Source organism: Phaseolus vulgaris, chromosome 4 (genome assembly GCF_051622355.1).
Source record: "Phaseolus vulgaris cultivar YP4 chromosome 4, ASM5162235v1, whole genome shotgun sequence".
NCBI classification, from domain to species: Eukaryota; Viridiplantae; Streptophyta; class Magnoliopsida; order Fabales; family Fabaceae; genus Phaseolus; species Phaseolus vulgaris.
Window position 1 is genome coordinate 32,418,777 of NC_143501.1, and position 72,089 is coordinate 32,490,865.

At 30.5% G+C, this 72,089-nt stretch overlaps 2 protein-coding genes across 2 annotated transcripts; both read right to left on the bottom strand.

Moving 5' to 3' along the window:
- Positions 1 to 25,435: 25,435 nt before the first annotated feature.
- On the bottom strand, positions 25,436 to 37,270 carry LOC137837521 (RNA-binding protein 1). The gene is made up of 6 exons (XM_068646537.1): positions 36,995 to 37,270; positions 34,982 to 35,121; positions 34,562 to 34,856; positions 34,385 to 34,446; positions 34,198 to 34,279; positions 25,436 to 25,796 (listed from the first exon to the last, which is right to left on the bottom strand). Exons 1-6 carry the CDS (start codon positions 37,071 to 37,073, stop codon positions 25,693 to 25,695), a joined length of 762 nt encoding a protein of 253 aa, XP_068502638.1. The 5' UTR covers positions 37,074 to 37,270; the 3' UTR covers positions 25,436 to 25,692.
- A 9,504-nt stretch (positions 37,271 to 46,774) lies between these two features.
- LOC137837522 (U-box domain-containing protein 28) lies at positions 46,775 to 48,220 on the bottom strand. Its single transcript, XM_068646538.2, has one exon. It carries the CDS (start codon positions 48,188 to 48,190, stop codon positions 46,967 to 46,969), a length of 1,224 nt encoding a protein of 407 aa, XP_068502639.1. The 5' UTR covers positions 48,191 to 48,220; the 3' UTR covers positions 46,775 to 46,966.
- Between the last annotated feature and the right edge of the window lie 23,869 nt (positions 48,221 to 72,089).

Consider the following 72,089-nt stretch of genomic DNA (forward strand, 5'->3'; position numbering starts at 1 on the left):
CCATCTTTCAAGAACAATCTTTCATTGGTTGACCTCGTTAAGAAACCCTCGTAAGGGAAAAAGAATGTCCCATTAAACATTACATCGTTCAGAAAGAAAGCATTAACAAAATGTCTTAACTGAAATAAAGTTTGAGATCCGCTCCATTCCACGTTCGAGGTATAGCTCCCCCCTTGAGGGTTTCAAGCCTCTAAGACCCGTTCCCGAGCACCTCAACTACGCGGAATGGGCCAATCCACTTCGGAGACAACTTATTCTCTAGTTGGTAGGGGTGAGCCTTTCGTATCACCAAGTCGGCAACCCAGAATTGATGAGGCTTCAACTTGGTCTTTTTTCTCAGCTTCACCCTTCTTTTCAAAGCCTTAGAGTTAATACGAACTTGTTCGCGCACTTCATCTAGCAGATCCAAGTTCACATTCCTTCCTTCGTTAGACTCCTCAATAACGAAGTTCTAGAACTGGGGAGAGCTCTCTTGGATCTCTACTGGTATCATGGCGTCTGACCCATATACCAAACTGAAGGGCGTCTTCTTAGCTGTTGACTAAGCAGTGGTGTGATAAGCCCACAAAATTCGAGAACTTCTTCAACGCACATCCTCCACTTCCTGTTAGCCTTCTGTACCAACACCATATTTGCCAACCACTCAGGGTATTGGATTTCCCTTATGTGGCCAGCATTCAGAAGCTTCTGAGTCTCTTCTCTGATGATCATACGCCTTTCTTCATTGGACTTCCTCCTCATCTAGACTACCGGCCTGACCTTCTCATCCATGATAAGCCTGTGGCATAAAAAATCTGGATCTATCTCGGGCATGTCCGCGGATGACCAAGCGAAAGCATCCATGTGCTTTGATATCACCTCGGTTATCTTGTCCTGCAACTCTTGACATATCGATGTGCTGAGCTTGAACTTCTTCCCTCCTATTTCCTTTTCCTGAACCTCACCAGTAGGTCCAGGTCACCTCTCACTGGCGACTCCAGCTTCCATAATCTCTTCTGGCTCTCCCGCCTGAACAGTGATTGAGTATGTTCCCCCTTTTACTTTTCAAACTACTTTCGTAGCACTTCCTCGTCATCTTCTGATCAGACTTGATGGTGATCACTCCTCCTTCAAGACAATTCAACTTCATCTTCATGTGCCTCGTTAAGGACACCTCACCCAACCTGTTTAAAGAAGGTCTCCCCAAAAGCAAATTATAAGCAGAAGAGGCATTAACTACAATATACCTAACATTAATCGTCTGAGTTGAGGTGCCATCCGAAAAATTCGTCCTCAGCTCAATGTATCCTCGCACTTCCACCTGATCTCTTGAAAAGCCAAACAAGCAACCATTGTACGACTTTAGTTGGTCAGGAGATAACTGCAAACTATTGAATGTTGACCAGAACATCACATCAGTTGAGCTCCCCTGGTCAATGAGAACTCGATATACCTTCCTTCCCACGGTGACAATAGATATCACCACTGGATCATCCTCATGAGGAACCACGTCCTCCAGCTCAAAGCTCGTAAAACAGAGAGAGGGCTCTGGTGGATGGTCGGATCTCCTAGCCTCCACGGTCATCACTGCTCTCGGGTATCGCTTACGCTTGGAAGCAGAGCTCTCTCCTTCAGAAAATCCTCCCGAGATGGTGTTCAACTCTCCATGGACCGGTATCTCATGTACTTGGTCCCTGTGAGCAACCCCTCCCTTCAGTTCTTCTTGGTTCGCCTTAAGGTATTCCTTCAAGAATCCATCCTTCACCAAGCTCGCCAGTTGGTAGCCTAGAGTTATACATCTCTCAACGTCGTGCCCAAATCCCTTGTGGAATTCGCACCATACCTCCTATCGTGGCCTTGGATTCTTGTTAGACTTTTGAGGGAACCTCATCTTTTCCATGACCCCTAGCATACTCAACAATTCCTTGTAAGATACTTGAAATTTGGGTCGAAATGCCAAGTTCTCTCGAGCCTTTGCCTTGGGCATGTTCTTCCTGACCGCATATGGTGCGTACTTTGAATCCGTTCTCTTCTCGGCCGAGGTCTCTTTAACACTCAGAGGTCGGGATCAACTACCCTTCTAAGGCTTGGTCTGCCTTGAATACTGTTAGAATTGTAGGCCTAAAACAAGAGCGAGGGTGAATTGTTTTTAAACGTTTTTCGCAAACTTTGAAGGTATGGAGAATAACACAAGAAGTGATCTTGAACCCCTCAAGAACACACACTTCTTTTGGCAATACAACACACCACAAATCAGAACAACCTTTGACTTTGTGAAACACAATTCTTTACAGAAATACAGATCAAGAGACAATAAGGAAAGATCACACCTGATACATATTGAAATTACAAAAGATTACACAGTAGTCCTATTCCATTCTTAGCAAGTTCAATCAAAATTTGATGTAAATGTTGAAGAAAAACTATTTTCAAAAGATTAATCTCAGATCATTACTATCAGGAGCATTAAACAACCTATTTTAAACTCCAAAAGGTAGCTAAAGCATTTAATAAAGGAATCAAAACAATTTTAAATCAATTAAAACATATTTACCAAACTTAACCGATTCTATTAAGGATTTTAAAAAAACAATCGGTTTAAATTGGCTTGACAGTAAACCTTAAACCATATATATAATTAAAAGTAATATAAAGAGTAAATGTATAAATAACTAATTATGAAAATGATGTTTAAAAAATATGCAAAAAAAAATAAAAATAAATTATTACACTTAAGAGAGTGTTTTAACTAACTGGTGAGACTTTTTGTTACGAGGGAATAGAATTCAAGTTAGTATATTTTAGGTATCACTTTGTACTTTAGTAATGAAAATTCTTGTTTGTCTATGTATAAAAAATCAATGCCCAAGGCTATGCATCTAACAACAATAGCTCTTTCGTCAAAATTATAAGTGAATGGATATCCTAGGAATTGTTCATATGGAACACGACAATTTCAGATTATGTTTGTCTGAAAGCAACATTACTACAAGATTTGAATATTATACAAGAAATATAGCTTTATAATAAATTATTTTTTAATATGCTTATTATCAGGTTAATTCGTTTATATATTTTGACTATATAAAATGCAATGATTTTTTTATAATTTTAATGTCCATGCGCAATGAGTGAATATACAACATTTAAAAACTTATTTATTTGAATTATTCAATGCAAATTCCACTGTAATTTCCCACTTTAATGAGAATGGCTACCGTTTTATATACCAGTAAATAAATTCACTACAAGAAAAACTTGATTTAGCTTCTAAATTTTTGCGTGGGCCATTTGCGGACGCTACTCTCGTCGGCCAAAATGAGTAAAAGCCCACGCAAGATTTACATTGGACGCAAAACGGACGCATATATTGATTTAATTTTATTCTTTTTAAAAAAAAATTTGTGTCGGTCGCGGCCTACGCATAGGCATCGGTTTTGCGTCGGCCGCGGCCCACGCATATGCGTCCGTTTTGCGTTGCCCACAGAACCCACGCATATGCGTCCGCTATAGCCCACGCATGTTTAGAATTTTAAAATTTAAATATTTTTAATGTATAATAAATATTTTAATTTTGAATTCTTTATTATATTTATTTTCGAATTATTTCTTTAATGTTATAATAAATTATTTAATTTATCAATTTTGAATATAAATTAATTAAATTAGATTTATTAAATTAAATAAGCGTTTGATTTAAAATTAATTGACTAAAATAAAATATATATTTAAATTATTTAAATATTATATAAAATATTTGTTTATTTTAAATATTATTTATTTTAAATTTATTTTATTTATATATTGTCATAACTATTTTATTTTTGAAATTATGATATAAATTAGTTAAATTAAATTTATTAAATTGATGATAATAATATTAAATTTATTAAATATTAATATTAATACTAATAATATTAATAATATGTATAATATGTATAATAATATTAATAATATTTATAATAATATTAATAATAATGTTAATTATAATATTAATTATAATGTTAATTATAATATTAATTATAATGTTAATTATAATATTAATAATATTAATTATAATATTAATAATATTATTAATAATAATTTAATAATATGAGTATAATTTATTTTATTATTATTAATAATAATTATATTAATATGTACAAATTATATTAATAATAAGTATAATAAAAATGATAATATAACCAAAGAATTTGTTTGGTCTAGTGGTTAATGTCTTCCTGGGTTACTGAAGGACTTGGAGTTCAAATTCTAACATCAATAAAAAATATAAATAGTAATTAGTAATAATAAGAAAATTAAAAATAAATTTTTGTAATTATGGGTCGAATAGGCCCACGCAAAAGCCGCCGCATGGTGCGTCCGCTTTTTGCGTGGGCTTGGCCATTCCAGGGTTTTTTCGTGGGATGCTTAGCGAACACATAAGCGTCCGTTTTTCAAGTTTTGCATCCGTTTCTGGCCCACGCAAATCCATCATTTTCTTGTAGTGATTCTACTTATAACTTTCAACTTTTTTTAATTATTTAGTGAGATCAACTACTATTATTATTCACTTATATTAAAATTTGAAATAAGTTTGGATGAATTTTTTAATTATAAAATTTCAAAGACCATTACAATTATTATTTAAATTTAATATATAATTTTTTTTAATCAATTAATTAATGATAAAAAGATAATGTATTCTCTTCATGTTGACAATTATGTTAATTAATTATACCCAATCGGTATATATGAATGCAAAGTTATAAACAATGTTGCATCGAAGCATATATATATATATGTGTGTAAATTATTTTAACTTATGAACAATTATTTCAATTTTTTTAAAAACTTATAAGTTTACTTACGGGTGTAAATAATATTTTTAATGAATTGGAGAATTTTTTTAAAAACTTAATGAAAAAAAATAGTAAAAGGAAAAGATTTAAACTAAAACAAAGAGTAAAATTTTATTTATTTATTTATTATTTTAATTATTTATTTTATTATAATAATAAAATATTAATGTTAATAAAAAGTTAATAACATAATCAATTATGAATAACATAAATATGAATAAATAATCCATTATTAATTCATAATCAATTATATTTTCCTTCAAATTAATCAGGTGTTATTAATATTTATGATATAATTAAATATATTTTAATATAATTTATTTATTTTTCGGATAAATCTTTTATAATATACTTAAAAAAAATTAAACATCTTGTTTTTTATGTTTTTTCAATAATTATGTCTCAATTTTCTAATTATTCGTGTATTTTTAAGTGTTCTAATTTTCTGTCTTCAAACACACAGAGGTTCTCATGCAGTGTACTTCGAACTTTTAACTAAAGTAGATTCTTATCATATCAGATGCATTGCATGTAAAAATAATCGCAAATAGAATCGTTTCTAGAACATAGAACGTACACACACTTTGAAAATATACAATAATTTTTCCAAGTCTTACTTAGCCAAAGTGTGTTGGTGATTAGATGTGTATTTTTCCTTGCTTTAACTTAAAATTAATTAAAAAATTGCCTTTTGAATTTTTCTCTTAACATAGCTGTACAACATATTAAGCTACTAACTTCGAAATTACGTGTAACATCTTTCTTCTACTTTCTTTACTGTCTAATCATCAATGAAAGCAAAACGGACAATTAATATAAAATTACTAATTATTAAGGTCTTTTTTTTTGTAATTATTGCGTTATCAATCAACTGGGTGATAATATTTTAAACTCGATGAATGGCTTCTTATTCAATAAATAAGAAGAAAAAAATCAAGTTAGATATACTGATCTAGGATTCTATAGAGGACAAAAATATAGATATATGATGTATGCACAAACACAAGATAAATATATATAATTAATTAAAGAATATAAAAACATGTCATGAATATGCAATAAAATCTCAATATATTTAACATCTGTTTCGCTGTACTCTTGTTGTAGGTCAAAATGGAACATGAGAAGAACGAAGATGATCAGAGCTTTCAAAATTGTTTAAAAATAATAGAACTTTGGTGGGCATAATTTATCTTTCAGAGGAATTATTTTTTAATTACAATTATGTGGACTTTTTGTACACCACTTGTAAAATATGACTGCAATTTCAATTGAAAAATAATATTAATTAAAAAGTAGGTTTTTTTCTTTGAGAAATATATTAAACATATACAACAAACCCATTTCTTATAATCTGACAAAATACGCTACCTAACAGCCATTGATTAAAAAGTTGAAATTGATTTTTTTAGAATCCTTCTTATACATTATTATAAATTTTCATTTTCATTTTCATTTAATATGATTTTCTATAAATAAAATCTGTTATTTTTTTTAATTAATGAGCATAATAATATATAATTTTATATTATTACACTTTTTATACTAAAAAAAATCATTAACAATTAATTTTAGAGATCAAAATAATTAATTAATATTTAACTAAATTAGAGATATTTTATAAACTAAAAATTTTATTAATATTTAAAATATTTTTTATTATTAATAAAAAAATAATTTTTAAATTAGTAATTAATTATTAATTACTCATTTTTTAATTACTTACTATTTTATATTTTAAACTAATTTCTATTAATCTTTTAAAAACTAATTTATAATTTAAAATATTAATAGTTAAAATCTTTATAAATAATTTAGATATCAATCTAAAAATTATTTTATAAATTTTTATTAATAATAAAATCACTTTATATACTAATAATTTATTAATCTTTAAAAAATATTTAAAATTAATTATTTTTTATCTCTAAATTTGGTTCTTATTTAAAAAAAAATTATTTTTAATTTTTTTTACATACGTATATGCTAGTAAGTATTAAATAAATAGGTAACGGACTATATAATTTTTTATGAATATATATATATATATATATATTCCAGAAAAATTATTTATAAATATATTATTCATTTTAATTTATATAACATTTGTTTGAGAATATTATATTTATACGTAATTAAATTCATACAAAATTTTAATAAAAGATATGTTGTTGATAAAAAAAATGTTTACTATATTTTACAATAATAATATTTAAAAAAATATGTTTTCATCACAAAGAAAATAAATCTCTAACATTATATATTACAATAAAAATACTGATAATAAATATACAATAATATAATACATATATCATAATATTTGTAATCATATTTTGTTTATGGAACTCCATAAAGAAACCCCTATGATTTTAGGGTCAAACAATTATTTTACCTATAGGTTAGAGACAAAAAAAGAAGAGCAGAAGACTCTTTCACATTCCAGACATAAACCAGCAGCATCATGATGAAGAGGATCTGATTTCCTAAATTTGATTAAACAGATTAAAATAATAAAATAAATAACATGCTGGCATTCCCAAACACATACCCTAAAGCCACACATTCAAAGTAGTTTTTGCATCAAAGCCTCCACTTTATCCATCTACCCTTACTGTTTGTTTTCTTTTTTAAGGCTCTAAATTGGGACAGTTGCCAAACAAATTCCAAAGCTCTTAATTGTGAAAGGTACAACAATTCTCAAGGCTGACTTTTCCTTCCTTATGAAGTCATGAATCATAGCATAGCTTTGTATATGGACCACTTTGCAAAATATATATATTGTAATGAAGTTGTTGTCTTCTTCTTTGCACTATTCATATTCTTCACCCCTCCATAAATATCCAAGGAATTTTTGCTTTTTTTAGTTACCCAATTAAATATGTATATTTTGATGTAGTGAATAATGCCAAATTCAAGTACATATACACTCAAATTGCGTCAATTGTCCAATATTCACAATATATTAATTTCACTAATATACAGCTCAATTTTACAGCCTAAATTATATATTGATGGAAACATGCAAGGACTACAATTCTGATAAGAAAACCAATTCTATAATGCTAAATGTACGCACATTATTCTGTGTTTCTTAAAGAAAGTCAGTGTTCATGGATATGATTTTAATAATTAAGTTGATATCCTATACCTGTCTTGTTCCTAACTAAATTGTATTTAAATAAACTCCTCTATGGTTCTAAAGAAAATATTATAATTGCAAAGTTACAAAGAAAGCCAAACTACTCTTTGTGTGGTTAGTTTTGGCTAAATTTTCTTGCACGAAACCCTCTTGATTAGTTATAATGAAATATTGATAGAGTCAAACAATATTAGGCACATACTTTTGACATGCAAAAAGAAAGAAAAAATGTGTTTGGTGTTAAATTACAAAGGGGATTCATCTAGAGTTGGCTTTTATCTTGTTATATAGCTCTCATAAATATGTATCACAGAGGTATAAAGTGATTATTTGGTGAAGAGGGGTTTGGGGTTGTTGCAGGTTAAAAGCATATGACTCTATCTTTTGTTGTTGGTTTTACATTACCTTTGGTCATATGTTTTCTGCAAATTTTGGTGAAGATATGACCTTTTTTGTGTTTTATTTTGGTGGTTTTTTTTTTCACATTAAGTTTTAAATTATTTTTTTCATATCGATTGGATTATCTCTTTAATAATTAATTTAATTTAATTTATTTTTTGTTGATAAAAAAAATCTAGAATTTCACTTTTTCATTTTTCATATTTTTTATTAGTAAAAAAAATAGAACAAATATTGAAGCTTAATCCGTATACAAGTAAACTTGATAACAAAATGATCCATCTAGTTTATATAACACATTTTACTTTTAACGAGAATGTTTTTTTAGTAGATCCAACAATCCAAATCCAAACACAATCTAAGTGATACAAACAAATAAACTAAAACTTGAAAATTGCATCAAGTCGAAGTCCAAATGCAAATCCTTCAAAAGCTTTTCCATTTTCTCTAATTACTTGAGTTGGCTTTTCCAACTTCAAGTGTAAAATTATGTGCATGCACTTGTATATCTAGTGAACAAAAAGTGGAGGACTTCATTAATTTCCTTAATTATTGAATAAAGCTTGATAACCACATTAGGGTACATATACACATTACTATTTGCAAGAAGTTTGTCTCTTATATTATCCACAACTTTTTATCTTGTTTGGGGAAGGTCACAGCTGCGAATCCATACACAGGGAAAATGGTAATAACATTACGACAACTAAGACCCCACACGCTTATTTCTTCAACGAATAAGAATGGCCATGCTCTAAGTTGTGGCTTAGGATATTGCTTCAAGAAGAGGCTAGTTAGCTAGGAGGTAGTTTATGCTAAATTACATTTTTTTTATTCCTTTCCATTTTTATCTACAATTTTTATTTTTTGTTCAGATTTTAGTTTCAATATTTTGGAAAATTCTAGTTCTATTTTAATTCTTAATTTTCTGTATTGTTTATTAAACTTTTACCCAAGATTGAGAATTTGATTTTAAAAATCCGGATTTTGAAAAATTATGTCCCTAAAATAAAGAAAAATACAAAGTGACATTTAAGGGACTTAAAACTTAAAATATTATTGAATTAATATAGTAAAAAAAAAGAAAAAAGAGGAAAAGAATAGTCAACCACCAACTACAAAAGTGACATCTAAGGGATCAAGCCAAAACAGTACAAAGTTTAGCCAATGAGGCTAGAAACTCTCCATTCTTTCAATTTTCTCTTTAGATTATTGATACCACTCCCTATATATACTGCTAATTTTTTAATATGTGTGTTTAGAAATTAATACTTTTGCCTGTTCTTCAATTTTTTCAGGAAAAAATATTTCCATTTTGTGAGCATGAAGTAGGAGAATAATTGTTTATTCAATAATATGAATTGTTTTTGAAAAAAAAATGTACTGAAGTTGAAAATGTCCAGAAAAGTGATCATCAGATAGGTTATTTTCTCTATAAATTTTAGATAGTATTTTTGAGGAAAGTGTTTGTCAAAGACATTTTAATACCATAATAATTATATTTTACTGTTGCAAATAAATATGAGTAAATAATATATTCATCAAATCGTTTTACGCTTTTATCTGATAACAAATTATAATGTATACTGTTGAATATTATACAAATAATTATATTTTATAATTTCTACATATCATAAAGTATTTATATTCTCTTACTGTTGATACGTACAATTATTATGTCCCCAATCGTGATGAATGGTCTAAGAAAAACAAAGCCAGTTGTTGATTTTTGAAAGAGATGTAATATTGAATCCATGATTTTCGTTTATCCCGCTTCAAAAATTCCAGTTCAAAGAATAATTTTCCTCCAAATTACCAATCCATCTAAATCCATAATAAATGCATGCAGTGTATGGAAAAGTCTCTTGTTGAAAGAGTTGACTGCTGCGAAGACTTTGTGAAGGTTCTTTTGGTGACTCATGATTTTGTTTTTTTTTTCTTTTTACTGATTTTGCATATTATTTATTTTTATTCGATTAGATTCATTAAAGAAAAATTGTTTTTAAAAAACTAAATATTTCGTCTCATAAAATTAGTCACTAACTTAATTAGAAACTAATTTAGAATCTAATAGCACTAAGTGACTAAAATCATGATCGCTAATTCTAGATACTAAATTGGATTTTAATTTAGAAACCAAATTAATTACTATTAAATAAAAATCAATTTAGTGATCAAATATATAGAAACTAATTTAGTGACCAATTATATAGAAACCAAATTAACAACCAATTTCATTGAAATCAATTTAGTGACCAAAATATATAGAAACTCATTTAGTGACCAAATATATAATTACAAAAAAATGTCACTATATTAGTCTCTAAATAATATAATTTATTATAAAATATTATTTTATTTATCTACTTACTCTTTCATATTTTATATTTATTTGTAGATTTAAGTTCATTAATTTTAAAATAAATTTATAAGTTCGTCAACTCAAAGTAATTATTTTCAGAATATAGATATCATTAAAAGTGAACAATTTTTTAAAAAAAAAACTTTTTTATGAATTATGAATGTGAACTAAGATTATTGTAAAAACTAGAAGATAATCACATAAATCCAAGTTGAAATTTTGTTTGAAATAATTGCATTATAAGGTAAGAAAATATATACATTAGTAATCCACAAATAACATCATATATATATATATATATATATATTTTTATTTATTTATTTTTGCAGTGCTTTCATAGTACCATAAAACATGAAAAAGAAATTATAAATTTTTCAAATTTTTTCTCACTTTCTCTTGTTGTTTCTTCACTCTCTCCTGCAATTTTTTAAGTCTCATGTTCATTCTCAACCTCTTCTCTTGTGAATAGTGAATAAGAGATTTTATAACAAAGATAAGTTCCCACTAAGCAATAAAGCAAACCAATGATGAAACTAAATACTAAAACATGAAGAATTTGAAAGTAAGAAAAACAAAGATGCTAACCAAAAGAACAAACCTTGACATAGCTGACACCTAACTCCTTTCTTGGGGGTCCAAATTACGTATTACATACATATTGATTATAACCTTTGATAATTCTCATTATATTACTAGAAATAGAAATTTTGTCAGTCCGCTTTCTTTCCTTAAATTTTCCAACAGACTTAACCTATATAAGAAATTAAAAGGCATAAGATCATAAATTGCAGCATAAAAGTTTGAGATTATTACAAGTAGTCTTAATTTGAACTTACATATTCATAGACATCCTTTCCAGTTCCACTTGCATCAGCATAACTATGACAATAGAATAAGGAAGTGATAACATATAAGAAGAACTTGAAGAAAATAATACCAAACAGAATATACTCAAGTGTTGCAATGCAAGCAGAACAGAATCACATGGATAGAACAGAAGCATCACAACACAAGAAAACCAAGTAAAAATAATAACAATGTCAACAATAAGTTAAAAACAATGTAACAATGAAAATTCTAATACACGCATATTGTATGGTGGCCTCCACATTAGAACTTGGGTTTGTTATATTCTAAACTCTCTTTTTTTTTTCTCTTGAATAGAGTTGAAATTATTATTATTATTATTGTAACTAAAATGATGGCATTTTTATTTAAATTTGACTATAATAATGTTTTATAATAAATTCTAAAAAAAATTAAAGGCTAAGAAAAATGTGATAATGGTGAAAAATCAATATAAAAACCAACTATAAAAAGAAATATAACGAAAGAGAGAAAAATAAATTGAAAAATATAAGAAATACATAAATATGATTATATTTTATTTAAAATACATTGTTGTACCCATATAATTTTAGAATATTACGTATTCAAATATACTTGATACTTGTATTTGTTCTTACAAAGGACCTAGAAACTATTCTTCTTTCGACAAACTGTGTTGACTTCTCATACTCTTTGTTCTCAGGTTGGGCTTTTGGTCCACTAAATCTCTCGGCTTCTCCTCTCGGTCTCTTCTCTTGCTCTCCTCTCACGGCTGGGTCTGTGTACCTACAAGGTGCTCCGATGCCAAAGCCATAATCAATTTTATATAATTATCAGATAAATTCACTCTACATACCTCTTAGATTGATGACCTATTTATAGTGTTCTCTTATTGGGCCTAGAACTATTTGGGCTTTTCCTTTTGTAACTAACATTTTTTAAACACCACCTTTTAATTTGGGCCTGTTATTATGGGCTTTGCTACAATAACCAATTATAATTTTATTTATTTATATTTTTTACACTCCATCTTTCGGCTTAACCTTTCGGTCTTTCCTTTCGACCTACTTTCAGCCTAACAGTACACTAGCCCCCCCAAGCATGAGGATTTTTATAAAAAGATGTTATGCCTATTACGAAAAGAAAGAAAGCATTTAAAGCGTGTCAATAAAAATCTTTTTCCAAATCATTTTGATTTTGTATTAAATGCCTTGTTTCACGTGCTTTTTCTCGAACAAATTGATTGACTTGATAGGTTAGAAACATCTGATTGTTGGATGCAATGTAATTTAACGATCGCGATGTCATGAACTTTCGTATGAAGGGTTTTACTAAGGTTATAAATATCTAACTTCATTTGTTCACATTCACGCTTTCTTGTATTCTTAGTTCTGAAAGATTTACTAAATTCCATCAAAAGGTATAATGTCTCTCTCCAGCTATGTTTTCGTTTCTGACGAATTTATTGGTTTTTTTAGCGCGGGTAATGAATCTATTGGGAAAGTGATGGAGGCTAATCAGAATGTGGATTCAGTCTCGTCATCTGCTACGCTTTCGTGTATGAAAGACTCAAATGAAGCAGTCGTAGCCGTTGAAGTTGAAGGAACCGAAAGAGCTGAAGAAAGGATAAGTCTTCGTCTCGGTTATGATTGGGTTAATCATAAAGTCTAAGAATTTTTCTCTCGATATCGTTCTTCTTCAGCTCTTAGCGATTTTCTTTCCAAGATTTACATTTATTCTCCAAATGCGATTGAAGAAATAATTTATTTTTGGCGTGCCGGAGCCGTCGACAATGTTTGTCATGGCCATGAAAGTGATAGTTGTGAATTTTTCTATTTTTATGAATTTTTTTTATTGACCTTCATGTTAGGCTTCCTTTAAATGAGTTTCAAATGGGTGTACTTAAATATCTAAACATTGCCCCTACTCAACTTCATCCTAACGGTTGGACTTCTATGCAAGCTTTTAACATCTTGTGTAAATTTCTTTCATTATCTCCTAGTCTGAAAGCTTTCCTGTATTATTATAGTTCTCGGCCTGGTAAGCGACCAGGTTGGTTATCTTTGATTAGTAAATCAAAAATTTGTTTTCTTAAACCATTTACTTCCTCATACAAGAATTTCAAAGGAGGTTTTTTTCAAAATCCTAATCGTGGATAATGGAAGAAGATATTTCTTTGATGGTGATGTTCCAAAATTTCCTTTCTATTGGACTAGTCGACCCTTAAAATTTAATTCATGGTTATACCATTCAATGAATGTTGAAGATCGTCTTGTTCTTGAAGTACTCGATCACTTATCCCACAAGATTCCTACTCGTGCTCTATTACGATTATACACTTTGAAAAGGCGTAGAAAATATTTCCTTGGTATGTATTTTTTCAAATTTTTCTTTATAGCAAAAGATTTTTAACTTTGCTAAATGTTTTATTGACTTTCAGGTTTGACGGCGGCAACTAATCCGAAAGCACAGTCTTACTTTTCAAAGATTGTGAGCAAAGTGGGGGGTTTAACTCCTCGGCCTGAAAATGAGGCTAATCATGAGGTAGAAGTAGAAGTTATCGAACCAATATCTCGGGTCAAGGATGTCATTGAACCCGACAATAATGAATATGTTGTTAAGCCTTCAAAGAAGAACAGAAAGAGAGATTGAAGTACTAGAAGATCACATTCATCCTTTAAGCATCATCATCACACCATTGGAAGTTCTTCTCAACCACTTCGAGACTCAATTTTTGCTGCCACAACTCGATTTTCAGAGTATATGCAGACTAACCTTGTTGGGACTTCGTACATTAAGCTTAAAACATATGATATTCCATCCTTGGCTGATTCGATTGTTGAACTGACAAATCGTGCTTTATTAATTGGCAAGATGATCAAAGAAGAAAGCATAAGTGATATTTCTTCTCCTGAATTTGAAAAATTGAAGACTGAACTTGCGGAATCAAATGGAAAGCTCAATTCTTTGACTACTCAAGTTAAAGAGTTAAGTACTTTGAATGTTCAACATGAAGCCGAGAAAGAATTACTTAAGGATGAAATTGCTGATTTAACTGCCGAGAGGTTGAAACTACATGATGAGAATCAACACTTGAAGGAAAAGTTATCAGACCTGTCTACTGCTAAAGAAGTTGATAGTGAAACTATCCATCTTTTGTAAAAGGAAATAAGCCAACAAAACTTAAACGTGTTTGAGGCTGAAGGCTCTATGATTGATCAACATAAATTGAGTTTCGATAAAGCTCTTCAACAAGCTAAGTATTTTTGTAAAATCCCTTTAGATGAAGGGAACTTTGATGTCGACAAAAACTTCTACAATGGTGCACTGGTTCCTATCAACGAAATTCCTGATGAAGATGCAACAGAAGTTAATAACGAGAACTAAATGAATCTTGACTCATAATTTTTTGTAATAGTTCCTGATTAATAGTTATCGGGTTTTAAAACATTTTGATAGTCATTTTACGACTTATTTTGACTATATTAGTTTAAAGTCTTTATATAATTTGACGTTTCAACTCAATCTTTCGGTTCTATATTTGTTTTAACTGACTAATGAACTTTTAAGATTGATTGAAAAACGTAATTGGTAAAAGATATTCAAAACTTTTGTTCTTATGAAACATTTGAAGAGCTTTTCTTCATACCTTAAGGTCTAACTAACTGGAGTGAAATAATCCAAAGTTAAATCAGTTATCTTAAAGAATATTTCACCAAAAACAATAGCATCTTGAACCGAGAAGTCGAAGTTATTTTGGTAGGGACTTTTACTCGTAATGAAAATATCTCGAACCAATAGATCAAAATTATTTTCTCAAGAGGGATTTCACCTGGAGTGAAAGCATCCAAAACCGAGAAGACTGTGTTATTTTTCTTGGGAAGGACTTCACCTGAAGTAAATGCATCCGAGACCGAGAAGTTTTTAGAATAATATGAAATTTGCTTATGAATAACTTGATCCCATATAATTTTATGTAAGGATAAACATTCATATCATAACTTTATACAAATATTCAACTGAAATAAAACTTTAGATGGCATGCATTCCAAGTTCTCGGTATAATCTTTCCATCCAGTGTTTCTAATATGTAAGCCCATTTTGTAGATTCTCCATTATTTTAAAACGGCCTTCCCAATTAGGTGCCAACTTTCCTTGTTGTGGATCTTTTCTAGCATCAGTTCTCATTCTTCAAACTAAGTCTCCCTCATTAAAACTTCTCTATGTATCGACGTGCCACTAGACAACGTGGAAAGATCGGACATCGAAAACCCAAATAGTAGAGCTGGGCCACGAGAAGTGGATCCCAGATCACACGCCAGTTATCAGTAAGGAAGAAGCCTAGATCACAAGGGAGAAGATATGACTCGTGAGGGTCGCGTTCCAGGGGTGAGCTACATGCATGGCACGTGAATAGCTAGGGCACTCCCAGAGGCGGGTGACCCCAGAGATCAGGTGCACGAGGAGGCACCCAGGTGATCACCCACCAGAGGTCGCACTCCAGTTAGGGACCCCACGCGCTAGGTTATCCTAAGAGTAAGGTAACTACAGTGTTGGGCCCGCCCCATCAGAAAAAGCCCATTTTGGGTAAAGAGGAAACCCTAGTTTCAATCTATAAATAGCAAGGTAACAAACTAGACAAGGGAGAATTCTCTTGCGCCGCTAACCACACACACAGTAGCAAGATTATATAGTTTTGGTGTTTCCTAGCCCTAGTACTGACTTGAGCGTCGGAGTGCAAACGGTCGCTAGGGCGCCCTTTGTCTTTATGTTTTCAGGTGTTCACCACAGGAAAGGCACACGCGAAAGCAAACACTCTGGACGTAAGAGTGACGTAGACGCACGAAGGTGTTTCGAGTCAACTGACAGGAACGTTTTTATTTACCAAAATACAAACGAGTGGGAAAAAATAATTTCAATCCCAATTTTATCAATCCACTTTTCATAATCATTTACTCTATTTTTATTTAAATTACAATAAAATTTTATTTAAACAATACCGATATACCTTGAATCAATTTACTTCACACATTTCAATATCTAATTATCCGTCTTTTGAGACAAATTATTACTTCTGACTCGGTACATTTGCCCAATTACGTCAACAAGTTTTTGGCATTGTTGTCGGGGAACAATTTTTATTTAAAATTTTAAAGTTTAACTAATACAACCAATTTGCCAAGAAGATGACCAAGGACACAAGCAACAATTGACACTATGATCAGTCATCTCAGTATACAATATCAGGCCCCACTAAACCTCGAGAGAGCATCAGCAAAAGAAGAACCAAATATAAACCAGAATATCAGAAGTTCTTCCTTCTTATCTTTCTACAAAAGAAGTTATGTAAATAAATTGGGTTCACTTTGGGGGTCCAAATAAAAGAATAAATTAGAGTAGGGTGTGCTTAGTAATTTAGGCTTGTGCCAAGTCCACCGTTCATGATAAGTGCTTCTAAGTTTAGGGTTTCTTTAACCTACCTTCTAAAAGGTTTCTCACAAATGACACCCCTACCCCTCTATCTTGTTCTCCAGAACTCTCTCTCCTATAAATAGAGTGTTTTGCCTCATGTACTTCACACATTGAAATTTGAAGTAAAGAAACTCTGTTGGAGTGAATTTGTGAGTCTGAGTACTATGAGTTATTTGGGTCTTATCTTGAGTGGTTAATATCTCAAGTGGCGGCTCTGGGTCTTATCTTGGGTGGGTAATATCTCCAATCTCTTGAACCACTCATCTTGGAGACCCTCTGCTCCAAGTGACGTGACTTCCTTTCTCACCATAAGTTCTCTTCATCTCTTCCTCCTTTTACTTTCTTTTAACGCCTTCCATTCACTTCTTTCATCTATATTTGTAATTGTCTTTTAATTTTTTGTCCTCTTCATCTTGTTGTCTTTATTTTCTGCCCCTCTTTGCATTATCCACGCCATATATCTGTGTTTTTCTCTTTGCCCTTCTGAAGTGAACCTTCACACTTACTTAACCACTTGGTTAAGTTTGTGTCCAGTGGGAATCTTCTTAGGGTTCTCACCTTAAATTATTAAATAAAAAATCTTAAACAAAGAACAACCAATAAAATGTGCAATCCGAAAATCAACTCACATCATTAACTCATCAAGTATTGGGGATTTCTATTTTTTCTTTTATTTTAAAAAATTAGTTATTCTTTTATTTATTTTAAATATTTATTTTTTATTTTATTTTAAAAATTAGTTATTTTTTCTTAATTTTAAATATTTTTTGTTTTTCTTTTATTTTTAAAAACTAGTTTTTTTTTCTTTCTATTAAATTTTTTTCTTTATTTTAAATTTTAAATTTTATTTAATATTTAAAAATTAGTTACTTTTTCTTTATTTCAATTTTTTCTTTTTTTATTTTAAAAAAATAGTTATTCTTTTCTTTATTTAAATTGTTTGTTTTCTTTTATTTTTGAAATTAGTTATTTTTATCTTTATTTTAAATTTTTATGTGTTTCTTTTATTTTTAAAAATTAGTTTTTTTTTATTTTAAAATTTTGTTTTTCTTTTATTTTTAAAAATTAATTTTTTTTCTTTATTTTAGATTATCTGTTTTTCTTTTATTTCTTTTTATTTTATTTTTTATAAAAGCCTTCATGTTAGGCATCACTATGCAACTTGACATCTTAGCTAGACTGACACCTCAAGTAACAACAATCATCTGCCATCACATGAAAGTATTATTAAAAAAAAGGAAAAAAGAAAGAAAATACAAAAATATGGAGAAACTAGACCAAAATTCATATGTTAACAATAAATGATACATAGGTAGACTATACCTATTCATAAAGAATTCTAAGAACAGACTAGATGGAAGCCTATTATACCAATGAAATTTTGTTTTATTTTTAAAAAGTAGTTATTTTTTATTTATTTTAAATTATTATTTTTTTGTGTTAATCCTTGCATGAGTATGATATATGATATTAAGATGATAGGTTTCCAGAGATCAATTGCAGTTGGATTTAAAAATTGAAAAGAGAGCTCGTAGGAACATGATTAAGAAAAGAGAAGAAAAGTGAGGAGAAACTCTGAATAATCTTTAACCACGTCTACCTCTCACATTGAACCAATTAAAAAAAAACAACATAGCTGAGGAAAGATAACCACCACCCAGAAGAACACTTGGTCATTATGCTATGCAACACAGACCACGACATTTTTCCAACATTGCAATATCTCATGCTACTAAGACATTGGAGATGAAACCAATATTTCTCAGTTTGATTAGTACTCATCAATTTACTGGCATGGACTATGAGGATTTGTATACACATATGTCTACGTTTCGTGAGTTGGTTGGAACAATGGGGGTTCTAAGAAGGTGATATTGAATCTACTTAATTGCATTTATTTCCTTTTTTATTGGCAGGTAAAGCAAAAGAATGACTCAAGTCTCATCCAAATCAGAGTCTCACCAATTTGAAGGATGTAGAGGAGAAATTCTTATAGAGATTATTTTCACTCTTCCATTACATCAAAGCAAAGTCCAACATCTTTATGTTCAAGTAAGGACCAAATGAACCATTTCGTGAAGCTTGGGAGAGAATTAAATGAATGCTGAGAAGATGTCCAAATCATCGATTTAAAAATATTGCTCAACTAAACATCTTCCATAATGGAGCCTTGACACAAAAATGATTTTGGATGCAGCAACTGGTGGTACGATGATGGTTGTCGATGTTGAACAGCCAACAAGGATTATTGATGCACTAGCATCAACAGATTATCAAGCTCGACATGATAAATAGAACGTGTAGAAGAAATGGGTCTTGGATCTTAATACTTTAGATACAATTATGGCTCAGAACAAAATTGTGACATAGCATATTGAAGCATCGAATAAGCAAATGTTTAAGTTGCTGCAACAATTACAAGTTATGCATTCTTATCAAAGCCAGACTCAATCCATGAAGTGTTATTCTTCAGTTCAGGAGAGAATAAGCAAATTAGAGGATACCTTGCATAAATTTACACAAGCATCATTGTCTAATCAGAAGAATATTGGCGCTTCAATTAGAAGCTTGGAGACACAAGTGAGACAGATTGCTAAACAATTGGTGGAACAACATAGTGGTAAATTTTCAGCCAACACACAAACAAATCCCAAGGAGCATTGTAAGTCAATCACTACTAGAAGTGGTATAATTGTCGAAGAGGAGATTGGTAATAATTTGGTTGTTGATGAGGAGAGAAAAGATGAGGAAAGAAAAAATAAGGAAGATAAAAAAGAGTGTGAGGGAGACAAAGAGAAGAATAAAAAAATTGAAGAAAAAAGTGAGTAAAAGAAAACAATGGAAAATAAAGAGAGTAAATCCAGAAAAACCAAACCATGGTTCAATTATCATACATATAATAGTTATTTTATATCCAAGTTGTATGAAATTAATTTTGTCACTTGTAATAGGAAATCATACTCATTTATATGTGGCTACTATGTGCTACCTTGGATGCAAATCATTATTTGAACAAGTATCATTGATTTATGGACTAAGATAACACATCTAAACATAAAATTATTTCTATTTTATCTTTATGATCATGGTATAATCAAGTAGGTTCAAGTCTATAACGATGAATCTAGGAAGACATCCAAAAGCTAAGAGAACAATAACAATAGATCACTTTCTTTCTCCATCATAAATAATATTGAAAAATTTTTGTATTTCAAATTTTGGTTTGAAACTAAAATCAATATTGTTTAAAAAAGGTCCAAAATTTATGTTGGACCATACAATGTCCAACATAGAATTACATCAAAATATATCAAAAGCGACATAAATTTACACATATGTTAGATTGTGTTATGGTCTAATGTCAAATAAAATTTTTATGTTAAAGATTTGATGTAACATAAATTTACATCGTCCACATCCATCTCGAATGGTTAACAGACATAAAATACCTCTCTCCAACTAGTGAATATTAAATACTTAATTTTCACTGAAAATTTAATTTTTAAAATATATCAATCATATTTAGTAAACCAATATTATATATGATCAGGATTCATTTGTAATGATGGATTTACTCTTCATGCTTTCTATTTTAATTTAAATTAACTATTAAAATGTAATTAATTATTTCTTAGAAATTAATATTTATTGTAGAATGTATTTTATGCATATTATAATCTTTTTCATTAATATATATTTAATCATTATTCCAATATAAAAAAACTAGTATTATAAAGATATTTGTTAGAGAAAGATCACATCTCAAACGAAATTTTATGGAATATATTACCTTATTTTAGAAGAAGAATATATATATATATATATATATATATATATTAATTATATATTAATTATATATAATTACATTATAATTATAATTTAATTATAATTTAATTATAATAATATTATAACTGAGTGTATTTAAATATATTTATTCATAACATTGATATTATAATTAAAATTTATAATAATTAAATATGAAATTTTAATGTAATGTAATTATTTACTTTTGTTTTAGCATTCTGTCTAAAAAAATCCACCTGGAAAAGGGTTAGAAAATTATGTAAACCTTACACTCTATTCTAAATTGTCCTCCGATGATTCCGCTTTGAAGGGTCTCGACGTATCGGACACCGCCACCACTACAAATAGTAAAAAAAATAGAAGTAGAAAGAGAAGTGTTCTCGTCGGTTGACTGCGTCGCCGGTTGACCTTAGCTTGAACGCTGCCTCCTAGATTCGTCTCCTCTGGAATTAGAATCACGTCTCCTTGTTGTGCTAGAATAAGGCTTCGTTGAGACAGAAGGTACCCTACCTGTTGATTACACTTTGACGATCAAGTCAGCTAGGGCTCACCAAAAATAGCAACTTAGTCAAGTGTGCAAAAACAGCGTACCTTTACTTTGAGACCTATCACCCTTTTATCTTTGCTCATGCAACATGCCACCATTCTCCCTGGAGATCAGAGAATCTTAACTGAAAATAATTATACTAAACTTTTATTTGTAACAGAAAACCACCTGTCGCGGACACCAATGATCTTCAAGTGCTATCCGTAGGCCCACTTTCTATTACCCAAACATCTCTCTATCTTACTAAGGTTAATAGCTACTAGTCACATGTATGCAACAGAAACATGCAACAGATACGTAACAAAGAAAATATTGCCACATACTAACAATAATAACAAAATTATATCTACCACACAAATGTATCTTTTAAACGGGTGCATCAATAAAATTACTTTGTGTACCCATCACGCGCTCTGGGCCAACCTAACTAAGGCCATTGGCATAGGTTTACCTAAGCCCAAACACCGAGCCGGTCTCTCACGACACAAAAAGAACCGAGCAAGTCTCTTGTGGTGCAAAAAGAATCGAACATACGAAAATACTACCGAGAACTATGCACTGGTCACTACAAGAAGAAATAGAAAGAAAAGGTCTTTGTAATTCAATGAATGAAAGGTTTACTTTTGTTTTGGAACAACAAGAAGGTAATTCAAAAGAAGAGGGCAAATATGAAAGTGCTTTACTTCTTGTAATACTCGATTTTCACATTGTCATTTTGGTTGAAGGCATTTTGATCTTGGAGTATATGGTACGTCACTCCTCTTCGAATAAAGTTATCTATTATTTATTCTTTATTAACAATTTTAATATATTTAATTCTTAATCTTAAAACTAAGAAATAATTATTGTTTTTTTAGAGAAGAAATTTCTTTCTTTTTTTTACAATAAAGAATAAATTATACAACAATAACTAAAAATTATAATATCATAATAAGTTTATATTTTACTACATTTAAAAATATAAGAAATAATTGTTACAACAAAATTTTGTTTTAGGTGCATTAGAAAGTAAATTATATAACAGTAATTCAACATTATAATATCATAAATTTATTTTAAAATGAGAATGTTTAAGAAATAAACTATGTTATAAAAAACCTATAAACTATTATATATAACTCTTTTATTAAATAAAAATGTATTTTTTAATTAAATTTTTTGTTTGGAAAAAATAATGATTTTAATTAAATACATATTACCTAATGTAATAAAGTTAAATCATCAGATCAAGTAAAAGTTTTTTGCACAAAGACAAAGGAAGCCGGCTTTGACAAATCATGACAATTAAATGTATTCATATTAAATAGGTTAGGTAATTAGGTTTGAATCAACTTTATTTATCAATTTAAGTCTAATTAAAAAATATTCGTGTTGTTTTATGTACGAAAAATGTTGTTTCAAAAGTAATCTTAATAATTAAGTGTAATAGCACATATAATTATATATTAAGAAAAAATTGTTATTAATCACATAATTAGGTTATGATCCGATCAATACATACGTAAGCTTTTCAAATTACAAGAATTTAATAATACTTAATTATGTGTCAATATAGGTCAGTGAAGACCATCATAATTCAGATTACCTAGTAATAAGTATCTGTATTAGACGTATAAAACAATTTTTTGACTAAAATTTTCAATGAAAGTTTAATAAAAATATATCAACCACAAAATTATATAAATTATTCAAGTTATAAATAAATATGATCAAATGAAGAAAATAGAAATTTATGAAGAAAATGGAAATTTGTGAAGAAAAATTGACACCATGATTGAGTCCAGTATCATTAACTCATAATTTGAAAAAATGTTGTTAAGTGTAGAATTGGACACAAACCCAATAGAACCGGCAAGACTAGTTCAAGTTTTTGCTCTTATAATAAACTCTCTCCTACTTAATATAAGTATTTCTAATAATACACATATACCAACAAAAATTAATTTATTTAGTTAAATTTATTTTTATTTCAAAAAATATTACAAATTCGACAAATTTACCTTTAATGTTAATGAATTTTAAAATTTTCTTTTCGCTATTCATTAATAAAAACACACATACTCATAATACTTTATAAGGATAAATAAAGAAAAATAAATCTAATATTATATAAAAAAATTATAAAATATCTTATAAAAAGATAATTAATTTCTTACAAAGTGTGTTATATTAATTATGGGTGAGAGAATGCTTCAGTAAAAGAAAAAGAAAATGAAAAGGCCTTACCCTCAAAATAATCAATGTTCTACTGTTAATAAAATGTAATTTTTTGTTGAATTTAATTAGAAAGCATTCCCAATGTTAAATTGTTTTGTGATCTTCTTATCATGTATTCTCTTCTTTCATAAGTTTTATTTATATTTTTATATTACACTAAAAATATATCTAAAGTGATTTCTAATTGGAGGGTGTATGGAAATTAAACCCTAAACTTTCCAAATTAAGTTTTGAAGTTATGACCAGGTAACTTTTCTAATATTAGTTTTAAATATAATTCTTTATTACTGATTTATATTATAAATTTATAAAAATGATTATGTTTTCCTCTACATATTCACTTACTTATTTAATTTACGAAATTAAGTTATTTTATTGATGTTATTTGTAAAAAAAACTATTTACGATCATAATGATTATCTCAAATACTTTGTAATTAGAATATTATAAAAAAAATAGTTTTTCTATTATTACTTGTTTATCTTCATTTAATATAAATTTTAATAATAATTTTATTTTAATAATTGTATATCATTAAAAATGAGTCAATGCATATAGATTACTAAGATAGTGACTTCTTAACTATAAACAATAAAATATATTCACGATATTTGACTTCTAAATGTTCATGTTTTTATAAAAAGGTTAAAAAGTATGCAAATACAAAAAACAAAACAAAAAACTAAATATCTCATTTTAGTCTCTCATTATCTAAAATATATTTTATATGGCCATAGTGTTTCAAGAAAATTGTTTTATCTCTCATCTATAAAAGTTGAAACCATGACATATTTCTATAAATTTAAGATTAAGATAATTTTTTTCATGAATAAAATGTGTTTTCTATGACGTAAAAATATATTTAACCTTATTAAAAAGGTTATGTTAACAAATAACTATTTATATTTTAATAAAATGAAAAATTAAATTATCAACAATCAAAAAATGAACTTAAATAACAAAATCGTATTAAGTACAAAGCACGGTTATCTTAAAAACCTTGTCCCAAAACTTGAAGAACAAAATCAACTTAAATTCATGTAAACGTGCTTGTTACAAATGGAAGGTCCATAAAATTTTCAAAAGTTCAGTTATTTTTACAAAACACGTAAGGATTTCCATTAGTGAACATGTAGAATCTTAAAGTCATTTTTTTCATAAACTAAAATGATAAAATAGAATTTTTATATTCATAGGAGTGCAAGAAGAAATCCTCTTATATGTAAGATGCAAGTAACCACCAAAACCAACAAGCAAAGTCATTGATTTTGAAATTTTCGATCGTCTTTTTTCTAGCGAAGTGAAGCTTAAAAGCCCTAGTGAAAAACTAAAATCTCATTCTAACCCTGAGACTACAAATCTGTTTCTGCACAAAATTAAGTTGAATTCATGTGATAAATTCCTTGGCTATGACCAATACACAAATGGGGATTTTTTTTTCAGAAACGTCTTCAGATGACGCTGATCAAATACTAGAAAGACTTTAGCCAATTTAGGTTAAAAATATATAACCACGAATAGTTGTGGAAAGGTAACATCTCTTTTCCAAACTTTTGGAAAATTAAATTTTTGGAACAAATATCTCTTTGATACATTCCTATGCTACATACAGAACTTCGAGTATGTTGTCTTGCAGAACTAGTGATTATTTACCTGAAGGCCACCGATAGAAGGGAACATCTTTTTTTTCAATAGCCTTCCCTTGTCTACTTAAACTATTGGAATCATAGCCTTTTACACTATTACAGTAACCCCCAATTTGCACATACCAAAGTGCGATATGAACATTACCAGGATACTTGATAACCAAAGACAGTTATCAAATAATAATTTGGGCAAACAGAAAGTAAACGCTACAATAAATCAGTTAATATACTAAAATTAACAAATAATGATACAGCAGAGTAATTGAATACATGTACTAAAAATCCACATTTGTTAGATTTTTGCTAATTGAAATTGTACTTTGATCTCAGCCTGTAAATATTTTTATGCATTTCAAATGCCCTAATAAGGTTGTAGCCGGAGGGAACAAATAAAATTGCATTTGGAGTATCGTCCCCAATATGATGGTATAAAACTTAGGTGGTCTATGAGAACCAGCTTATCTTTTACCCCGAGATGCAGGTCCACTTCTTGGACCAGGATACCGAGAAAACTGAAGCCGCAAGTGACTGGACTCAGGATTGAGTTCATCAACTTTATAACCTGTACATCAACCACAATGTCAGTAAACACCAAGCAGTTTTCTGTACCAAAATATCTGAACTCGTTAAATATAAGAAACTGTTACATTTCCCAACCATGGGACCACAGCTGACCACAGTAATCATTCATACACATGCCACTCACTGTATTCTAGTTTATCATCCTTATTCATTTTTGGTTCAAGTCATTTACTTAATATTTTTACAGAACTTAAATTTCCTTTAATAACTACAAGATGAACAAAAGCCTTGTACACACTAGTTGACATATGCTACATTGATCACACAATGCTATACAAGTCTCTAAGACCAAATTTTTAAAATATTTATTTGTAACAACTTCATCAAGTATACTTGGTTTTCACGACAACAAACCATACAATCTGCTATCATCACCGGCTACTTCTGTCTGCCTCTGTACATGTCCAAACTAACTTATCCAATTTTCTGTGATCTCTATCCTAATCATTGCTACGAGCCAAACCCAAACCCGTCCCCTTACCCAGCCAATGTGTCTCACATCACACATCTCCAACAGAAACCCCGCAGCCTGCAGATCATACCTGGGTTATTCTTGCCCCCTACTAGGATTTTGTCCAGTGGTTTGATAGCCGCCACTACTGCTTTGATTGCACATACTGAAGAATCTATTACATTTTCAAGGAACATTCTGTGCCCGCACCCCTCACAAAATGAGGTTGCTAAACACAAAAGCATCTTAGTAAGATTACGTAGACTCTTCTCCTTCATGGGAGATACTGTCTTCACATTGTGCTATCTCATTAATCGCACATGACATCTTTTCTCCTAAATAACCAGGTTCCTCATTCTTACGTTTTTACCTCATACATATCTTCATGCAATCCCTCCTAATGAAGTTGATTCGACGTGCTTTGTTCACAATTTAACTTCAGGTATTGACAAACTCTCAACACAGTACATTAAATGTGTCTTCTATGTTAACAGTCACCATAAAGTTTATTGTAGTTTCTCTCCAACCTTCAAAAATATTTTATATTGATTTGTCTTATTTTTTAGTCTTCTATTTTGATAATTCTAATTCTTCTGACAAAATGGAGTCTCCTGTCATAAAAAACCCTTACTTTTGTTCCATTTCCATCTGTTTCTCCAGATGACCTTGTGGTTCCCCTAGATGTTACCAAAGGAGAGACCCATTAGCAACCCTTCAAACATATCAAGCTCATGACAGTAATGTACAAGCTCCTGTGACAACTCATGATGATGTAGAGCATGACATGTTGACTCTTCACAAGTACCTTCTTCATAAAAGAATTTGGGTCTGCCTACTGAACTTGAATGGCCTATTTCTATGAGAAAAGGTATTTGACTCAACCTAATGTCTATGCGTTCTCTATTTTATACTAGAAAATACCTTGGTCTCATCTCTTATAGTTCTTACTCTAGTAGTCGTTGTACCATACATGTCCTATACAGCAAGTGTAAATCATGTGAGACCTTTCCTTTTCAAAATCATCCATAACAATTCTCATGACACTCTATCATAGGTTTTTTCCAAGTCAATAAAAATCATGCAAATATTGTTCAATATCATTCCGTCAACCTAAGTAAAAGATAAATGATTTTATTGTAGACCTTCCTGGCATCAAAACAAATTGTCTTCAATCCTCACATCCTTTAATTCTTGCACAATCACTTTCTCACAACTTCAGAGTGGTTCGTACCTCAATATAATCAACACAATTCCAAACATATCCCTTTTGTTTTTAATATACCTTCACCTGCCATTGTTGTATTTCTCAAAGACTCAATAAATAACTAACTGAACCAAACAATACCATGCTCTCCTATACACTTTCAAACTTCGATAGGGATATCATTCAGGCAAACAATTTTCCCATTATCCACCCTTTAAGCCTTTTTTTACCTATCCTATTAGAATTATATTATAGTAAACCGAATTTTGTTTGCCATGGGAATTTCAGTCCTTCCATTTTACAAGACAATCATTGCCCGTCATTAAAAGCTTAGAAATTTAATTCAACTCTCTGATATTTTGATTTATGACCAAAACCTTTTTATTCTTCATTAATACATCTTACTTGTTTCAAAACTCTCATTTTACCTTTCCTACTTTTGGCAGCTTAGTTATATACCTTGCGTTCTTCATTCTTAGTCTCAAGATATATGAAAAACTCTTCAAAAGCTTTAGATTAGATTCACTTAACTTTTCTTGTCTCATTTCTAGCATGATGATACCTTGCTTAATTTTGGCATTATTGCATCCATGTAAAAGCATTCAATTTTGTTTCTTTGTCTCAAACACTTTTTACCACTATTCGTTATCCCTCAACCTAATCACATTTGGTTCACTCAAGGCTACTCAATCTTCTTATAGACTTCTTATCCTAAATAAGGAAATATTACCTTGTTTGAATTAACATCAATAATCAAAAGCATGTGTTAGTAAGACTAAAGAAATAACCTTGTGATCCAAACAACTCTTTTATCAACACATCTAAACATAAAGAAATCAATCGACGACCTTAACCCTCCACTCTTATAAGTGATTACATTTTCCTCCTACTTCTCAAAACGAGTGTTCATAATCCTACAATCGTAAGCCATATAGAAATCAAGACTAGTATGTCCTTCCACTTTAAGTAATGCAAAACAAAAACAACAATGAGCTCCAGAATTGTGTCACTACCAACAGTTTATATTAATACTAATTTTATATCTTAATTAAATATAGAAGTTGTTAAATTACATAAACAAGGAACAAATATTATATAATCAACAATATCCAGGTTTTCTATAACTATTAATAATGAGGATTCTATTTGTAACTGCTTTTTTAGTGTACATATTATGTTACACGTTTTACCCTTTTGAATATAACCTATTTTATTTATTTTATTATTATTTGTAAGAAAGTTACCAAACCATTAATAATAAGGATTCTTTTAATAATTGCTTCTTTAGTATATACATTTGTTAACTGCTTATGTTTTTCTTGTATTGATTTTTTTATTAATCAATATAAAATTTACTAATATTTTTTTATTTGAATAATTATTATAATGTTTAATTTTTAAATGAACTTTTCTCTATTTTATCATCATAAAAAAGTGGACTCACGGCCGCTTAAGCGCATGTATTTCAACTAGTATATATGTATTATTAAGAATTTCTTTTATTTATTCATATCTTTATTATTAGGGGATACCAAATCTCCTTTATTGTATCAATTTCATTTTTTCAATATTGTATATAAAGCATTTATGGTGCCTCAGAAACACGATCTCAGCTTAATGTCTCTTTTTCCTATAGTTTAGCATGGTATCTAGAGTCTTTTTCAGAACTGTGTTGGTCTAATAGACTCACTATCACCAAAGGATCTGCTTTTGTGCCATCCTTCGTTTCAGATTGGCGTGTATTGTTCTAGGAGGTTTTTAGACGTTTTCTTTAACAAGCACAAGGTTGGGATCACACGACACCAATCTATCCAATTGTCCACACACCCTCATGCACATCTTCTCTCCCATTCTAGCCTCAACTCCGACCAGTGCGTGTAGTAATGCGTAACGACCGATCAGCATGTTCCAAAGTTGCCTCCTCCATGCGCTCCTACCTATATGGTGGCGACTCCATGAGAGGGATGGTTCAAAATAATTTTCTCTCTCCTTGGATTATTTTACTATAATTTCTTTAATATTTAAAAGAAAAAAAAAACTCTTCTAAAACCACATCAATATCTAGAATAGATTCTCTCTTTTTTTACCATATTGTTAGTATTGAGAAAAAGGACAAGTCGAAGTATTCAACATGGGCTTCCAAAATTGGGTAAAGGTTAAGTGGGTTGGGCTACAAATCCCATTTTACCACAAATGTTGAATATGTTCCAACAGAACAACATGACCAATGGATAAAAATTAACATTCAATTATACAGTGTTATTAAATCTACTATTCACACCTCACCAAAACATAGTTTCCATCCCGACTTGTGGTGAGGCATGTTCCCTTTATACCAAAGACACATAAAGTTTGTATTGTGGGTGCCAATATTCTTGACACTTCTTGCTCCACGAAAATTTAAGGGTCGTATGTTTGCTTATTTGGGCGGCTTCATGTTGTCATACATAATTTTAGTGAGCTCCTTTAACCATCTACGGATGTAAAGAAGGAACTTGAGAATTGCAGTACATTTCTTATGTCCTTCGGCTAATATGGCTAGCCACAAAAACTTGCTACCCATGATCGGATTTTGGACTCCCTGGTAAACCCTACTATAATGACTTCATCATCTACACTCCTCTATATCCCTCAAAAAATAAGCACAGAGACACATGCTTTGAATGAGAAAATATTGTGTTTGCATCACAAGGTAATAACTTTAGACACCTTAACATGGGTAGTTCTAAAACTTGTCCCAAAGTGTAAGCATTGTCATGACATTGAACATACCATTCATAAGTATTGGAGGCTACAAGAGAACCCCCCTCATTCCCCCAATATTGTCAAGCCTCTACTATTGAGTCATGTGTTGCTCCAATACCACTAGTTGATGAACCTCGTAGGACTCCGACAACACATGAAGACTTTATCAAATGGTGAGACACCAATCTACTAGCAACTTTGCTTTGGCAGCACACACTGGTAACTCATGCTTGTCTCTCTCAATCTTCTCTTGGCCCTTGGGTCATTGACTTTGGGTCATTGACTTTGGTGCAATTGATCATATAGCAAGTAATTGTTCTCTTATTAGCATTTTTACTACTACTAATTTGCCTTTGATAAATGAAATCAAAAACAAAATTTTGGTATATCTATACGTGCTTTTCGTAGTAACAATACTCAACTATTTGTCTCACCAATTTTCTGCATTAAATGATATTCTTCATCAAACTATGTGTCCTCATACCCCTCAACAAAATGGAGAGTCAAACACAAAAATAATCATATTGAAACTACATGTTATCTCATTAATCAAATGTCATCATTTGTTCTTAATGTTTGGGTATCCCACTCTACCTTTTTCTCCATTCCCCTCTATCTAATCATCCTCCACATATTCTTTGTCCACGTGTCTTATACCTAGTAAAGATAAGCTGTCTCAATTGTTCAAATCTCTTCATGGGATATCATTGTTCAGAAAGAGGGCATCAATGTTTCTCTCGTTACCTCAATTGATATTGTCTACAAACGTCATACTATACACTTGTTCCTTCTAATGACAACGTATGTAGTCACTTTCCCACCAATGTCAATATTCCTTCACCACCACTAGATCACTCTAACTCAAGATGCTTTAACAACACCTCTTCAAGTATATGAACATCGTTGACCACCTATTGAATTCCAATATGGGACCCATCTTTAATTGATAATGATATAGTGGAGGATGTGCATGATCCTTCCCAATCATTGTCTTTCATATTGGACCTAGTCTAATCTAAAAATGACTAGCCTATTATTATTCAAAAAGATACATGTTCTACTTGTAATTCTTCTCACTATACTAACCTTAGTTATTGTCAACTTTCCATCATACATTATACTTGTTTGTCCTTGATATCTTTTACTCCTATTCCTAAGCCCCACGATCAAGATTAGCAACAAGCAATGATCAGTGTTATCTCTTTTCAGTTATGGCGCGCCATGGTGGAAGGCGGTGGCGGATTTTCTTACCACCGCCACAACAAGACGGTATCGATGCGGTTTTCCCAAGGTGGCCACTTTTCGCATCTCGGGATGCTAACGGAAAACGAAAATATCGAAAAAGGCAGAGAAAAAGACTATGGCAGCGGCGCAAGGAGAGCTAGTACGGTGGCAGCGGTGGCGGCGCACACTGTAACAATGGCAACCCACGCTGTAACGGTGGCAGAAAATGAAGGGATCGTGCGGCGCATGAAGAAGATGAAGACCCTAAACCTAATTTTGAAAAAATCTAATAAGTTTGGGCCAACATTTAACTAATAAAACCCTAAAACCCTAATTATTCAAATAAAATTTGAATGTGTTGTGGCTGCATGAGCGGTTAAACCTAATTAAGAGTTCAAAACCTAGTTAAAACTAGGTTTTGTTGGGCCTATTTTTGGCCCATTTAAAACATTATACTTATTGCAATCCACAATACATTTTTTTATCTTTGCCACAACACCTTCCGCCATAACTCATTATATTTTCCGTTATAACTTTATAAAGGATTTACAGGGTCTCCGATATGATCCGTTATCCGATATCAATAACACTGGCAATGATTGATGAGATATGTGCCCTTTAAAATAGTTTAGGAGTTGATTCCTCCAACTAACAAATCAATTGTTAGGTGTCAATGGTTGTACACTCGTAAACAGGACATGATCGTAAAATTGGTCGCCATAAACTCTATGGCGAAGATTATGCTAGCACCATCTCTTTTGTTGACAAAATGACATCTATTCAACTTTTATTTTCCATTATAGCTATTCACCACTAGACTCTTGTTTCAGCTTGACATCAAAAATGCATTTTTGCATGGTGATCTTGATGAGAAAGTTTACATGGGGCAACCTCCTACATTTGTCGCTTAGGGGGAATCATCTAAGGAGGTATCTAATTCATTGTCATTTTCCTTGAGAATGTATCTATGTCTTTGATTTATTGTCATTTTCCCTGAGAACATATCTATCTCATTGTATATCTGGATGACATTGTTATCATAGAAAATCATATGGAGGGTATTGTCCAACTAAAATAATAACATGCTCAAAACTTCTGGACAAAAGTCCTTGGTATAAAAGTTGTGAGGTTCAAGGATAGTTTGGTCATATATAAGAGAAAATATGCTTTGGACATTCTAGACAAAACAGTGATGTTTAAATGTTAAATTGGTAGACACATCAATGAATCCAAGACTCAAACTTGTACTTGACCAAGGACAGAACCATATTTTGATCCTGGGTGATACAAAAGATAGTTGATAAGTTAAAATTACCTCATTGTGACTCATCTTGGCATTGCCTTTACAGTGAGCACAACAAGTCAATTTTTTAACTCTCCTTATCAAGTCCAGTGGGATGTAGTCATTCGGATCTTATAGCGTATTAAGAATGCTCTTGGAAAAAAAGCCTCATTTATGAAGACAAAGGTAATAATAAAATTATTAGGTGTTTTGATGATGATTGGGTAATATCACCAAGATATAGATGCTCCACTTCAGGGTATTGTTAACTTATAGAAGGTAATTTAATATTGTGGAAAAGCAAGAACCAAAATGTTGTGACAAGATCAAGTGCAAAAGCATAATACAAGGCAATTACATTAGTTACCTGTGAGGTCATATGGCTAAAACAACTATTAAGAGCTTAAATTTGAAAAAAGTTCCCAAATGCACCTTATGTGACAACTAGGCAGCATTACACATTTCTTCTAATCTTGTCTTTCATGAGGACCAAACATATTGAGGTGAATTATCATTTCATAAGAGAAGAACTGGAATCTAGAGACATCACCACTAGATTTGTCAACTGTAGTGAACAGTTGGCTGAAATAATCCCCAAGTCTCTAAGAAGACCAGGAATGGTTTATACTTGGAACAAGTTGGGCATATGACTTAAATGCTCCAACTTGAGGGGGAGGGTTATAATTATAGAAATAAGGAGCAAACTTATGATAAAAAATATCTGGATTATATATGTATTATTAGCAACATTTTATTTATTTCTGTATCATATCTTTATTATCAAAGGATATCAAATTTCCTCTATTTATTGTATTGATTCCATTTTTTCAAATATAAATAAAACATTTTTGTTGTCTACAAAACACATGGTTTTAGCTCAATGCGTCTCTCCTTCCTATAGTTTAACAAAAGCAAATCATAAAATATAGAAACTAATCCCAAGAGGTAATCAAATAACTCTAAAATATTCTAACATGCAATAAAAATGTTATGAGATGCTTTACATATATTCTAACAGTTTTATCATTGGGACACAAACATGCTCACATCAATAGCCATTAGTACAAAAGATTCAAACACACAAAGGCAGTGTTTGACAGGTATGGTAGAACAGGATCAAATATAGTATATGGGATGTCTTTGGTGCGTTTTGAAATAAGCATAACAAGAAATGAGGATCAAATTCAGTTCCAAAAAAAGGAAGGCATTTTAAATATAAACCAGAACCAAATAAGGTCCAAGAGTGGTAAATTTCAGAGTGGCATTTTGGTTTCACTAGAGGGTGTGGAACAAACAAGAATGGAGCAGAATGTTCCCATTTGATTCTATTTGCACAGTATATGCTGCCTGAATGCTCTCTAATTCGTAACAGTCATCAACACTTCATTTCATTCTAAAATGTTGCAGTTATGTGATTTACAAAACCAAAACATAATTTACTTTTATATCAGCAGGTAACAAACAGTACAAAATACCTTGCAAGGCACTCATAGCAGTTGCTGCACAAGCTGGATTTGCAAAGTCCACGAAACAAAGGATTAAAGGGTCTCCACCACGCTGCAATGAACAAGCATTTCAGCACAAAGAGGATGCAACTTATGGCCAATCAACTAAATAACCAAAAGATGACAAGCAAGCATCTGTTGCAAATAGTACACTTACATGTTTGGATTCTTTGCTCACAAGTCTCACTTCTCTATACCCAACAAAAGGGCGGAAAATATCTAAGGTGATGTCAAGGAATGTGAATAACTGAACTAAAACCAATGTAACTCAGAAATAGATGAAAAGCAAGAAGATTAAATTCCTAAGCATTGCATCAGAATAAAAAAAGGATACGAGCTACTTCTCTTCTTGTGCTATCAGAAGGGAGACCTTCAACATACAAAGTGCTAGAAGCATCTGGAGGTAGAGGTACCGTCTCAGGTCCAGGCCTGGAAACAGCATCTACAGGTAGCTGACCACCATAATTAACAACCCGTCCATTTGGTGCTAGATCTGGACCACCACCCCCATGACGCCCCATGGCAGCAGGATCAGCTAGTGAATGGCCTGATAATCCACCACCGCCACCCCTAGCCAACCCAAGACCACCAACCGTACTGGCTTCCCCAGAAGCAAATGAAGAAATTTGCTGTATAAACAAACAGGATGCATGATCTCATAAGCAAACAGTGAAAGACCCAAAAAACAGTAGTGAAAGTGCCCAAAAAACCAACACTGAAATATTTAAGAAAACAGAGCAAGATGAAGTGTTACCCCCCCACTCTGAAGGTAGCGGTCATAAGCAGTTCCAATTGTTTTTGTATCCTTTATCATTCGGTGACCAGTACGGTCATCATCACGAGCAATATAATTATGCATCTCATTACCTGAAGACAGACCAGAAGCGGGCATATCTGAAATGAAAAAATAAAATAACATTAAAAAAATGTAATTGATACAAATCATTTCTCTAGAAAAGCGCACTAAAGGTGTAAACAGCATGTTGAAAAATCTCCATCATATATGATTCCTATTCATACACTGCTATAGAATGAATAGAATTGTAGAATATCCATTTTTTATGCAGCTTCATGAAACCTAAAATAAGGTTGGCTGACACAGGAGAAAGATGTCATTACCTGTCAACTCATACACCATCAGAATATCAAGATTCAATATATTAAAAAGAACTAATAAAGCAAAAATGTCATACACAGAAAATGTTTTAAAACGAACTGTACAAAGAGGGAAAATATACCACACAACAAAAGCTTCCATGAACTACACTTTCTGGACCTAATAAGCCTAATTGTACATAAAATAAAATTTAACTAATCCAGGAATCCACATATCCAACCTAACAGCAAGAAAAATTAGTAAACCTATAAATTTTATTTCAACGATATTGGAAGAAAACAACTTGAAAAAAGAGCAACAATGCAACCAGGTCAATAAAAGGGAACCACATTTCCCCAAATATCTCTTATTAGAAGATGGAAACAGAAAAATACACTTCTTCCCATCCAAAGAAAGAGAACACGTTCTTTCTAGGTAAACTACATGAGGCTCCCCTGTTACCTTACCACAATGGTCAACAAGAAAAAACCCACAAAGCCAAGGTGCCAAAAAGGGGAAAAGTGAATAAACCAAGCCAAGGCTGCAATGGCAAATTCAAGAGAGAGGACAGGAATGTGAGGTTTCAAAGTTGAATTCGCAAGATCTAGATAATAAAGAAGCACCAGTAACAAATGGAAATGCAAACATTGCCTTGTGAGGTTGGATTTTCTCTTTTTTGAAATGGACTGAAATCTGTGGAATTTCTAAATTTTGATCAGAAAATAACCTAAAATGGAAGATTGAAGACAAAATAAGCAAAGTTTATAGCCATAAATGTGTAGGGAAATGCGAGAAAATGTGTATGTGTATGCATGGGTGTGAGATAGAGCTCTCTCAAAGCTCAATGCAGCAATGCAAAGGAACAATTAAAATGGACTCCAGGTGGCTTATATTATATATACAATCCAATATGCAACGTAACTAACTTGCAACTAAATTTGTAATTACTAACTATTTATTTAATATGTATCATTCCTTTTATTTGACAATTGAGTTTTCCTCAAATGAGAGGGTATCATGCAACCTTCCAATCATTCCTGATTCACTTCTACAAGCAGACACAATTTTATTTTTCAGTGTATTATGAACAAAATATTACACACCCCTCCCCCAAAACTCCTCAATCCAAATATAATGTGTAGCAAAGGAAATAGACACAAGAATAAGAGAGGGTCAACTTATTTATTAGGACTCCCCATTATCTAAAAACAAAAGGAAATCCAAATAAGTAGTATCCCAAACCTAAATTGAATTTTCACACCAAATAACCCTATGCAATGCCTAAAGTCAAAAAGGCGTTTGTTTTTCTACATTGACAAAAACTTAACAAATTCTGCTCGACAAGAACTGATCGATTGTCTTCCAACAATAACACAATGATCCCAACACACACCAAGTTAACAAACGCCCCACAAATCAAGCATCATTAAACAACAACAAAACCACTCAAAACGCAGTCCATATAAGCGAGAAAACGCAAGTAAAATTGACAGTGCAAGCAAATTGGCAACGTTTAACGCGCAAGCAAATTGCGACAACCAACAACAAATAAATTACAAATAAAACAGAAAATTGCGCAAACTTTCACAACAATTAAAGAGAAAGGGGGCAAATTGCACAAAAAAAAAACAAGGCTGTAGCACAAAGAAAATCGAGGGATGAGAGAAAAACCGTAGTCAGAACGCGGTCGCTTAAGCATGCCGGAATGAGGGAGAAGCGCCTGTTGCCGATTCCAATAACCGTCCGTCATGGCCGAAGAAATCCTAATTTTTTTAAGTTAGGTATTTGGGGAATGGTGGAAACCCTAACCCTAGGTGTAGTTTGCGTGTTGCTGCTGTTGGTGTCGAAAACTGACTCAGTTTGATCTGTGATGGGACTAAGGACTGAGGAACTTCACTGCAACACTTGGGCAAAATTAATGGTTCGCTAATTATGTGCCTGTGTTTTGTTTTAATTTGAGATGATGCAGGGTTTATTAATTACTTAATATTGTTTTTAATAAATAAAAACTAAATTATTTACTAATGAATAGTAGTTAAATATTTTTTTATTTCAAAATAATAAATAGTTTTTTTCTTAAATAACAACTACATCATTTTTTTAATACTATTTCTATAAAATTATATTATTTTTTATTTTTAATTATTTATTTATAAAATAATAAAATTTAAAAAAATATAAATGCACATTATTGTGTGTGACGAATGGTTGATATATATATATATATATATATATATATATTTATTTATTAATATGTGTTCTTCTCTCATGATATTATAAGTCATAATAGATTATATGATATAAAAATTGTTAATTAGTGTAGACTTTTTTAATTACCTATTTTATCTTTAGTTATAAATATGTTATGTGTGAATTAAAAATATTATTTTTTATAATAATATGTAAATGAGAAGGTTTATTGAGAAAGTGACTTGTTATGTGAATAAATATTTAAAAAATGGAAGTTTAAAGAGAAAATATACCACCTTTTGAGAGTTGAAAAGTATAGTGTTAGTTTACTGAAAAACATGTGAATTAGTTTATATTTTTCATTATTTGAAAAAAAATACCAAAGTAGAAAAAAAATATTTACTGAACACAAATAAGTAAAAAATAAATAAATGTATCATTTGAAATATAAAAGGTCTTTTAAAAGAATCATGTAAAAATTTTAGAAGGTGTCTTATAAAAAGAATCATGTAAAACTTTTAGAAGGTGTCTTATAATGTGGATTAAAAGGAGTATAATTTAGAGTGCAAAGAATATTCATATATTTATTACTCACCTAAAAGATGTCATAAGATTAATTATGAACACTACTTTAATCCTGTATAAAAAGTAATTAAAATTAACCATACGGTTAGATGTGATTAATTAAAATTTTACTTAAATGGGCATAATGTATTTTTTTTGTGAAAATAAATATTTAAATTTATTTAAATAACTATTAATTATGGGTTCCTTTTATTTGAACTAATAATTTCTAGATTTTAAATTTTTAAAAAATCAATAAACAATAAAAAAATATATATATAAAATAATAAATTTCAATACAATAATTAGATTTGAAATTGGTTTATCATTATAGCTTTCATACATGTTAGTTGAAGTGAGGCTCTTTTCTAAACTAAAATAAAATAAAAAGTAAATGCAATTATTCAAATCAAAATTCATCTAGTTAAATTCAAAATTATAAAAAAAAAAAGTAGAAAAAGAACAAAATAATGTAATATTATCTCTTCTTGTAGTTGAATCTTCCAAGTTTTTGTCGAATACTGTATAAAAAAATTATTCAACCACTTTCATATTTTACTTTTCAAATATTCGATTTATAGATATTTTTGATTTATAGATATTGAATTTTGATTAACTATTTATAAGAAAGGTTTTATCACCAATCATTGCACGGTGTTTTAGATTTACTGCTATTTTTAGAATTAAATATTTTTTTCTTAGTAAGAATTTCATTTTTCATTAAGTAAATATTACAAATTTTTGTCAATTTTTTCTGAGTTCAAGGCCTTGATTGATTAAATTAATGAATTGTATAAATTAAAAATCTTCAATTAATTGAAAATGGTAGGTTTTAAATATAAACATAAAGTTTGACTGAAATAGTAAAAATGTATACTTTCAACTTGGAACTTGGAACTTCAAGTAATCAAAAGAAAGTTTGATCATTTTGTTAACATGATAATTGATCATTTTTTCTTTGCAACATAATTAAAAGGAGGGCAAAAGAAAGTAGCATAAAATGCTAGCTTTACATTGGCAATATAAATTGGCAAGTGTTTCTAAGTTGTTTCATTGTTACTGTGAATTAAATAATGTCAATTGATTCAAATGTTTCAAATAAAAAAGAAGAGTTATTCACTTTAGTGTGTTGTTCTTCTTCCTCCCATTGAATCAAGGTATTTCTCATATACGATGAAGAAAATTCTCAGATATGACACCATATAAAAAAAAATAAGTTTAGAGCAATTACTTATGTAAAAAATTTGTAGCATTTTTAACTCATTCAACTCATCTAGAAAACTTTTAATATCAGGTAGATGTTGGTACCTTACAACATCTAGCTACAAGGTCCATTCACCTTCCTCAACAAGTAAATCAATCTCACTTTCATTCTAGAAAATATGACTTTTTGTTTATCCTTTTTTCAGTTTTGTGTTTTTTATTTTCCATTTGATAAGCCTTACAATACCTGATTTCTTTTGTATTAGATTGGATTACAGTATTATGTTGGGAGGCTTCAGTTTTTTTCTTATGTTGGGTTATAATTTCAAAATTGTTTTCTATTTCCTGATACATTGAAAGTTATTTGTTTTATTAGATTTAATAATTATAAGTAGACAGTTCTTTGCTTCTAAAAGGCAAGTAAGAGTTGTTAGCTTCATTTTTAGCTCAAATTTGTGTTACATGGAGAATAATAAAGAAAATAGATTTAATAGATTGTAATTGTATAGTTTTTTTGTCGACCTATTTGCTCTTCTTTCTAGTAGCAATTTAAAAGTGAGATTATATCATATGTATGGAGTTTCACTTATGCTCATATTAGGATAAGATTTTTCTAACAAGTACATAACATACGAAGAAAAAAAGTAAAACAAAAAAACATTCCAAAACTAAAATTAGTTTTCAGATATCTTTTACAAATTGTTTTACTTATCAACTGATAATTTTAACTAATGCGAAGTTTAAGAATTTTCTTAGTTATGAAGATTTTGATGCATACTTAGTTTTTTTTTCTCAAAACTTTTTATCCTAGGTGCACCATGGTTGCTTGATTCTTAATTAATATTGATCCAATCCTACTAATATTGATCAAATTTTGTGCACAACTTTCTACTTGTTCGTAGCTCCCTCTAGGTTATTCCTTCTAAAAGAAGCTAGTCCTAAACACCTCAAGAGTTGGCCAAGCCTCTCTTTATTACACCATTATATCACTTTCTCCAATTCTCCTCTATCAGTTCACAATTTTTGTAAACCCTAAACAAAAATGCGGTGACATTTTTGAAAATATTTTGACACATATTACACCGGTTGGGTAACCCAACCAATGTAATATACCATGCTCAGAAACAAAAAAAGAAAGTTAAAAAAAATTAAGTATGAGCATGGTATATTACACCAGTTGGACTTTCCAACTGGTGTAATATATGTTGCTCTAAACAAAAAAAAAATCAAATATTTAACTTTGAGGCAACATATATCACCCAACTGGTGTAATATACCACGCTCAAAAACAAAAAAGAAAGTTAAAAAAAAATAAGTATGAGCAAGGTATATTACACCAGTTGGACTTTCCAACCGGTGTAATAGAGTTTATCCAAAATAAATAAAAAAATCAAATATTTAACTCTAAGGCAACATGTATTACACCGGTTGGATAGTCCAACCAGTGTAATATACCATGCTCAGGATAAAAAAAAGTTTTATTACTTTTAAATAAGATATATATAACATCGGTTGTGTCATACAACCAGTGTTATATATCTTTTTGATTTTAAAAAAATTATATATTACATCAGTTATTATGAAGATCCGATGTAATATACTTTTTACCCTATTTTCTAGCTCACGCCCGCACTGCTCCATTCACCCTACTTTTTGTCTTTGCCTCCTTTTGCAAACACTACAGACTCTTCCAGTGCCGCTTTCACCTACGCATTTTTCTTACTGCCACCACATTTTTCTTCCTCCACCATTGCCCCCAACAGTTTTATTCCTCCTCTTTGTTGCCCCCAACGACTTTTACTCCTTCGCTATATTTTCTTGCTTTTGGCGGTCATTGCTCTTTCTCTACGATTTTGTCACTCTTCCTCTTCGGTGCCACGGCTCTTTCTCTTTGTTGCCACCAATCTTATCGCTAATGCGCCTCCACATTGCCTCCATTTTCTTCGCCACACTACACTCATTGCCATCGCCACAACTCCTCCGTTCACACTCTAAGGTTAGCTTTTTATTTTCAAAGATTTGGTTAAGATTTCACACATTATTTGGGGTTGACAACCATGCAAGATGTCTTTGAAATCATCCAGGGTAATCAATTGTTGAACATCACAATTATTCAATAATGGATCATATAAGTATTCTTAATAATTACCTTAACAAATTACATGTCACTTAATCGAATAATGTTTCACGAATCATATTACTGATATTTATATTAACAATGTAGGTATATAAATCAGATAATTTTCAACATGGAAAATGTTGATATTTATGGTTTCTTAGAGCCCCAATCCATACAAAATTCTGGGAATAAAAAATATGATTGTCAAACTTACATTCAAAGATGGATTCAGACATCCAGAAAAAGGATTTCTTTTGCTCATTTTATAAATGGTTAAGTAAAACTTGTTACATTTTGATGGAGATCAAGATCAAGAAGAGAAAGAAGTCGAAGATGAAGATGCTCAGGGGATTATTAGCTCATCATCCTTTTTACCTCAAAGGATTACAAGGAGCAAATTTAAAGAATTAGGAAGTAGTGGTCAAATGTTTTCTCTTTTTGTAGTATCTTTTGTATAAAATTTAAAAATGCTTAATATAGTGTTTAGGAAGGTGCTAAGAGGGAAACCTAAAGATACCTCTTGTGTTACAAGGGAACTTTAGTTAGCTTCTTTTGTAAGCCTCTTGTACTTTCATGATCGGTCCTTCTCCTATATGAGGAGGGCTTGAGTCTTTCTAATACAAATTTGATATTTTGAGTACATAAATTCTCCCAAATTGGTGAGTGATTGAGAGACTTGTGTCTTTTCTTATTCTAGTCTTATCTTAAGAGCACTATTAGAACCTCAAGTGGCGGCATCTACACTCATCTTGAAGCTTTGCATCCTTCAAGTGGTGTGTTCCTCTCCAAGGACTCCAACCACATAAGTTCTCTTCTCCTTTCCATCTTATTCATCCATTTCCATTCCCAAATAAACTTAAAAACATGTCTTAGGCTTTTCTAGTCTTTGTAATCGGTTCATTTGCATTTTCTCTTACTTTTGTTCGGTGCAATTGATTCCTATCATGTTCTATTCGGTTCATTCGCTTCTTTTCATGTTTTTGTTCAGTTCATTTGCTTTCTAGGTAGTTTTAATCGGTTCATTTGCTTTCTTGTTCATTTTAATCGGTTCATTTGACAAGAAATAGGTTTCCATATGAGTTTTGGCTTGGTTGCTTATGATTTGGTGAGTTCTTGAATGAAAGAACATTGATCCAATTCTAGAAAAGTACCTAATCATATTCCAACTCAAGTTGAATTCATAACATGTCTATGAAACATCTTTATCTTGTTATTGGAATCATATCACATTTAGAGTTTACATAATTATAAAAATGACTAATGAAATGCTTTATACTAGGTCTCACTGGCAATTGATGTTTTGCCCATAGACAACATTGTTGTCTGGTTTAGTTCATTGCATAGGAAGTCAAGTCAAGATAGGAAGATTGTAGTACAAAGGTATGTTATTGTAAATTATATAATTTATTGTGAATTATTAATGATTTTTATCTTTTTAGTGAAATTAATGTGTGTAATGTCTTAGGGGGTAGATTCATTTCATTATCACAAAATCTACATTGGATTTATCCTAAGGTATATATTCACTTCTTCATTAAAATTATTAAGTTTTACTTTTATTAGTTCAATTAAATTAATTGTTACTTATATTTCATAATAGTGTAATAAGCAACAAGGAAACTTTGAATGTGGTTATTATGTAATGCATTGAATGTGGACCATAACACGTGTGAGGATTATATACTCTTGGGAGCAGGTATTATGTGATTTTAAACGCTCTAACTTCTCATTGTATATGCATATTTGTTAGTACGAACATTATTCAACTAACTTATATTTCTCAACTTTTTGAAGATACCGAGCCACTAAGCATACAAAGTCTTAAACAAATCCATCAAGAATGGACCAAGTACTTTCTACAAATTAGGAATGAAAACATGCAATGATTTGTAACTTTCTAGCATGTGTACATTTTCATTAGATGTAATTATACAATTTTGATTGGTTTCAATTGCATGTGTCTTTATATTTCTCTATATATACAAATCAATCTGACTGGTATTCTGGTTTTATTAAATTTACAGGTTTATAAATTTGGGAAAAATGACATTTTATTAAATTTATAAAAAAACTGTCACATTTTACACCGGTTAAAAGACAATAACCGATGTAATATGGAATATATTACACCGATTGTGACCTTAACTGGTGTAATATAGGGGCTCAATTCATTCAAAAAATGTGGTCCAAAGGCACATATTACACCGATTAAGGTCACAATCGGTGTAATATGGGAGCTCAACACTTTCAAAATGTTTGCTCCAGAGGCACATACTGTTGAACAAGATGTTTTGATGTCTCCAAATTCAAGAGGAAAGCTTGAAGACCTTGTTGTTTGGTGTGTGTGTTGTCTAGTTGTTTAAAACTTGTTAATTCACTCCTTAAGATGATCCAAGTTCATTTGAATCTTTAACCTTTTGAAAATATGAGTTTTCTAAAATGTTGTTGAAATTTCAACATGTTGTTTGAAACAACAGGTTGTTTTACTTAGTAGTTTTAACAGGTCGAAATTTCGAAACAACAAGTTGTTTTACCTTAGCAGTTTTTGAAAAAGGTTTTGAAAAGCTTGACTTTGTTGTTAAGCCAATTCAACCGATTGTTTCGACAAAACAATCGATTGTTTTCCTGAAAACCTTAACATAATTTTGTTAAGCGATTTTAATATGTTTTAAATGATCTTAACTAACTTGGCTCCTTTATTAAATGTTTTTGACCACTTGGTGGGCCTATATAAATGTGGTTTTACGCTCCTAATCTTGAAGTAAGAGAAAGAGTTTATCAAAACAATTTTTCCAAGATTTGAAAGAGCTTTGGATCATTCTTAAGTTTGTAGAATAGGATTGGGTTGTAATTCTAAACTTTAAGCTTTGAAATACCAAGGTGTATTCTATTCCCTTCCTTGATTACTTTATTTATGTAGTTGTGTTGCCAATGAGTGTTGTGTGTTCTTGAGGTGTTCAAGATCAACATTCTTGGGGTGGTTTGCCAAAGGTAGTGTGTTTCTTGAGGGGTTCAAGGTCATTACTTTGGTGTGTGATGTTTGTAATATGGTTTTGATTGCATAGTGGATTACCCAGTGATTTCTGGGGACTAGATGTAGCTCTTGATGTAAAAGTGAACCAGTATAAATATGTTTGTGTGATTCTCTCTTTCCCTGATCTCACATATATCTGTTTTAAGTTGTTTTTATTAACTGTTGATAAAAACAACCGATTGTTTCGACAAAACAACCGATTGTTTTTCTGATATCATCTTAAAACAATTTTGGGTATTTGTTTCCTTGATTCTTTTCTCTGAAATTCGACATTGAATTTCATTATACCATCAAAGTTTGCGAAAATCTCTTATAAACAATTCACCCCCCTCTTGTTTAAGGCCATATATTCTAACACATATTACACCAGTTGAGACTAGTAATCGATGTAATATACACCCAATGCACGTATTAACTTATTGACTCTAGTAACCGGTGTAATACACTACAAGAAAAACGCGAATTACATACGGATCAAAATCCGTATGTAAAATCAACATTACATACGGATATAATCTGTATGTAACTTTTGGCGCCATGGAGCGGGAAGGCTTACATACGGATTCAAAGAAAATTTAACCACTACACCAAGCAAATGCTTTAGTATGATTATGATTTTTATTATACTTATTATTATTAATAATATTAACAATATGAATATTAATATTAACAATATGAATATTAATAATATGAATATTAATAATATGAATATTAATAATATGAATATTAATAATATGAATATTAATAATATGAATATGAATATTAATATTAATAATATGAATATAAAATTAATAATATGAATATAATATTAATAATATGAATATTAATACTAATAATATGAATATTAATACTAATAATAATACTAATAATATTAATAATACTAATAATATTAATAATACTAATAATATTAATAATACTAATAATATTAATAATACTAATAATATTAATAATATTAATTATAATAATAATATTTAGAATAATTTAATTACAATAATAATATTAATGATAATATTTATAATAATTTTAATTATAATAATAATATTAATAATGTTAATAATAATATTAATAATAATATTAATAATAATATTAGTAATAATATTAATAATAATAATAATATTAATAATATTAGTAATAATATTAATAATATGAATAATATTAATAAATATTAATTATATGAATATAATTTATTTTATTATTAATAATAATAATTACATGAATATGTATAAATTATGTTAATAATAATAAGTATAATAAAAATGATAATATGACCAAAGAACTTGTCTGGTTTAGTGGTTAACTCTTCTCCTGGGTAGTGGAAGGACTTGGGTCCGTGTTATATGTAATTGACATTTTCTTAAGATTTTTAAAGGTAATTTTTTAAATTAATTCACCTCAATTGTGTTTTAATCATTCTTTGTTTTACAATATTAAAAATTATAATTAAAAAAATATTAAAATATAATTATTATTTATTATAAATATTTTTTATAAATAAAAAAATCAAGAAAATAAATTATATTAATAAAGATAAACGGGTAAAAAAATACATATAAAAAATGGTTATAAAACTATTACAAAGAGAATATATATCTAATCATTTATAAATTATAGAAATAAACATTTTATTTAGATATTTATGATCTAACAAAACTTAATGGTTGTCCACATCGAGTTTCAAAGATACACAATAAAATCCTAAAACCAATTAGTCACCTTAACATATAAACTTACTCTATCCTTTACCTCTTAATTCTGACTCATTGATTTGAGTATCATGTTTATCAGTTAGATAAACATTGACAAAACTGATATTAAATAAAATCAATTTTAATTAAAGTTAATTTTTAAGTAATGTGGTTTTTGTTTATTTTTTATTATAAAAATAAGTAACACAATTTAGTATAAAATTTTAATCTAACAAAAAAGTCACCTAAAATTATTGTAGCTGACTGAGTTTTGGATCCAAAATTAATTATTTCAACTTATAAATATGCAAATTTAGATAAATGCAATGCAATGTATACATGTGCACTTAACCCTAACATGAGGGAAGTCTTCTGCACCATCGATCTTAGAGAAGCATTCTCTCTCCCACGTTTTCAACAACAAATACTTAATACTTAAGTTATTTTTTTATATGTAAAGTACTGAAAACTATAGAACCTATTTCTGGTTGTAGGTAGATCCTTTTTCTCCATAACCTAAAAGTTCAAAACATTCTTTAGGTCATAAAAACTTATGTTTGGTGCATGAGTCCTTGATTCAATGATACTTGACAAAAACTTTATTTTCTTTTGTTTTGCTCTTTAATCTATGCATAAACTAGAATCAAACCCAAAAGTTCAAAACTATTTGTTCTATTGGAATATCATTATTGTCTCTACCAATATACATTTTGCTCCTTTTGTTTCTTTCCTTCCAATGAAAGAAAAGAGTGAAACCAAAATGGAACATTCTTTTGTTGCATGCTAAAAAGATGGTTCAACTATTCACCAAAAAGGAAAGTTTGTTCAACTTCATCAACATTACAACATTAGCAAGGTTTGATATGAGTTGTTTTGGTGTCATAGCTTCCTAGTTCCAACCCTAACCCGTTGTTCTTGCACGCACCCTTCAAAACCTTAATCAAATCCACACACATGCTCCTCACGTGCTCCTCCCACCCTCTCTGCATAGCCAATAAAATCACAGCGACGCCGTTTCGTTTTGCCACGTCATCCCTAACCTTCACGTTACCGCTCAAACAGCACAAGCTCCACAGCACCATCACCGCGTCCTCCGCCGCGGCCTTCGCCGCCTTCGTCACTCTCTCCACCACCGCCGCTGCACATGAAGGCTCCGCCACCATCGCCGCCCTCCCCTCCGCGCACGTCGCCACCACCGCAAGCACTCTCAGACACCTCTCCGCCGTCTTCGCCGACGAACACTCTTGTAACAATTTCGAAACCAATTCGACAACACCGCAATTAACTAGCTCCACCTTCGCGGAGCGAGTCACCGAAACGACGCCAAGAAACAACAAAACGGCGTCGCGTAACTCCTCTCCACCGTCCTTCAAAAATCCCGCTAACGAAGACAACAGCCCTTGCGTTTCTACAATCGATTTCGAGGACTGAAAATCGCGCGCGAGAAACTCCAAAACCCTAACCGTTTCAATCTTCGATTTCGCAGATCCGTTTCGCAAAACGAAAAGCATCGAATCAAAGCATTGTTGGCGAGCGTCGAGAATTAGCCTTCGGATTTTCTCTGGATTTCCGTTTTGTCGGAGGACCGAGTCGAGAAGGTAAATCGCGTTTTCCGACACGTCGATCCGCGAACTACATCCGGCCAGCGCGCGGACGATGGCGGCGTCGAAGCCGGGGAAGGAGGCGAGTTTCCGACGATTCTCGGCAGAGGATGTGGCGAATTCGGCGATTTTGGAGAGGGTTCCGGCGAGGTCATCGTTGCCGGTTTGTATTGGGCGGAGGAGAGAGCGGAGGTTGTCGGCGGAGGATTCGGGCGAAGGAGGGTCTGCGGAGAGGAGCCAGAGGCGGATGAGGCGGTGAAGGGTGAGATTGGGGATGAAGTCTTTAGAGGGAAGAACCTGCATGGTGGCGGGACACGTATCGTTTCCTGAGTCAAGCCAACGCTGAATGCTGGCGCGATCGTACGTGACGCCGGTGCAGAGGCTTACGGGGGAGCGCATCACGTCCATTGAAATTGGGCACCGAAAGAGACTCGGAACGGTGACGTATAGCTTCTCCCTTATCTTTGCCATTCTTTTCCTTTAATCGTTATGTTCTTGTTTTTTCTGTTATGCTTCTTTCTCTTGGTTTCTCACAGCACAACACAACACAACACAGTGTAAGAAGAGAAAGGGGGTATTATAATACAGACACACTTGACACAGTGGTCCATTTAAGCGGGTGTGTGGTCTTTGGTCAAAGTTTTGTTTCTAATAACAGTGGGACTCTTAACTGGAAAATATGACAGAGTGGGAGGGGTGGTATTCAAGAGGAAAACGACATCTTTCATTGTTTGACCAATCCTCCAAATATTTTGAAATTTTTGAGGTCCAGTTTTCTACAGATGCTTCACCATATCATCTTAAACGGTCATTCATTTTCTTTTCTTCTATTTTCTTCAATGCTAACACAATATCGCATTATTATCATTATTTATTGAAACCAAGAAACGGGGTTTGAATAATGGTTCTACTTCATAAATAGCTTTGAATTGAGAAATGGAAATATTAAGTGTTTAGAATATGGCATCCAAATTTGATGTGTTCATTAAGTACTTTTAAGGTGGGGTTGAATATAATTGGAAACGATATTAATTAGCTTAGAAGGTAGCTCTACTGAAAATGATGTAAAGACCGAAAAATAATACTGCTAGCATCCAAATTATGAAGTTACATATATGTTACGCATAAGATAATAAGAGAAGAATATATGAAAAAGCAAATGGGGAAACTTTAGTGATCAAAGTCTCAGGGAGTGTTTTCTTAGAGTTACTAAATGGATGTTGATATATTAATACTTTCAACAGTAAAAACTTAAACTTCACATCTTAATAAATTAATATTTTATTTATTTATTTCTAAATTTAAAAATATTATTATATTATTATAAACCGTGTCAATTGAACGTTTTCTACTCTTCAAAATCTTCAAAGTGTTAAGAAAACTTTTTTCTATGTAACTCTAGGTATCTTAAGTCTCAACAAAATCTTTCCCTACCTTTTATAAGTAATGAAGATTACAATTTTTTTTTCAAATTTCTGTAATGGAACGCTTTTCTTTCAGCTAATTACTTTCCTGTTTTGATGAGTTAAAAAATGCTTTATTTTTCCTTTGGGATAGTGAAGAGAGAAAGTAGAGTTAGATATACAAAAAGTAACTCTATTTTCTTTTCCATTATGTTATTCATGCATATAATCTTGTTGAGGGGAAATGAGCTAATACTTAATTCTGAATGTTTCTGAATGTTAGAGATAAAATATATTGACACGAGTAAAGAAGATTTGACTTAAAAGTTTTGTTATATTACATCACTGCCTTTTATTTTTGCTAACTTTCAAATTATTCTAATTGCTTCTCATAATAATATTTGTTGCTGAACATTTTGAAATAAATCAACACCAGAACGTCTTGGATATTGAAGGCCAAAAAACTATCAATTATAAAGATGATTAAAAGATTATGACTAGTAATGATCTTTGTTTACAAATATCTATATATTTATATTTTGCAACAAAAGGATGTAACTTGTCTTTTAAATTGTTTCTATTTTCAAAAGAACGAGTAATGTATAGTTATGGGAGTTAATCCACGTAATTAAAAGGTGGAGAAGTGATTTTTTAAAATAGAAAATGATGATAACAGGATGGAAAAAGAGAGAAAGTCACACAATATTCATAAATATCACACAATGAATACAAATAAGGAATATATACTTAAAATATAAAATGAATGTTATTGTCTACCAAAGTTACCTATTCACATTTCATTCATCTACATTTTTTTCATTTTTATTTTTTAATCTTCTAATTAAATTATTTTTTATGTTATAAAATTATTAAGTACCGTAAAAACAGGTGTTTATTAAAATATTATCTCTAAGAATATTAGAGTAATTTCTAGAAATACAAAAAATTATTGGGTAGAGATCCTTACTGTAAATAGACCCTAAAATAGTAATCTGAAAGGAAGTTGAGTTGGTTGAATTGGTCAATATGATAAGAGAGAAGTTCATGGGAGTGATGGTTGTGCCAGAATATCTGCCTTAAAAAATGTGGTCAATGATATTAAAATCTCTGGGTTTTGTGGAATTTCATAAAGTTGTGTTGACGATCCTTGTTTTCTTCTTCCTAAAAAATTCTAAACTCGGTAGTAACAACTTGTTAAAGTCGCAAGCAAGTTTTCCATAAACAACATACCCAAAACCTCAACAACTCTTGACTCCAGAACTTCACCTAATTTTGTTTGACAAATCAAAATCATTAGTCAGAAAATCATATTTAATTTAACTGTTGGATGATAACCTGAGCATATATTATTCCATCCACTCAAATTATATATCCACTCAAATTATATGTTGCTTTAATATTTATAATTTGAATCAAAATAAATTATATTTTCAGTTTACAAGGTCCCATTATTATTTTTTAAATATAAATCACCTTAATATTATTATTTGAGAAGAATGAGTAACTATTCAGATAATTATTAAAGTAAACATTATTATTTTAATATATAACCAAAAATCTTAAACTGAAAATAATTCGGAGAAACAGAGTATATCATAGCAATAATTTTGCATAATGTATAAAATACTAACTTCAAAGCCGTCCATATATATAGTAAGGTCAATTGTATAGATAGTTAATTAAAACTAAATTTATATAGTGAATATTTCTCAATTATTTTCCATTAAATTTTAAGTTTGGCTTATCATTGATGTTTAGTAGGGTGGAAAAATGATTGTCGTATTCTAACTTCTAAAGGCTAAATTAGTTTGACCACATTTTAAGTTCACAAAAATATTTACATTCAAAATCTAATCATACATGCAGTATTACTTTTTTATTTTATGGAAGACACATGTTAGAAATGAATTAAATAAAAGTTTTAAAATCTAAATTTACTCTATAATTCATCTCGAGCTTGCAAATAGTGGAAGCTAAATTATTGTACAAAGAAGTATTCACATCACGTGTTGAACAGTTTTCATTTTCTGTACCAAACTTCACCAAGAAATTACAATTTATATTTTAAAGAATTTCAGTAAAATGGTCTACCCATACAGTAGTTATAAATATTTATTGAAATTTATTATTATTATTATTGTTTTACTGTAAAATGTACATTTATATGCTTCTGTGTGACTATTATTTTGTTTAGTGTTGAGATCTCTCTGAAAATATTTTTTTTTTAAACTCCCTTGAATTGCCTTGGAGATCTCTGAAAAACGGTTTCCATGTGCACGTAAACAAACACAATTGTCATGCTTTGTTAAGAAAAGAAAATAAATAAAAAATTTATGTTTTTGGAAGAAAAAAGTTAAAAGTTATTTTATGACAGTTTAGATTTTAAGTGAGCTAAGTAATGATGCTAAAGTACTTGATTAACTTCTCCTATAATCCAAATACATAAAATATATAATTAGCAATTTAAGTAAATTAATCTTCATTCTCGTTAAGTAAGAATATTAATGCTTCATTCAATTAAAAAAAATCTAATAAAAAAATTAAAAAAATTCTTATGTTTTACCTTAAAGACATCATTAGAAAACGATTTTGTCAATGATTAGTTCAAAGAAATTAAAGAGCAATTATTTTGGCAAAGATAAGGGTAAAAGATTTTTTATCTAGCCAACACAAGGGAAAATATTTTTGACTTTCTTATCCATGCACTTCATAATTCTTTAGCAATTAGATCTAAGAATAATAGGACTCACTTCGATAACATGACTCTTACTCAGCTCTAAACTTTATCTTGCATAATCCTTAGTACATGCAATTCTTTTTATTGTTACTCTGCCTACGTTCTTATGAATTTAAGTGTTATAATGTTTTCAAACGTATACCCACGACATCTATGTTGTGAAACCCATATGCAAATTAAATTTGGTTTGTGCTTAAATATGAAAAATATTATTTTGATAACTTTTATACATTAATGTAATTTTAAAATTGTTCTATCTTTTTTACATGAAATTTATATTTCACCAAAAACTTATTCTTCTTTCATTTATAATTTCGTGTAAGATTGTTTAATATATCAATATTTTCGTTACATTAGTTTACAATTGTGATAATGTAATTTTAAAATTCTTCTATCTCTTCACATAAAATTCACATTTCACCAAAAAATTATTTATTTTTTAAGTTATAATTTAGTGTAGGTTGTTAACATATCAACATTATAACATTATGGTTACATTGTTTAAAAAGCGAGATTATATACAATTTTATATGATATTTAAATTTAAACAGTGAATATATTTTGATAGGAAACTAGTGAATATATTCTGATAGAAAAACAGTAAATATATATATGTTAGGTCAATAACAGAAAGTTAATTTTATAATTAAATTAATAAAAGATATTATTTTACAAGTAGAGAAAGAGAAAGAGAAAAAGAAGTCTAAAATGGAATAATGAAACTAATTCCATCAAGTTTCATTTGATTATTGCATTATATTATATATATTATTCCATTTCAATCTATTCTTTTCATTAACTCAAATTATACTTCAAGAAAATGAACATTAGGATGTTATTAAACATTTATAATATGTCAAACCACATTTATAGTGGAGAAAAGATTGATCTTGGTGATTATTGTCTGCAAACACTCCCACAGTCAAATCAATAAACTCTTTTATGAGAGTTTCAATATTGAAATGGAAAGAACATACAATGTAAAAGTGTTTGGATGGAATTTTTTTTAACAGAGAATTGAGGATGACATGGGAGATGAGTAACCAAGATATCTTGTAAATTTTATAGTTACTTGTTGCCAATCTTTTTCATATGTGCTCATGTTTTCTTGTTAATAGTACACAATTTTTAACACACTTTTAGTTAGACGTTAAAATTTACTAGAAATTATGCATGTTGAACCACATCAATGTCCATGTAAGTTCTAACCCCAACAAAATGTAACCTAGAGGTTTAAAAATATACAAGTCTAGCATTAATTGTTATGTTGTAGGTGAATCTTGAACATTAAAAAGATAACAAGTTAAATCTAATGTTTTTATTTATTTATTTATGAAACATTGCTTTTATGACTGTCCCCGTTACATTCAGAGACAATTAAATGGTGGTCCAATGGGTCAGGCAAATAAATATGCTGTGGCCATTTAAAGTCAGATCATGAACTAATGCACCTCTGGTTTAAAATTCTCCGTATGTCTCATTTAATGCCCTTCATAAATCAAATGTGTAGGGCCTCAAAATTTTAAATCAATGTACATTGCTGCAGAACTTGATGGTGAAACAACATTTTACACTAACTTCAATTCAATTTCATGGTTCTATTGAATGGGGTCCTAAAACTATAGTGCCAGCTTTCATTAGAAATCATATTGGTACATTAACAATCACGTTAGATAATATTTTATTCATGCTAGTAATCTTAATAAAAAAATACTTTATTTTCTTAATTATGTCTTTAATGGATTTCCTTAAGTATATTATCATTATTGTCAAAATTACTTTTATAACTAAAAAATCACTAGATAAAAATTAATTTTAGAAACAGAAAATAATTAGTTGTTATATTAACTAAATTAGATATTATGTTAGAGACTAAAGAAATTATGGGTATGTAAAGTAGTTTCTATTATTAATAAATAATTTTTAAATTGTTATCTAATTAACTATGGTTTTAGCTACTAATTTTAGAATGTAAATAGTTGGTAGCTAATTATATACCAATTTATAAACTATTTATTAATAATATAAACTACTTTAAATATCAATAACTTTTTTAGTCTCTAAATTAATATATAATTTAGTAAATATAACAACTATTTTTTTTTGTCTCTAAAATTAATTTTTATTTAATGATTTTCTTGCAGTGAGTGACATTATTACATAATACATAATAGAGAATCATTCTAAAATGAAATATGGTGACACTTTCATAATAATAAGGTATATATATCTTCTATTGATTTCTTGTGTAAATGTTGTAATATTATACATATAACAACTGTTCTTATAGAAATAGATGAAGTATGTAGATACTACATCAATTGATGTTAAAAGCGTTGCAAAAAGTACATTACTTTTTGCGGGTATAAATTACACAAGTAACCGTTGTATAAGGTATTTTAAGTGGACGTGAAAAAGTGTTTCTTCCTATTCTCTTATTTCTTTATTACATTAGAGAGAATCATTCTAAAATGAAACATGGTGACACTTTCGTAACAATGAAGGTATCTTCTACATCAATTCCTTGTATAAATAATGTAATATTATACATATAACAATTGTTCTTATATAAATAGATGAAATATGTAGATACTACATAAGTTACTCATGTTAAAAGTGTTGTAAAAAGAATATTACTTTTTGTGGGTATAAATTACTCAAGTAACCAATGTATAAGGTGTTTTAAGTGAACACAAAAACACGTATCTTTTATTCTCTTATGTACCAAGTCACGTCATACTTGTGAAGATGAATCTTGCCACCCTTGTGAAGTGAAGCTAGAATGCCTTCCACACCTATCGTATCCTTATTGCTTTCTCACGCTGATAAAGTTGAAGTTGTTGTGTCTATCTCCTTCCTTATTGTCTCACTTTATTAAAGTGTTAACAACGAAGAAGATTATTAGAGTAAATGAAAAATAAAATTTGATAGAATACGAGTGAGACAAGAATGAAAAATAAAATGTTTTTGCATATTATCAAAAGAGAATGTTTCACCGTCACAACAAAAATTATATATACAAACCAACCCATTTTGTAGAGTTACAAAAAAATGCTTATATTTACTCAACATATGGTGCATTGGTAAACGAAAAGAATAAATTATACACTTTCTCATAGATTATAAAAAATAATTTATTTAATTTAAATGAGCAATTATAATGATACAAAAACTCATAAGACAATAAGAAACCTTTTGAATTCTAACACTCCTCCCTGATATGCTTTTTCATTACTCCCAAGTCCAATTCCTGATTTTAGCAATTCAAACTTTAATTTTGGGAATGTCTTTGTCCTTCTATTTACTATTTGATATTTATAACTACAATGATATTCCAAATCGTAATCATCATTGCGATCACCATGATTGTCTTCATCGTTGTTATCCATATCATCTTCTTTGTCATCGTTGTCATGTTTCTTAGTTGTCCTCTTCATATTATTATTGACATTCTTGTTCAAAAGCTTGTGTGAGCTTATGAAGTTCAAACTCTAGTTTCATTTTTCATTCTTCCTCAAATGTGATCAAATTGTCAAAGTGTGTCTCTTTGAGTTAATGCTCCTCCAAACCATTTAGCTTTCATTTCCTTATCCTTTGATTTTCTTGTAAATTATTTTAGCATTGAGTTGTTCGTTTTACTTATTTAGATCTTCAGAAGATTCAACATAATTTTATAATCATTTTGTTGCTTCACAACAACAAATTGAAGAACTAATTTTCATGACATTCTTTTGCAATGCCTCAATAAAGTTCTTTTGATGCAAATCATTAAAGACCTTATTCTCCTTTTCAATTGACATTCTTTCATCTGGACGACCATTAACTCACTTAAATGGATCAAATATTTTACACATCATTTTTTCAAAAACTAGAGAATAGTTTCTCTCTCTCATATTTCTCACACTCTATAGACTTTGACTCAATTTATGTACAATTTAAACATAAAAAATATATTTTGTGCTTGAGGGAGTCTCAATAAATATAACACCTTTACCTTTCACTACAATGTATTATCTAACTCTTTGAAGATGTTGGCATTATGAGTCATGTGATTTGTGAGCCATTGTCTATCAGTCGAGCTTATTTGCTTTTACTTGTTGAGTAGAACCTTGCAACAATGAGTTGTTCCTCTATTTGGTGGTGTAGGACAATCTAAGAAGTTTGGCCTTACTAGTTTTGTCTATTTTTATAGATTTTCTCCATTTGTCCAAATTGGTTAGAAATTTATATATGGTGTTTAATTTGAACGAACAAAAGTTTTCAATATGGTTTTTCTTTATGCAGTAGAAGTAAGGTGGAAGTTTCTTCCAAGTTTTACCCTTGTTGCTTTGTTCCTCAAACTTGTTATCATTTTTATCACCAATAATTCTTTTTTTTATTGTTGGACTTTACCTTTTCTCTACATTATTAGAGCACCTTCTATACTTTCCTTCATTTTGAGATATCGTCTATTCTTAGTGGCTTGTGAAACATTCACTAGTTTTATCACTATTATCATGGAGAAATACTTGTTCTCTTCTAGATAAGAGATTTTTTATTCAAACTTTCCAATAATATAGACTAAGTTTTTTCCATCACTTGTTGATCGCCTATTTCTTCACCAAACAACCTTACTTGTGTGACCACCTTTACAAGTCAATCAATGAACTATTTGACAAATTTAGCATCCTTCATTTGATAACTTCAAACTTTTTTCTTAGATTTAGAACTTGTATCTTCTGCATTCTATCAATATCTTGAAACTCATCCTTCAAGTAGTCTCAAGTTTCTTTCTAGTTTCCAAAATAACGATCTTGATGAAAATATCATCATGTAAAATTTTTTGTATGATGGAAAGTGTTTTTCCTTTATTTTCCATTTCTTCATTGTGGATTTTGAATTGTTTATTCTTAAGTTTTATGGTAATGAAGTTTGAATGATATCATTTTCCATTATATCCCACAATCTTTGAGCTATCAAGTAAGCCCTCATCTTTGCAACTGAACTTTTTGGTCATATGTTAATATAAAACTGTTAGTTAAATACATATGTTGATTTATATTAAGTTTTTAGAATAGAATATGTGTGAATATACACAGATTTGTTAGTTAAATAAATATACACATAAATCTCTTAGTTGAATATATGAAGTTATTAAATAAGTGGAGGGCACTCGGAAATAAAGGTGCACGAGATTCTCTTCTGTTGTTAGCACCGTGAGTGAAGGTGTCCGTGGACAAAACATTTTCTTGTTGATAGCACCCAAAAGTGAAAGGTGTGCGTGAGCAAATGGTTTTCTTTTATTATTTTTATGCTTTCAGTAGAGATTACATTCTCACAAGTGAAAGTTGTTAGAAGAATAACTATAAAAGGGGCTTGAGACCCCTGGTAAAGGTATGTTGTTTCTAAGTACTAGAGACCGAAATTGATTATTATTTTGTATACTCTCATTGACTTGATCGTCGAAGTGTGGTCAACAGGTAAAGCATCCTCTGTCTCAAACAGAGCGTTGTTCCAGTGCACCAAGAGGAGACAAACTAGAAGCGTAGCTTGCCCATCCAATCAACTTGAGGTCAACCGTCGAGAGCAACAACTAATGCAGCTTTCTTACTAGCTTGATACCGAGTTTCTGGCCCTTGTAACACTTTGCTCACGAAGTAAATCAGCTTTTGGATCTTCTCCTGATCTTGCAAAATGACCGAGCTAATAGCTCAATTTGTTACTGAGAAATATAGTCGAACGGGAACTCTTGGAGAGCCCTCATGGCCTCCATGATTTGTTGCAAGGCGAGGGCCTCACTTCCTTCAGATCCCAACGGTACTTGCCTCGTGTCTCTCATTATGAAGAATGCTCAATTTTTGAATATGGGCGGGATCAAGTTTTATCGAGCCCCGCGGTGGGCGCTAAATGTTCTCTTTGGTTGACCTCGGTTGGATTGAATGGGTGAGCTCCACTTCTGACCTGTCTCCAATTGGTAATTCGAGATACTGCTCTACTGGGACAAATGGGGCTTTATCTGTTGATCACACTCTGACGATCAAGTTAGTGAGAGCACTCAAACTAAAAATTGTTTCAGTCTAGAGTATTCAGAAAAACGTACCTTTACTTGGGGTCTGATACCTCTTTTATAGACATTCCTTCAACAATTTTCATCAATGAGAATATAATCTCAACATCTAGAATATAATCTTCAACCACAATAATATCATTCAACAATAATTTGTTTTACCGTGTACCTGTTACTTTCGGGTACTAACATTCTTAATCGCTTTTACTTGCATTTAATAATATACTATAACTAATTCAATTATTCTTGCATTTAATTAATTACCTTTTCCACGTAAACTTACTAACAAAATTGGGTTGATCTTGTAACGAAATTTTGGGCCCACTCCCAACCCAAGGTCGAGCTAGGCATAACTCATACAACCGAACTGACCATACCTAAACGCTTGGATCGAGGTCCCGAATATTCCTTATCAGTACAATAATATATGAATTTTTTTATTTATAACTAATATTTTATTATGATTGAAAAGATAAATTATTATAAAAAGATGACCTTCTGTAAAATATTTTATAAAGTTGTTTATCAAATTCCTTTTATAATATCAAATTTATGGATAAGTCTTCCTAACTTAAGGTGAAAATAAGCTTAATTGTTAGTTAACCTAATCCTAAAATCTTTCCATATAACATTTTAATACATCAATAATTATAAATAGGTTAATCCTAAAATCTTTCCATATAATATTTTAATACATCAAGAATTATAAATAACTTTTTTTGAGTTATTTAGATCCATTTAAAGGACGTATGCCATGTTATAAATGATTTTCCATATATAAAATTATTAAACTCGAAATTAGATCCATAAGATAAAATTATGTGAATGATATAGTTGAAAACATATGGTAAGTTATGTAACATCCAAAAATACATTTAACTATTATAATACAAGTTATGCATATTTCTATAAAAGCTTAGAGTTTTTCAAAATATTCCTAATACATGATTAAGACTTATAGAAATACACATATTTACAATATAAGGTTAAAAACTACATCTTAAAGCCCTCCAGACTCTCTAACACTTGTATGATCATATGTTCGTGTGCGTAGTACAATCATCACAATTCACAACTCAACAAGAAAATAAGGGTAAGCTAATGAAAAGAAATTCCATAACATATTTAATTCGTGCAAAAAGAACCAATAAAACTAATCATTTCTTTAAATGTTCTCATATAAAATTTTAATACCAATTCTATCATTCATATATACCACACATGGATCTATTTTCAATCATAATCATTGGATTTCATTTCAATCCATAACTTTTTGATTTCATTACAATCACACTAACTACACATGAATCCATCGTCTTCCGGAATACTCATTAAGTATGCCCCTACTAGAGACTAACATCTATCCATACACCAAGGATCAAGATAAGTTCAAACATCCAATATCGAGTGTCTACAACAGGATTCGATGTATATGAACTCTCTCATAAGCTTCTCACCACCTGATATCTTAGTCTATATGACTTAAATCATCACTGAAGCTAGAGGATCTCTGTTAAATATAAGCTTTTCATACTTAATGTACCATCAAACAACAACTCATACATTATCCCAAATGTATAACATCAATTTCATACAATTTTCATCATTCATATATAATACATATCATTCAATCACATAACATTTAAAAATTCATAACATTCAAGAACCTTTCTGTTCTTGCCGGTTGACCTTCAATTGGACTGAATAGAGAGCTTCGCTTCTAGCCTATCTCCTTTTGGTGCACTGGACAACGCTCTGCTGGGACAGAGGGGGCTCTACTTGTTGATCATACTCCGACGATGAAGTCAGTAAGAGCATACAAAATAGTAAACAATTTTAGTCTCAAGTATTCAGAAACAACGTACCTTTTCCGAGGGTCTGAAGCCCCTTTTATAGTTATCCCTTTAACAACTTTTACTCACGAGAATATAATCTCAACTAAAAGCATATATAACAGAAAAATATTCTGCCTACGGACACCTTTACTCACAGTGCTAACAACAAAAGAGAATCTCATGCACCTTTATTCCCAGGTGCTTGCTACTTAGTTAAAAACTTTATTAACATATATATTCAATTAATAACTTATATATTCATTAATGTATATTCAACTAACAACTTTATATTCACATATATATTTAACTGACAACTTTATATTCACGCATATATTTAACTAACGTATGTATTATAATAACATATGACCAAACTTAATAACTTAATATTTTCTGTTCTTTAATTATTCTTTCGAATTTACCATTAAAACTGGGACAAGCCCATGACCCGTCTTTTGGGCCAAAAGTCGAGTCGACCATACCCAAATGCTTCAACCGAGGTCCCGAGCACTCCTGTCCAGTACACATTCCAACATCAAAAGCAATATTTAACTTCCAAACTATCAAAATCTAATATTTATACATGTTTACAAACATAAAATCAAACAATATATCAAATAACATCCCTACAAGAGAAATTGAAACTTGGGACCATGTCCCCTCCACATTCAGATTTTCTAGCTTAGGGTATTATTGAAAATTAAAATTAGCTTCCCTTACTTGAAGTTCCTTATTCTGATTGGAATTCTAAATCGGGGAATCACTCCAAAATTTAGGAACCTAGAGCAAATTATCCACACATTACCAAATTTTAGTATGATCTTAATCAAGTTGAGAGAAACACTTTTCTCAACTAACCCCACTAAGATTGATAATCATAGAAAAAAACAGATGATAAGAGATCTTTAGAGTAAAAATGATTTTTCTCTATTTGAATATTTGATTGGATAAAAATGTACCCTGACTTCTCACCTACAACGTGGTGGGATTAGATTTTGGAATAAATAAGATATGAGAGAGAAATTGAATAGAGAAGGAAGAGGGATAGAGAAAGGAGAGGGAAATCATATGGGATTTTGTTACTTTTTTTTGTTTGTTTACGTGAGTTACAAGTTACAAGTGATTTTTTTTTCTTTCTCTTCATCTCTTTCTCATCACCTTATTTATCACACGTTTTTAAACATTAAACCTTTTCTACTTTTGTTAAATCGCATGAAATAATTCCCGAGCCAATTGATAGCGTATTCAAGAATAGTATATATCTCTTTTGTTCGAACTGTAGAACGAGTTTAGAATTAAATCAATCCCAAAACTATGAGTTGATAAAAAAAACTAAAAAATTGATAAAAATAAATAAAGATTTATAACGAGTCAATAAAAAATATCTATGTTTTTTCTATAATTTATTTACAATAATAAAGTTCTTAATATAATGTTATTTTGTTTTTTTTCTTATAAAATAAAAAAATCTAAAGTATTTATCATTTTCCTTTTTTTTATTGTAGATATCATCTTGTTATTGTGAAAGAATGTTATTTTCACTTGTTGAATGTTATCAATTTTACGATATATTTAATTTGATTTTGTAGTTTATATATTATTTATAATTTTACATCCCATATCAAATTATGATAACCATAATCTTTCAGCAGGTGATTAGTGTCTCCCACAGTTAATGATTGGTTCAAGAAAGAAGTGTGAAGAGGGAAAAAAAAATGAATGAAAGAAAAGTTAGATAATTTAAAAATTGCCTACCTGTGTAAACTGTGAAAAGAAAAAGAGAGAAATATGCATAAATGACATAAATATCTCTTTTGAAAAAAAAAAAAATATTTTTTTTGTCTTTGTACTACTTAAACCTTTCTTTTTTCTCTCTAATGTTAGATTGGTGAAAATATTGTTTAAGAAATATATTGAAGGAGAAATTTATTAAATTGGTGTAATTTTTTTAAAATTTATAACAAAGGTTATTTTTTTTTATATAAATAAACAAATCATATTTAAAAGTATGATTTCAAAATGAAGAAATCTCGTTTCCAAATACAATTGATCACTGAAATGTACTCTCAACTACGTTTTTTCTATAATTTTGTATGGAAGTCATGCTCATATATGTGACTTTAATATTTATTAATTTGTTTTGTTAAATTTATGATTTTTTAATTTTTTGAAGTTGTGCTTAGCTTTTCTATTTTGTTTTCATTTTTTTTATGGAAGTCATGCTCATATATGTGACTTTAATTTTTATTAATTTCTTTTGTCAAATGCATGCTTTTTTAATTTATTTCAATTTTGTTTGGAAGTTGTGCAAAATATGCACGACTTTACTTTTTAAGTATTTTTCTTAATTTTTTTGTTAACATTTTTTTGGATTACATTTTTTATTTTTTATTCAAAAATGGGAAACGAGTTTTTCAATGGTTTTTTTTATTGATATAGAATCGTGCTATGAAGCACATTCTAGATTTTCTTTTTTAGTAGTTATTTTTTAAATTTTTTTAAATTGATTTTATTCAATGACTATATTGTTTTTAAGATAAATATTTTATTCACTTTTTGAAAAAATAAATTAAAATAAATATATTAATTTTAAATTTAATTGGTATTTTTATTTAATATAATTTATGAAATTAAAAATAATAAGATTTAACAAAATAAATGGTTTTATTAATAAATTAAAAATAAAATTTAATAAATTAAGAAGTGATTTGGTTGAATGCATGATTTCTAGTTTGAAGAGATTATGTTTTTTATTAATATCAATCTATGTCCTTTTTAAATTAATCCATGAAAGAATGAAATTGTGATTAATGAGACGTGAAGATGAAGTGCTTGTTGTGAGCACGATATCAATATCCTATAAAAAAAACAACAAACATGAATTATTGTGGAGAGTTTGAAACTTAAATAGTATGTGGATATGTTATTGTTGTTTGTGTTTCTCTTCTCATTTATAATTAGTGATATTTGTTGACTTAATTTAAAGTTTACACAATATTATAAATTTTACTTTCATCCAATTCAAGTCATGTTAACAAAATGTTTAGACAATAAAGAAAATCTTATTTTCGAAATAAAGGTTAGGAGGAATTGTCTATTGAGACAATGAACGACTTTTGTTTACAACTTTTTTATTTATTTAAATTATTCATTTTTTAATGTTTTTATTCAAATTGGTTGTTAATTTGTTATTTTATATTTTCTAAATTATATTAAATTAAAATTATTAATTTAATCAATAAATTATATTAGCATAAAACAAATTAAATACAAATACTAATTTAAAATTAAAATTAATATATTTATTTTAATTTTTTTTTTCAATAAATAAAGCATTTACGTGGAGACTAAATAAAAAACGTTTATAAAAGATATAAAAAAAATTGAAAAAAAATTCAAAAATGAAGAAATCATTTCCCACCACATTATTTTGAGTAAAAGAACTGTAATCCAACCAATTCGTGCCAATGAAAACAACTTTAACAAAAAAAGAAGTTAACAAAAACTAAAGTCATGCATTTAATCACATCTTCCACGTAATAATTAAAAATAAATAAATAATTTATTCTCTTTTTGGCCGATAAAAAAAATTATAAAAAAATTTGTTTCATTGATCCATGCTTGAGTCTTAATAAGATCAAAGTCGTATTTAGAATTACAATATTTTTATTTTAAAATTATTCCTTAAATTTTTTATTAAATCATGCATTAATTCCTTAAGGTTTTATAGTTTGCTTAGTTGAATTTTTACTAAGTAAACTTTTAAAGATTCACCTAAAAATAATGCAAAGACTGCTTGAAAAACGTCATGAAATGCGTTTAGGCTAACAATATTACGAAATTCATATATTGTTATGTTATTTCTTGAGTTTTTTTGTTAAATTTAAAAAGTCACAAACTACATCTCATAGAAAGACACACTTAATGCTCCTAATAAGCAATTTTTTGATAAAGTAATATTACATAAACAATGATATATTATAAAAATAACTTTACACAGGCGCGGGTGAAGGAAAAAACGAAACTTGTTAAAAGTGTTGAAAACAAGTTTGAAAGTGGATGAATAAATGCATGAAATAAATAAAGGGTTGAATTAAAAATTTGAGAGATGCCCTTTCGATTTATTGCAGTGTCTGGTGCCATGAATTTTCAGGCGAGTACTATGCTATTATTGAAGTCAATTTAATTTGGTTTACTGTAGAGGTAATGAATTTTGACTGCAAAACCTTCAGTTCTGCATGATCACACATGAGATCCAGAACCCGTATCACTGACCAGTATGACGAAGATGGCAGAATCATTAGTTACCAAATTTTGAATGAGTCGTTGATCGTAATGTTAGTTTCAGACGAAATATGAATGTAAGAAAATATTTAAAAAGTTAGATTTAATTAAGTTTAAAAATTTAGATATTTTTAATTGACTGTTCATTAAAAGAATTTATTCAATTAAGTATTAAAGTATTTTTTTATTTTTTTCTTCGTAATTTGATTTTTAGTTATTATTTTTTTTCTAACTAATCGATCAATTTATTTCATCTTCAATCTTAAATCTTCTTTAATTGATCTGTAAATTCGTTCGTTTCTAAAACGAGTTTGACTAGTGAATTAGAGAGATTGAAAATAGAAAATACAAAATTAATTGACGAATTAAAAATATAAAATAAAAATAATGATCACATTATCCAACTAACACCAAAATAAAATAAAATGAAAGAATACTTAGAAAAAAGTAAAAATAATATTGAAGACTAAATATAACAATGTTTTTAATAGGAAGTCAGTTAAAACTACTCAAAATTTATAAATACTAAAAATTAATTAAATTAAATAAAAAAATATTAGAAAATTTATACAAATTAATTTATCATTAAATTACATTTTAACTTAGAAAGAAACTCATTTTTTTAAAATTTGTCTATCTGAATAATTTTTATGAAAAAGTTTGCCTAAATGTACCCTTAAGCGTTGTAGTTTTCATACATATGCATATCATATATGTGTGATTTTAGCCATTATAGCATGACTAAGGACTAAAATCACAAGTTGTGATACCTAGACAGTTTAGTAGACACAAGAAGCTAAATCACACATTTGTAATCGCCATGATTGAAATGTGAGAAACTAAAATTGTACAATTGTTATACATGGATAACCAATAGTGCAGTTAATCCAAAAAGATTGTGACAAATAACAAGTCAGACTCGGAACTTTAATTTTTTAAGATTATATACACTATATCTAGAACGAATGGCCAAAAGGTTGAAAGACCAATAATAAAAATGAAAACTAAATAAAAATAATAAATAATTAAATGGTGAAATAGTATAGCAAAATTCATTAAATTAGTCTAAATACGTGTAGTATGTTTAGTAAATATAAGGTACAAATAGAAAAAACCCAATTGGGTCTTAAGCCCAATAAATGAGTACTATAAATAGGTGATCAACTAAAGAGATAAGTAGAGTGATTTTTGTTTGATAATTAACTAAAATCGATTATGACTTTATCATTGGAGGTTCTTATAGGTACACACACCTACTCGAGAGCTGATATCAAAACCAAAGACCGAGAGTTCCAGTTGATATAGATTGACGAGTGAGGGTCAACAACTTATATCCAAGCCCAAGCCCACAACAGTGAATAGTGTAGCCAAAAGCCCAAACCCTCAGATAGACGACCGAGTAGCCGACATTTCTAGAGGAGAAGAAGTTGTTTATTTCTAGGCCGCGTAAGAACATTTTGGTACCCACCGTAGGGAACAAGAAGCAAGTTAACCAAAAAAGTGAGGAAAAATGAGTAGAAGAGGAGAGCAATCAGGGGAGTAAGAAGATAATCACAATGCCATGTCGATGGCTATGTTAATGCAATTATAAAAAGAGTTTGAAACACTAAAGAAGAGTAATGAAGAAGAGTTAAGTATGCTAAGAGCAAAGAACGCGTACATGAGGCGAAAGTTAAATGAAGAAACAGTCTTAAACACATCGTTTGAAACAGTCCAACTAAGAGCACGCATCCACCAAAATACATACAATGAAGAAAGTTTTGAAGCTACAAGGAGGAGATTACTAAAGACCATCGACACGTTTGCCAAAACGTCTATAAGGAGGCATCCTTTCTCTGAGGTCATTATAGAAATCTCATTACCTGAAAATTGAAAGAATTTAACCATAGATAAATATGATGGAAGTATGGATCCTGATAAACATATAATAGTCTACACAACACAAATAAGTTTGTATACATGGAATGATGTCATTTTGTGCTGAGTGTTTCCAACAACTTTGAAAGGAGCAACTTTGAGTTGGTTTACTAGGTTACCCCCATTATCTTTAGATTGTTTTGACAATCTAGTTGAAAAGTTTGGAGCTCAGTTTTGCTATGAGCTGACCACATCATTTGACATCGATTGCTTTGGTAAATATGTGGCAGGAAAAGGGAGAATCGTTCAGGATATTTATGGAGCGCTTTGGGAAGGTGGCTCTAAGTATTCTTAATCATAGTCCGGAGGTTACTATGCATCATATGATTATGGTGTTGAGGTTGGGACCATTTGCCGATAGCCTTGGTAAAAAACCAACAACAAATCTTGATGAGCTGAGGCAACGTGCAACAAAGTTATGCAAATGGAGGAGTTGAGGGGGTTTCGAAATCAAGTGAGGGTGGAAGGAGGAATTGAGAAGAAGCTGAATGAGAAGGAAGGAGGACATCAATATAGAAGGGCAAGAGAGGAACCTCGTGGCCGAAAATTTCAATAGTATACACCGTTGAGCACTATTCTCGTCGGTTGACTTTGGTCGATCTCTAAGATGAGCTTCGCTTTGACTTATCTCCACGCGATGCTCCGAGATGCTGATCTTTGACACAAAGGGGGCTCTACCTGTTGATCACACTCTGACGATCAAGTTAGTGAGAGCATTCAAACTATAAATCTGTCTCAGTATAAGGTTCAGAAAAACTTACCTTTACTCAGGCTCTTAAACCCCTTTTATAAACATTCCTTCAACGATTTTCATCAACCATAATATTGTTTCAACAACAAGAATATAATCTCAAAAACAAGAATATAATTTCAACAGTAAAACATTATGTTCACGTGCACCTTTATTTTCGGGTGCTATGCCACATAATTCCTAACAACTTTTATTTGTATTTAAAAGATAAATACACTTTAACTAATTCAACTATTCCTTTTGTTATTTTTTTTAATTATCTTTTTTCGTATAGACTACCAAACATCTGGGTCGACCTCGTAACGTGCCATTGGGCCCATACCTGCCCCAGACCGAGCTGGGCATAACTTTATCTAACCGAGCTTACTACATTTAAGTGCTTGGGTCGAGGGCTTGAGCACATCCGACCAGTACAAGCACCAACAAAGCACGAATAGTACAAGAAGCAATGGCAATTGAGATAATTCCGCCACCAAGGAAAGCGAGAATGAAAAAACGAGATGATCAAAGAAAACACTGTTAATACCATAAAAATCATTGTCATCATATGAAAGAGTGTGTGGATTTGAAATATCAAATTGATGAGCTGAGTCAAGCGGGGAAGTTAAGAAGCTTTGTGAGAGATGGAGGAATAAGGAATAGACAAAGTCCATAAACGAGAGATAGGGGATATGTCGGTAGGAGAGAAGAATGATTTGAAAGGAGAGAAGATAGAAGGGTTGAAAGGAGGGACGAAAGAAGAGAAGGAAGAGCGGAGAGGTGAGACGAAAGAAGTTATCATAGCCTTTAGCAAAGGAGAAGCTGTGAGCGAAGCTTAGGAAGACTGTTAGGGGTTTTATCAATAGCATTTCTGGAGGCTTTGTTGGAGGAGGAGTATCTTCATCTACAAGAAAAAGAAATTTGAGAAATACCAGGACAATAAATCATGTTTTTGAAAAGAGACGTCTGCCGCCAATGTTGTTTACTGATGAGGATTTCCAAGAAATTGATTCTGAACAAGATGATCCGATGGTGATAACGGTGGAGATAGCAGAGTATGCCATAATGAAAACTCTTGTAGATCAAGGAAGTTTTGTTGATTTTTTTCTTGGGAAATTTTTTGCAAGCTGCATCTGAAAGAAGAAGATATGATACCATATCGAGAACAAATAATCAGGTTCTCGGGTGAAAGAGTTGATACAAAAGGGTATATTGATTTGCAAACAATGTTTGGAAGAGGAAGTGTAACAAAAACGATCAAGATCAGGTATTTGGTGGTGGATGCATGCACTTCATATAATGCTTTGTTGGGAAGGTCTTCGTTGAATAATCTAGGAGTCATAATGTCGACACTACACTTGGCTATGAAATTTCCAACTGAAAGAGGGGACATAACAACTATATATGTTGTGATTCTATCTCCTTAGTCTCCTCGGGATTAGTTCTATAAGCCGGTCTATTTGGTAGGCTAGATCCCGAAACTAAATCTATTTGATGTTGTATACCTCTAAAAGGTGGAAGTCTAATGGGGCCTTCCTTAGGGAATACATCACCAAATTCTTTTAAAAGCTTTTTCACTTGAGGAGGTAGCTCACAAATTTCAGAAAATGTGGCAGTGCATGCAAGTGTTCCTTTACAAAGAAGGAGGTCTGAAGGTTGTTCAGATAGAAGTATATTTTCAATTTTATTTTCAAACTTTTCTTCTTTCTGAATGACGTTGTGGGAAGGCACACTCTTCTCCCACGCCTCAGGTTTTTTCCTAAGGGTTTTTTCTTGAATTTTTTTTTTCTTTTTCTCATTTTCTCTCTTTTATTTCATTTGTACTTGGTCCTTTACCACTTGTGAGGGTGTTAAAGGATAGAGTATAAACTTATTTTCCCTATGAGTGAAAGTAATCTCATTGGTAAGACCATTATGCATAATTTTCTTATCAAATTGCCATGGTCTTCCTAATAAGATATGACAACCTTCCATGGGAACTACATCACATAAAATTTCATCTTCATAGTTTTCCATAGAAAGTTTGACTTTCACTCGCTTGTCTACAGTTAATTCCCAATCTTCATTTATCCATTGAAGTTTGTAAGGTTTAGGATGAGGTATTAATTGTAGATTAAGATTCTCAACCATCTTAGTGCTACAACAATTGCAGCAAGAGCCACTATACACAATGAGAGAACACACATTTTCTAAAACTTTGCATCTTGTATGAAAAATGTTATCTCTTTGTGTTTCATGGTCAAGACTAGGGTGATTGTTGAGGGTTTTTCTATTCATCATTAATTCTCCCTCACAAGGATATGACCCCTCACTATCTTCTTTCTCTTCTCCTTCACTAGACTCATCTTCTTAGCTACTATACTCATCCCTCCCTCTTAAGATCATAGTTCTCTTATTTGGACATTGGGATGCTATATGACCTCTACTAAGACACTTAAAAAGATTGGATGTCTCTACTGCAGGGTTGTGAGTTGGACACATCTTTTCCTACACTTTTGGGAGTTTATTTAGGTTTTTCTTTTGAAATACTATCCTCCCTTTCTCTTATATTCTCTCTCTTGGGATAAAAGTTAGAGTAAGAACTCTCTTTGCAACTTGATCATTTTCTTAAATTATGTGCTCAACTTTTATGAAAAGTTGGACCAAGTCATTGCAGTCCACATAGGGAAAGAGTTCTACTTTATCTCTAATCTCAAGATTGAGACCCCTTAGAAACCTAACTATGGTGGTGGTTTCTTCCTCCCTAATTGAGGCTCTCATCATGTATAGTTCCATTTTCTGCCTATATTCCTCTACATTCATGTTCTTTTGTTGGAGTCTTTGGTGCTTGTCCATTAACTCCCTATTGTAGTAGGAGGGAATATGGCGGCGCCTCAAGGCTCCCTTAAGATCACTCCAATACTCAATGGGAGGGTCCTTATGAAGGCGTCTCTCTCTCAAGGACAATCCACCAATACATAGCATTTCCTTGAAAACTTAAGGTGGCTAGGGGTACTTTTCTCTCCTTAATCACATGGTGGCAAGCAACAAGTTGTTCTACCTTTATCTCCCAATCTAGATATGTTTCAATATTTTCTTTTCCATAGAAATGAGGTAAATCTACCTTAGTCTCCTTTGGGTTTTCTATTTTAGTTCTCCTAGGTTGAGGTTGATAGTATTCATTCATTCTAAGACTCTCTTCAACATGAGTCACTCAACCTAGAACTAGTTGCATGTGAAAATATTTTTGTTTTTCTTATGTATTCATCCTTTTTTTTTAACAGTTTTCAACTCCTCTTCTAAAATAGAAAGATGAGCATCCCTTTCTTTTTTATCTTCTATGATTTGGGCCTCATGTTGCAGTTGTCTATGTGATAGTGATTGAAAGTCTTTGGCTAATTGTTTTAAAAGAGATTTTATAGACTTTCTATCACTTTCACTTGGACTAGAAGAATGAGAAGACATGTTGAAAGTTATGTGTTAGAAGCAATTTACCAAAAGAAAGATAGGTGGAGTATCGTAGGTAGATTCCCAGGAAAGGGAGGTGGATCACTTGGATCACTTAAGTACCAAACCTTTCCTAACCAGATTCTATTTCACAATACTTTCACAAACCCTTCTCTAAGTAATTCACTTAAAGCACAATCAAAGATGAAAACAAAGTTTTATGGAAGAAAACAATGCAAAGGAATAAAACACACAATTGAAAATTGCTAACTAGAAAGATTTAAAACTAGGCGTTTCCTAAGGTGAGGCTTCTTGGCACTTAGAACCTTAAAGACACACTCATCGTCTAAGATGAAATTAATCCACTAATTAATCAAGGTTTTGCAAAATACAACTGAAAGAAATACAAAGGAAATTAGATCAACAAATTTTGAGGCACAAGATTTGAAAGAGTATTCAATAAAATTGGCAAGCAAAAAATTAAGGTACACAAGAAAAGGTAGTACTCAAATTGAAACCTAGAGAATGGTACTAGAATTGGATGAAAAAAACCAAAAAACAACATTACTGGAATTTTGTGTAAAATTTGCGTAACTTTCAAAATTTATGCTGAGCCAAATACTTCAAATTTGAATGTGAAATTTAAACCACAGAAAACTCAAAATCTCAACTCAAATTAGGCTCTGAAAATTTACCAAAAGAGTGCGCCAATTAATTGTGATAAGTTTTTTCAAATCACTGCTGCTGAACTTTTTTTTTTCCAGTGTCAGAATTTTGCACTCTGTTCGTTTTTCATTTATCATTTTTTTTTTGTATTTTGAATTTTTCTATAATTTGTTTTTTAATGTTTTTTAACACCTCAAACTGTTCAAATACAGAATCTCAAAATTTTTACCAACGAAATTAATTTTCATAAGTGTTTTTAGCCAGCACAAAATTCGTAAAATATAGGATACCTACACTGGAAGTAAAAATAGAAATGAAAACTTCAAAGATACAATGGATATGATGTAAATGAGCTTGTATGGAATTAGCACACAAGCATAAACTCACATCTGAAAAAAAATAAAAATGCACCAAAGCTCAAATTTAGAAATATAAAATTGTACTCAAATGAAAATCAAGCAACCAAAATTAACATCAAAAGTACTACATGGAATTGATGACAATTTTGGATGCACATGACATTGGCAAAACTTGTATGGATTCAAAAATTAAAATGAATCAAACCAAACAGATTGCACCAATTAAAAACATCAATAAGATTCAAATTAAACAAAAACAAAGTAGAACACTACTCAATAGAATCCTATAAAATTTGCAACACGGATTGTTCAAGACCAATCGAACAAAATGAACCGAACAAAAATTTAAAATAGCAACATAAACAAAAATTAAAAATAGAAACAACAAGACAATTAAGGAAATGTGATGAACAACACGGAATTAAGAACAACAAAAAAAAAGAAAAAAAAAAGAAGAGAAGACACTTATCTCTTGAAGAACCTGGGCTTTAGATACCAAATGATGGAATGTTGTTGTGCCTTCATGACCAAATTATTTTATTGAATTTTGGAGAGGATTTACGGAAGCTTCAATGGATGATGATCCTGCCGGTTGACTTAGCGCAAGAGCGTTGCCTCGTCACGATCTTCCTCACCAGCTTGACACCACGTGCCCTCCAAGTCCACTCCACAGATAGCCTCTCTGAGAACCTGAAAAACACACAGTGGCGCCTCTGCGGCCGGTGGCGCTCCAACGCTCAAGTCAGTGACAAGAACACCCAAAAACTAAGAGAGAATATGCTTTGTAGGACCGTACTATAGGCACACAACCCTAGCAGTATCAGCCGTAATGAAAAACGTACCCCTGCAAATTCTGTTAAGGTTACCTTTATAGCTAGGTTTCTTCTCTCTCCAGGCCGTTATGCTTTTAGACGCGTGGCTCGCATCCAGCCCTGCATGTGTCGCCATCTGGGCTGGGATAGCAGGTATT

Excerpts from the sequence above, each read along its gene's own strand:
- LOC137837521 (XM_068646537.1), bottom strand. The coding sequence starts at position 37,073 with ATGACGGACGGTTATTGGAATCGGCAACAGGCGCTTCTCCCTCATTCC. Across the intron at positions 34,857-34,981 it reads GCTACCTTCAGAGTGGGGGG|CAAATTTCTTCATTTGCTTC; the intron begins GTAACACTTCAT and ends TTGTTTATACAG. Across the intron at positions 34,447-34,561 it reads CACAAGAAGAGAAGTAGCTC|ATATTTTCCGCCCTTTTGTT; the intron begins GTATCCTTTTTT and ends ACATCACCTTAG.
- LOC137837522 (XM_068646538.2), bottom strand. The coding sequence starts at position 48,190 with ATGGCAAAGATAAGGGAGAAGCTATACGTCACCGTTCCGAGTCTCTTT.